The 72,089-nt window shown below is 38.2% G+C and overlaps 2 long non-coding RNA genes across 3 annotated transcripts; one reads left to right on the top strand and one right to left on the bottom strand.

Annotated features, from left to right (window-relative positions):
• Positions 1-15,136: 15,136 nt before the first annotated feature.
• On the top strand, positions 15,137-44,523 carry LOC146761555 (uncharacterized). Its single transcript, XR_014944238.1, has 3 exons — positions 15,137-15,448; positions 25,444-25,536; positions 44,198-44,523. It is a non-coding gene; the product is annotated as an uncharacterized LOC146761555 (long non-coding RNA).
• LOC146761554 (uncharacterized) lies at positions 29,015-66,295 on the bottom strand. 2 transcript variants are annotated; one of them, XR_014944236.1, is made up of 3 exons: positions 66,054-66,295; positions 49,587-49,725; positions 29,015-29,801 (listed from the first exon to the last, which is right to left on the bottom strand). It is a non-coding gene; the product is annotated as an uncharacterized LOC146761554 (long non-coding RNA). The 2 variants fall into 2 exon arrangements; XR_014944237.1 differs by having other exon boundaries at positions 49,587-49,704.
• Between the last annotated feature and the right edge of the window lie 5,794 nt (positions 66,296-72,089).

Raw genomic sequence — 72,089 nt, 5'->3', positions numbered from 1 at the left:
CTTTAAAAATCACTGCTAATGAAATTTGCAAATGTCACCAAAATAAAGACAGAAAACAAAAAGAAATCAGGCTAATTACCTTTTAGCTTATTAGGTGCAAATCATTTATAAGAATCTCTGAAAGAACCTGGGAATCAAGAGGGTGAACTACCAAACATACTCTGTCAGGGGAGAACACCCCAGCCAAAAATGTCAGTGCAGTCCTTTGATAGAAATGGTGAATATCCACTGGAATTATTCAGTACTGGCGCAATGTATATGGAAAACTTTGTCAATAAATCATGAAATGGGGAAGGTTTGAAGAAATGTTACTGGTGATACTAATGATTGAAAAGTTCATCTGCTTTTTCATACCATGTATCTTAGTCCATTAATGAACGCTATGCTATCTTGCAAATGTAACTTCAGTTATGTAGTGAGAACATCACAGCACTTACTTATGATTTATAGTGATAAGTCAAAGAGCTCATCTATGTAGTTTACAAGAGCAGTGTGAGAGAGGAGGAGGTGCTGTGTTTAGTCTAGAAACATCTTTGTGGGGAAAAGAATTTTGACAATATTGATAAAGGAAAGGTGAACCAATTCCAAAGTCTCATTGTGGCCTTCCAGTACTCGAAGGGAGCATATAAACAGGAAGGGGAATGACTACTTATGAGGGTGGACAATGATAGGATAAGGGGGAATGGTCTTAAACTGAGATGGGAGGGTTAGGTTAGATATTAGGAGGACATTTTTCACAGAGAGGTTGTGCATGCCCTATCTCTGGAGGCATTCAAAGCCAGGCTGGATGTGGCTCTAGGCAGCCTGGTCTGGTGTTTGGCAACCCTGCACATAGCAGGGGGGTTGAAACTGGATGATCTTTGTGGTCTTTTTCAACCCAGGCTGTTCTATGATGATATAGTTCTATGAATACAAAACTTGAATTGAGAGCTGCCCTTTTTGCTTGTGTTCTTTTTGCTGGAAGAGATCACTGCAGTGGTCCTTCATTTTTTAAGTTATATCAGCCTATATGCACCTCTGGTTTCGATGAAGCAGAAATACTGAGAAGCTGCATTCTGTTGTAATTGCTGCTAGTGTTAACAAAGTGCAACATATGGTTTTTTTATATATTCCTTCTCTCAGATTACTATTCTTCAGACCCTGTTATATTGTCATAGTATGTTATAAGATAATGTTGCTGTCTATTGTGGCTCATCTCTCCAAATATACTGTTAATCTGTTACTTACACTATTCTAAGGAAGTGATGAACAGAGAGACATACTTTATTTAAGCCAATCTTTATTCACACTCTCCTCATCCAAGCCTGAGATATCAGTGACACAGCAACAATTTAAATGGCTTAAAAAAAAAAAAAAAAAAAAAAAAAAGTTTTAATATGAGCTGATCATTTATTTCTTTTCAGTGTGAACTGCTATGATAATAGAGTGAAAAACTGCTGACTATTATATTTGCATACTTGAATAAGAACCTGCCTACATAAGTCATCTCTTTTTGGAAACACAAGTAAAAGGAGTGTAGTTGCCATTCATCCTGAATTTCTTTCAATTTTGATTTCTAGAATACACACTGTGAGTTTGCACTCATGCAGTCGTGCTGGGTAAACTAATGCTCCACGTAGTAGTCAATCCAGATTATTATCACACAGTCACTACTTGTTTGTAGTATGTAACCTACAGGTTTCACTTGAAATCAGAGAGTCATTGTCTTAGGAACTGCCTTTGCCCAGACAGCTTGTGGCTTAACAGCTGAGACAGATGAATGCACTTCATCTCCAGTAATGAGGATTTTGCAAAGCAATTTACTTTCTGTTATGCTTGATTAAACATATTATGCCTTTACTGAGACTTGTGCAACCCCATTACCCTTCGTGGGTTTACACAGGTATAACAGGTTGGACCTCTAACAGAAATTAATTCTGTGATTTCTGCGTAAGAACAAGTAGGATTCCACTCTCTCTCTTAGCTGTATTAGCTCAGCAGGATGAATAACTGTGAGAAGTACCTGCAGAGAAAACATAATTTTGGTTCTAAATTACAGAGATGTGACTAAGTATATACAGAGGGAAGAGATCTCTACTGAACTGAAAGATGCATTTTTATATCTTTAAAAGTAAAACTGGAATATAAATAAGAAGTGAATGCTTCAAAACTGCTCAAGCAGTTACAATGAATAATAAAAAGTGTAAGAAAACTGTTTGTAGAAGATTACTGAATTGTTTGGTAAATCTGAGTAAGCAAAAGTGGTGTTACAGGTATGGCTTAAACTGTAGGAATTCATTTCAAGATATGTAGGTTGCTCCAAAAGTAGTAGCTCTTATTTATTTCTAGGGAAAATACAACAGGTACAAACTGCTCAATAACAGTGTTTGATAGAGCAAATTCTCAACAGTGAAACACTATTTTTAAACCTAGTCACCACCATTAGCTGTACTTCTTTGCTAGAGATGAAGAAGTGCCTGCATGACACATTCATCAAAATCTACACCAGCAGATGTGACCCTGTTGCAGTCATCACTGCTGAAATACACCACCCACCACCTCACTGTGCTCACATCCACCATTTGATCACCACCTGATGTCATCAGCAAACTTGCTGAGGGTATACTCAATCCCACTGTTGATGTGATTGATCAAGACATTAAAGAGCACTGGGCCCAGTACTGACCATTGAGAGACATAACTTGTCACTGATCTTCATCTGGACATTGAGCCACTGACTGTCAAATCAGAATGAATCAAAATGAATCACGGAAGGAACACACTAAAAAATGAAAAATAAAAATGTACATCAGAAACCCTAAAATACGAAAAACAGGATTATCTCAAGCTTTGAAACTGATGGCTAAATCCTTGTTTACCAAAACTTGGATGTCACTTGTGGGAGAAATGTAGCTGAAAAAAACACAAACATGTTTCACTCATATACTACAGTCTGAATTTAGCAAACTACCCAGAAAAATGTTGTAACATTGCCTTAAGAGAGAAAACTGAAGAAAAAAATTGTACAAGCATTAAATTTTAAAACTTCACAGTGAAATTATTTTAAAAATGTTACACAAAAATAAAATTTTGCTTAGAAATGCATCTACAATATTTTCTAAGCACTTTATTATTGTGCTGGGTTTGGCACAAGAAATGCTTCTTTTTAATCTGTAGGAATTTAAACTTTTTTGTTTGTTTGTTTGTTTTAAGAAAAAATAGATACCTTTTAGTATAGCTAAAAAGAGTAGCAGATCTTGCCATCATATTTTACCATGTTAGTTCATGCCACTTGGTAGACCCCATAGATAGGAACACATAGATAACTCAGAAATGGAAACATGGAAAAACTGTGGTGGAGCTGTGGTTGTAGCAGTGGTTTGATTATGTGCTACAGCCTTGCCATGAGAAACATCATCCCAAGTAAGAAATAAAGTTAATCAAAATCATCAGCAACTGATATTTTTAATTATATGAGTTCTGTTTTAACTTTTTTTATTGATCTGTTGCTCACTGCACAAATGACAAAATATAGAAAAAAGGAAATTTCTCCAGAATATTTGAGTACAGCTGTTTGCTGTTTTTGGTTTTTTTGTTTTGTTTTGTTTTGTTTTGTTTTTTATGACAATTGACATGCCTTATTTGTTAATTTCTTCCAAAGTTTTTTGATTAGAGGAACTTACTATCAGACAAATCATATTGTCTCTTATCTAGACCCTCTCCCCCTGCATCAGTGACTCATTCTGACAGGGGAAGTTTAAAGCAACAAGTAAAATATGATAAACAATATCCATCACCATATAGAGAGCCTGGCTAAAAGCTTTCTGTCACCATTAATAACACTGTTTGGTTTTCAGCCATCCCATTTATTGAATTAGTGGCAGATGTAAAATACTACAAGAAGTAAACAACTTTCAATATGTACCTGTGAAAATTTGGACCAAATATTTAAATGTTCTCTCAGTACTTATGTGCATAGTCTGATGAACAGGCCTCAACAAGAGTGTATGCAAAAAATATCTGCGTAACTCAAGTGTTTCTCTTGTGTTATATTGTGCCACAAAGTGCCTCACACTGTACCATCAACACAAGAAAATACTGTTTATCAGCTCATAGATTTATATCATTTGTCCGGAAGTAGCTTTTTTAAAGTAGCTACTTATCCTTGTAGAGGCCCTGAGCCACACAACATTTAAAAATTTTCAGCTACATCCTCTATGATTTTAATTAAGCCTGGAAGATATTATAATTCACAAAGTAACTTGGACTCAGGAAAAAAAAAAAGGTTTAATTTTAGGCAAATAGACATGTTCATTGTGGTATATTCATTCTTTAAGTGAAGCATGTAGTAATGTGTTTGAGTAGAGAAGGAACAATCTGACGCTGTTCTGTACTAACACAAAACCACTTGAAAATTTCTATGTAGACAATCTGCCATTTTGTACATAGTTTTAAAGAGCTTTGAAGGAAGTGATGGAGACAACTGCTTTTTTTTCTTTTTCTCATTCGTTATCTTGAGCACATATTCACAAAACTTCAAACAATCTTTTCCCAAATTACCCAAGGAAAAACTGCTAACTGTAAGAGAAAAATATTTTAAAGATAATATAAATATATATATATTTATTTTTTTCACATTACTTCGAGTGTTTTAAAAAAAATACAGTGGAAATTTACAGCAGTTTCCCAACAAAACCATTTGATTTCTCAAAGGTTAAAGAGTATTTGAACTAACAACTGAAAATCATATACATGTTCAGTACATTCAAAATCACTTTCTGTTTTTGCACATCAACAGATAAAACATGCTCCTCTGTGAAGAGAGCTGTAGATTTACAAAATATGCTGCTGTGTCATTACATAGCTTGAAAGTTATAATTCTTTTATCTTTTCTAGATAAAGATTATGCTGCCCGTGAATATGCCTACTCTGTGTTAAATCCATATGGCAGAACAGTGGGGGAAAAAACCACAACATTCTTGTAATGTCTGAAACCATAAATATTTCCCATTTGTCTTGAAAGAGTTAATAATAAATTGAAGATAATTTTAAGTTTGCAGCTACTTTATTCCTGCTCCTTTATTCCTATCCCTTTCTGCTGTAATTAAGATAATATTAATTTACATTCAAGTATTTTGGTAAATTACATATCTCTTTTCATTAGCAATCACAGGCCTGTCCCTCTCTACTTGAATCTACTTTTGGTAGTCTATGCCTTTCCCTCCTTGTCACTTACTTACATTCATGTCCACATGCATGCTATAAACCTAAACCGCCAATTTAAACTACAATTTAACTGGAAGAACTGAAAACAAGTGTCAGCACTAAAGAGGGATGAATAGGGCTTGCGGTGTATATGAGTGATTCTGATATGTGTGTACTTCATGTGTGTGTGTTTCCATGCATACCAACACAGAGAAGTAGCATTGCAGCATTTTAATTTGCATGAATCTAAATCAGCAAACTTGGAATCACAGACTCTGCTATGCTGCAGAAATCCTCAGCTATTATTTCTAAATTATGAATGTAATCTAAAATTCAACTTGATAAGGTTTCTTTTGTTTACTACAGAAGCAAATTGTTTCACTACATTAGCGCAGTCTGTGTTTTAGGTAGCAGCTGGTCTTCACTTTGGATGATAAAGTAACATGAGAAATTTAAATCCTCCAGTGGAATCTTGTATGATGAGCATAAAACCTGGGTCTGGTGGTGCATTCCTACAAGAAAGCATTAGTGAATGTACAGAAAAATGCAAGTATGTCCTTGTTTTGGAACCAGGATGGTTTCTTAACCAACATTCCTCTGTATCACCTTTGTTATCCACATATTTCACATATGTATGCAGAAATAGGTCATACAGAATCCCCTTAGCTTTTTTTTTCCACATTCTTTATCCCCAGTTACACAGAGATAAGTAGACATCCACAGTGTGCTTTGAAGATATAATGTTGTGCAGCTGATAAGAAACACATCTATCAATCTAATATAAAATTTAATTCTTCATTAGTTTGTTGCTGTCATTACAAGACAAAGAGTAATTATTACTCTTTGTTATTATTAACAGGTGCAAACTCTCAACAACACTGCAACAGTAAGGTTCAGACTGAGAATCACCTTCACAAGGTGCAGAAGCACTGATTTCTTCATGTTACATAAACGGTGGGTTTTTTCCAAACTCCTTTGGTTAATGGAAAGGCTAATACCAATTGGTTACTGTTGGACACAGCTAGTAGACAAACTGTGCTTTAGATGAAAAATTAACTGTGGTTGTTAAGATGTCTTTGTGTTAATGCAACATCCTGGGCAGCAGCAAGGATGAACTTGAGATTTTGAAGCACTGAATGAAACTTCAGTGATGATGATAATAGTGGAGGACATAATATGTTACCAAAAGATAACATCGAGGTAGATTTGGTTCTCTAGAAATGCTTATTCATAACATAAAGAAACAAGAGACAACGAAATGAAAAGAATAATTGTTTGGGTAATATTACCTGCTCATGATAGGAGAAAAAAAGAAAAAGTAAGAATATTGGGATGTTGTTAGAAGTCTGCTATTGATCCCAGAATCAAATCTGGATGCTAACAGAGATTATTATACTGTCATGGCAAAGGTACACACATATACGAAGAATTATCCTGTTGTGAAGAGCAGTGAAAAGCAGTACTACCAGCCCAGACAGTATTATACATCTATCTGAAGAAGTAATGTTGTTAACTAGCAATGCCTTCAGTGTACATAATTTAATTTAAAAAAAAAAAAAAACAAAAAAAACAAAAAAAAAAAAAACTGCAGTTTAAATTCATTAAAGTTTTCTTTTCAAAAAGATGGAGCCTCATCTAAACTAACAACAGCCTGGAGTACTGTTGAGCTCCCAAATCTGAAAAAAGATTATACTTGGCCATAGCCCAAGTATATGAGGGCAAAACCTTGGCACGGGCCTGCTCCCCTCCCTGGCTGAACTTTGCTTTTGATGAGAAGGAAATCTGGGCATATGAGTCAGGAGGGAGAGGCACTTCACACTGACACTGTGCACTAACTGTGGATCAAGCAACTGGGACAACAGGCACTGCACCGTGTGTGCAAGCTGCTGAATTTGGATGGAACCCAAGGTAACTATTTAGGGAGGCCAACTGAAGTAAGGAACTTGGGAATTTGATTTTGGAGGCAGCCTGGAATTTCTCCATGTCAAACCTGCTAAAGCTATCTGGAATCTGTATGCCAGGCAATAAGGAGAAAAAAAAAAAAATGCATGAGAACTTTCCAGACCTAGCTAGAAGAATAACCATCTTGACATTAAGCATAAGTAGGGAGCCTACTATGGATAGGATATGATAATGGAAAAAAAGACTGATCACCAAAGAAAACTATGACTTCCAAGTCAAGAAATGCAGCACTGAAGTGAGACTTGGCAAAAGTAGGATTTGCTAGATGTCAAACTGAATCTGACATCATAAAGGAAATCAGATTAAATAGGTGAAGTTATGTACTTTGGTGGAGAAAAAGGCAAGATGATGAAAGGCTTTGCAATAAAGGTGAGATACACACAAAGATTCATATTTGAGTTAATTTGTATTTGACCAAAAATCTAAACATTTTGATTTCGATCAAACTTGTGATTTTGAATTTGGGATTACACACTAGGAAGCAAATTGAAAGGGAACATTCACAAGCAAGATGAACCTTATACACAAATAATTTATTAAGACTAAATTGAGGGTTCTCAAATAACCTACAGTCTTAAAAACAAACAAACAAAACCATAAAAGGATGGATGCATTAAACCCAAATTCCCATAGCACTTGGCTTGGGAATCATCTGTCAATCTCATGATACTCCTTAAAATTAGAGTACACAAATACAGAATCTACTTAGGAAAAACCATCCTACTATCTAAAGGGTATTTTAGAACAGTCTCAGCAGAGCAAGTGTCAGTAAAAATAAGACTGAAGATCTCAAAGACCATATAATGTGGCTTTGTAATAAGCAAATCCTGTCCCACTAGATACTGTCGTTAATCAGATATTCTATAGGCAGAGATAACATGAATCTCAGCAGAGAAACCATTACACTACCACCACAAAAACAATGGGTTTACAGAAGAGACTGACTTAGGTAAAAAAATAGTGTGATACACAAGAGACTGTATAAGTTTATCAAGAATAAGGAAGAGTGGGGCAAAGGTGATTAATAATTTCTAATATTTTTAATATCTTCTAATATTTTTAGTATTTTATGGATTGCAAATTAGAGAGATATAGAAGGTAATCACAAAGACTAGTATAAGCCTGGGGTGTTCTTACAGCATATGGCAGATGAACTCCTACAAAAAAATTCAAACCAGGTATCATAGAATCATTAAGGTTGGAAAAGACTTCCAAGATCATCTAGTGCAACCATAATGTAATGCAGTAATGATAACAAAAATCTTGCTTTGAGTCAACTACTACATGAGCTTACCTCCTTTCCTAGGCTACAGAAGCAGACTATCTGGGTCTTTGTGGACACCTCCTTTGTCACTACAAAGTGCCCTCTACTTGCACGGTCAATACATCATTAGATTATTATACAAGGGGAAAAAAAAAAAAAAGACCTTGAGGAACAAAATAATAGAAAAAGGACAAAATTCAATAGTGCAAAATTCAATAGCTACATTTCTTTTATAAACCAGGACGCCCCTTTAAAATGATTAAAAGGAGGAGGTCCTGGGAGACCAGCAGGAAGACAGTCTGGCAAGAAGCAACCTTGAGATGTACAGGTAGAGGTATTTACACAGAAGCAGACAGTTCTGAGAGGTCCTTCAGAGCACTGTGTACAATTCCGGGCAAATTAAGAGAAATAAAATTAAATAGAAATGGGCAAAGACTGGCTTATGATAAAATCAAGAAGACAGAGCCATGTGAAAAGAGTTTAAAATATTGGTTTATTTAGCCTAGCAAAATAAGGTTTGAGGCAAAAAGTAAGTGCTATGGGGAAACATTAAGGAATTTAACAGCAAGGAAGAGAAAGCACTATTCAGACTGTGAGACATTGCTGGTAAAGGAACTAATGTGTATAGAGTAGCCATTAATAGCTTTAAGATGGAAATTAAAAGGCATCTGACCGTTAGAGTACCAAGGTTCAGTGGCAGAATTCTGATAGGAGTGGAAGAAAGAAAACATACAGCTGTTTTTTTTTCAGGCAGCAACTGGCAACTCCGTGACATGGTGGAATGTGGCAAATCCCATGGCAATAAAGGACAAGTGTAAGGATTCAGGTTGTCTTTCCCAGAGTTACTCTTCACTCCTGAAGATCTGTTTTACAAGGCTGATGGGACCTGCCCCATCAGGTCTATTCGGAAGTGAAGCTTGGCCTTGAAACCTTAGTTACTTAATATACGAAGGGTTTAAAACAATGACCAGGAGACCTCTTCAGAAATGATGATCACAAATACCCAAGATCTGCTGGCAAACCCACCCCAGCCTGCAGCCTATACTATCGTTTTCAACCTATATGTTCTGCTAACAAAGTGGGATTGCTTGCTGTGTTTTATTTTATCAGTTATTCATTATTATTAGTTTATCAGACATCCATTAAAGGATTGGTCTGGGAGTGCACATCTGTTTTGTGTATTAAACCAAGGACCTCTCAGACTGCCCCCATGTATACGATGTGCAGAAGAGTAGTGAACTAAGGAAGCTGCAGGCCTTAAATAACTTGAACTGGAGATTTTTTTTTTTATTTTTTTTTTCACACTTTGCTAGAAAGAATCCCTCAAAATAATTAAGCTTTAAAATTTTGGCTTAGTTATAATTAATTAAAATTAAGACATAAAATCCCTAGGGCCTCTGGATAACATTTTATTATTACGCCAGAAATTATCATTAATTGTTCCAGGTGAATAATACCATAATTGCCTCCTTTTCTTATGGTTGTAGACTGCCAGGCAAATTGGCTTCTAGCCAATAGTAAGTATTTTTACATTACTCCAGCCTCAGACTGGTAGAACAAATTCAGCTTAAGATCTTAGGAATACTTATTATTTTATTTGGTGTTTCAATTTACATCTTGTATGTTGGATTTTTTTCCTTGGCTACTTTTTTTGGCAAATCTAAGGTGCAGTTCAAGTCTACTTTGCCTTTTAAAATGCATTAATATAAGTTTGACTTACAAGATATGCCCATCTACTGCATTTAAATGGCACATGGAATATGATTTGAAAATGTGAAATATTTGCAAAGGAAAATAAATAACAAAAACTCATTAAATATCTCTCCTTCAAGACTATTTTATTATGTAACTATTATCTCCGAGCCTAGCTTGATTTCTTATAGTTCATTGACCCATTCGGTGAATTCGCAGACAAACTTTGGCAGAGGTGTAACTTGATAATTAAAAAGTATGTTATCTCTTGCCAGCTTGTTATAGCTGAGTGTAAGCTGAACGCTAGCTTTCCCTAATCCCATCAACCCAGTCTGTAGGAAGGGTCAGGGGTCAGTAACTGCTTCTAAAAACACTGCTCAATTGAATCCAAACAAGCTCTTACCTACTAAGCAGCTGCTCACAAACAATTCGGAATCTGTCCTCATTACCAATTGTGAGGGGCTCCTATTGCAAGAAAAGCCCTGTTTTGAATAGGCCCCTAATGCACCAGTGAGTCTTCATCTGATAGGCTAAGATCTAAAGTCAGCAAATTATTTTTATTTTTTTCCTCCTGGCACAAAGAGAAGAAAAATTAGAAACCAGCGAATACTGGCTGGTTTCTGGCTCCAGCAGGAAACAAGACGTTGATTTTGAAGCCCAGTGTTTTATTTCAGCAGAGACTTCTAAGAATTGGGGAGGGGGGGGCAGAATTGAGGAGGTTGTGGGAGTAAATATAATAATGCATGGACTGCAGACTGTTTTCCAGTCACTGGTAGGAAAAAACCTTTATTAAGGGACAAACCTTCAGATTACTATGTAAAGAAAATAGTATTTGAACATTTTGGTTACTGTCGAAGATGAGAACAACACTATTGTGTCCTGTGGCAAGATGTAGTTTTTCTAATGGTGAGAGGGGTGCTGGCCCAGCTCCAAGGACATGTAAACTTCTTAGCTGCACTTTTCACATATCTAGTAAGTTTGAAATGGCTTTGAAAGGAAAAGGTGAGGATGTTAACTGAAAGCATTTGGATGGGATCTTACAGTTTAGTTCAATACCACATAAAAATTGAGGTGTGCCCTGGATTAACAGTCAGATTTGTTCCTGTGAGTTTACTAACATACATATCTTTCTTTACTAAAAAGGATAAAATGTTTTGTCACTGACTAGTTATTTTAACATATGTTTATGTCCTGGAACTATGGTATGTAGAGCACCTCTGCAGCTGCACATCAGGGGCCTCATAGAAGTCCCACTGGTTTCACTGGGAGCAGATTAAAACCTTTTTATAAAATGCAATTTTTGTTTTAAAAATCTTTTTTAGAGAACCACGAAAAACACAAGACTAACAGAAACTCACAAACAATGGGAACTTGGGCTGTAGAGGGACTCATCAACATCAGACCTCCAGTACAATGCAATCCTGTCACCAGCTTGGTGAAAACATCTGCACACCTGTAACTGAGAGAATCAGGACATGGTCTCTGGTCCCCTCCTCTTATTCCTGAGGCCAGTGGCTTTTTCACAAGCCTCATATACAGTGCGTCTTATCTGTCTTTCCCTGAGGCAGACTGGCTGTCCTGGCAGGAGAATCACATGCACAGCAAGGTAAAAGTGAGGGAAATTTTACTAACTTATAGTACAGAAATATATTACAGCAACCCACACAGAGAACCAGACGTCTTACACCTCTCCATGTCCCCATGAAACTGCATGACAGTTCTTCTAATTTTACACTGCTGTTGCAGAAGTTGTGAGGATGATGCTTCTTTTTTGGCTCTGCCTTTTTTTTAGCTTTCTTCTGTGAAGAACACTGTGTTTCATGGCAGCAGTTAATATTCATTATTTCCATTGTTCCAGATGAAGAAACAATCATTTCAGGTGGTCTGACCAAGGCAGTGCTAAGAAACGAGGGGTGTTCTGTTGGACAGTGAAATAACTCCTGAATAATCATCAGCAGTTTCTGCACAAATTTGAATTGCACACGTACTAATATTAATTAATTACTAAATGATAAGAAAAAAAAAGATCTGACAGGAATACTCATTATTCGGAAAATGCCTCTGAAGTATATTTTATTCTTATTTGAAACCTTGATATACAATATCTGTTTGAGTTGCATAAAATTCTTTGACTTCCACACACAGTTGTCATATGCAGTACATAAAAGGACTCGATAGATTAGGAAAAATATAAGCAATAAATTTAACAGCAAAAATGGAGGCTGAAGCTGAGATTCACTGCTCTCCAACAACTACAGATATGTACACACTACTGGGTTGGCTGTCTGTACTTCCAAATTCCTTCAGCCTCCACAGATCCCTTGTTATGGGTTCCTTCCATGAGACTCATTAAAGTTTAATTTCTAAGAGCTTTGAATGTAGTCTTTTTTACACACTCCCTCCAGAGCAAAGATGAGCATGATGCCAAGGTGTGAGCTTCTCTCTCTGCTGCTTTATTGCTGTCCAGCCTCACTCCCTGTTTTACTGCTGCCTCCCCTCTGAGTCACTGGTGATACGCTCATTATCCACTTTGGCAGTCAGGCATTCAGCTATGCCTTCAGAAATTAATTTGCCCATTGGACTTTGCTTTCAAAATAAGAATATCATTGTGTAATTCAAGCGATCACACTGCTAACTTTGAAAACATCCACACTAGCAGTCAGTCTTTCACAGAGCGGGTCTCTGGTCTCAGTGGGTTCATCATTTATATATCCACAACCCCATCAAAAGCTGGCACTCAGACTGAGGATGGAGTTGGGAGCATCCTCTTTACTGGCCAGTGAAATAAACAGTAGGAATGTACTTCATTTCTGCGCCCATTTTGTATTGGCTGTTGTGCAAATGGGTGCAGATGCTGGGTTCCAGCTCCAGAATGTCCGTCAGGGTAATCCATCCAGCAACATCATGTTTATGAACTGGTTAGTTCACTCTGAAAAGGGCAAACGCAGAAAAGGCAGATTTTTGGACGCAGCTTAAGATATACATATTTAAACTGATGTCACCTATTTTAAAAACAGACTAACTAATAATAAACCGAACAAGTCATTTTTGTCCTTGGACGTGAATGTGCCTCAGATCCAAGAACTCATGAGACTAATTACTACAACTATATGTATACTTATGTATATATACATTTTTACTTTCCATTTTCTTTTTCTTTTTTATTTTCTTTTTTGTTTTTTATCTTCTTTTTCTTTTTTCTTTTTCTTTCTTGAGGAGTTAAGAGGAAAGGAAGGTTCTTAAACAAGCCTGAGAAAGCCTGGCGTGCCTTATTCTTAATTGTCCCCATGGAAATGTTTAGCTAAATTATGTTTTCAGTCATTCTAGTACAAATCCAGAGTAGCTCTGCTGAGTTCGGAAGAGGAAGGTCAGATTTATATTGGTGTAACTAAGAACAAAATCTGACAGGGTATACTTGGTGTACCGTTCAGCTGCATATAGGAAAGTCCTGTTCAAAACACAAGTCAAAGTTTTCCAAGACATTTTCTACATAAATCAATATCCTAGCAAGTCTAGTCAGTCAAAAAGAGAAAAGAAACCTTTATTTTCCTGGCTCTGCTAATCTCTTTTCTTTGAATGTTTCTCTTTGTTTCTTTTTGAGTCCTAAATAACAGCAACTTGCTAACAGCATGGACTTGATTTAAAACTAACAATGACAGTTTAAGGCCCCCTGAAAAAGGGTTAACCATAGACCGTACACTAAAGTATCTGCTTTTTTTAAGAAAAAGAAAAGTCTTTAAATAATTTTAAGTTTAGAGATTTTCTGTGCACTCTTCCCCCTTTAGGAAAAAAAAAAAAAAAAAAAAAAAAGGAAAAAGAAAAAAAAAAGAGAAAAAAAATAAGGAGACCATCTTAACTGTAAGAGTGAGTTTATTCAGGTGGTATGAATCAGACAGGGCTCACTGATGCAAACTATCGCCTCAGAAAGCACAGCAGGCTCTGGTCTCACAGGGCTGCCCCACTGAAAGAAGCATAACAAAAACCAGAGAAGAACAGGCCTGCAGTAATCTCCTTGCCCTGGCTAGAAAACAGGGGTGAGGGAAAACTGCCCTCTCATTATGGTTTTGGTCTCAAGGTTAGAATTAGACCCTTAGGGTAAGCAGCTGTCAATTAGAGATAACTCTGACCAATGCTGTCTGAAATCTTGGACTTATCTCCTAGCAACTCCCCTTCTTTCAGGGCAGCGGCCCTCAGCCCTGCCTTCAGCTCAAGAGTCATCTCGAAGACAGCAAAATAACCTTTTCAATTTGGGCAGGTGCATACAAAATCCCACTTCCCTGGCCTGCACGAATCCTGCATGGCATTTCATTGAAGCAGCTTTTAATCTCAGTCAATTATATATTTGTTTTCCACCTCGTGGATGCCAGGAGCTGGGTGATTTTGCTTAAAAGAGCACTCTCAGATGACACCTAAAGATTCAGCAGATTTGAGGCATGTGCAGAGGCTGCGGATCTACGGGTGCATCCTGCCCTTTCCCTGCCTTGTATGCCAAGAAAACTTGGCGAAGGAGTGGCCATGGTTACAGGAGCAACTCTGGGCTCTCCTTCATCTATATTGGCAGGAAGGTAGTATGCACAAATCCCAGCATGGAAAGCACAAGGCTATTCACCACTCACAGCAGAATTTGAGGTAGAAGCTTATAATGCACAGAAAGCCACCTCCACCTCTATTTCTAGAGCTTACCATTCACTGTTTTTTTCTTTATATCCTTAGCATTCCCTTCCCGTAACCTCTGGGTGTTTGGTGAAATGGGCAGAAGGGAGAGAGCAGATGAGGGGGATCAGAAAGAGAAGGGATGCTTGCAGAAAAATAAGGGGGAAAATAAATAAAAAAAGAAGGAGCCAGTCTTTGATTCAGTTGGGGTCCATATTCACAAAGAGATCACTCAGAGATTTCGTACAAATGGCAGGAGCAGAATGTGAGCGCACCAAGGGACCTAATGCAGGCACTTGTCCTGTAATCAAAGATTCAGCTCGACGTGAGTCCTTTGTGAGACAACAGCATCATTCTCCACCCATGTTCACCCCTGAATGCAGAGCAGCTCTCTAAAGCAAGGCAGGACAAGCCTCGCCTTTTCTTTGTCTTGGTTGGAAAATATAATTTTTTCCTTCTCCTTTTTTCCTCTTTTTCTCATTCGTTTCTCTTCTAAAGAAAACAAGCTCTCACTGTGCCTCTAGTGAAGCTGAGGATGTTTGCATGAGGGAGGCACTGACAGGGAGAGGAGAGCAGAGCAGCAGATGGGCAGAATGGAATGGCGGGGCGAGAGCGGCTCAGCCTGCTGTGGTGGGACGTGCGGCAGCATGGCTGACAGCTCCAGGCAGCAAGCACCATGGCGTCCTCCTCTGCGTAAGCACTATTCCCCTTCCCCAGGCTCTGCCAGCCCTGCAGACACAAAACATGCAGGATTGCCTTATTTATTTTATTATTTTCCTCTCCTTAATCCCATTTTGCAGTAGATTTTATTTTATTTTATATTTTATTTTATATTATTTTATTTTATTTTTAATTTTGCCACTTTGTTAAAATGCAGCAGAGAATTACAAGATGTAGAAATAGACATTTTCAATTGGAGTGCATTAAAAATCCACTTTTTTTTTTTTTAACTTAGAAACAGTGTTTCTGTGTGTGTTGTTAATTTCACAATCATAAATTAATTTTAAGTAAGATATAAAATATCAAGCCATGATTATCTGCTTCCTGATACCTTTACTCAACCTGAACATGTAATGGGTATAGTCCATGCTTTTCAGTTGGTTCTTAAAGACTTGGAAATGATGGGTAGAAAGTAAATCAGGACTGCAATCCTAAAGCTTTATGTGGATCCAGCACAAAAGAATACAAATTAAATAATTGTCACGCAGAAAGTGAACAAAAACCCAAACGGCCCAATCAAACATTGTTATTGCAGTTACATCAGTGTAAAGCAACATAGCATTGTGGTGATGGGGAAGTCCTATATTCTTAGGAATCCCATTCACTCTTTGCTTTCTTCATTTTCTAAGTGCTTATCTCTATAGAGAATGGGCTGCCACCTCTAGCACTGCCAGAGGTATTTGTTGAAAAGGCCGCCCAGAGATGGGCTCAAGCCACATTCCTCGCTGCTATCACAGGGTGCCTTGGTCGCGAAAGCAGCAAGCGTTTAAATTCGTACTGGCTCCTTTCAGACACAGGCTTCATGTAAAATAACCAGAAATGGAAATATTACTGCTTTAGCAAATGATGTGAGGTTTAAAATATTGCCAAAAGCCCTCGAGGACAAAAGAAATTTGGAAAACATAATTTCAAATCATAAAGCTTTTGGTATAGACTTGACTGTAAAAGACAACTAGAAAATATGACTGATAGCTTAATGTTAATTTAGCTGAAAATCTGTTTGTGACATCTGATTGATATATAGCATCACCTACTTACTTGATTCTTTGGGACTGCAGCAGTCCACCTCTGTGCTGTATGCGTGCTGCACGTCTGTGTGGGCACACACCCCTCAGGCACCTTGTGGCTGAAGGTCTGAAAGCACAAATGTGTAATCTCACTGCCTGGTGCTGTGTGCAAATCTATGTACCTCCACTTTCATATGCCATACATCCAAACCACAGTGCAAGTGCTGTTATAATAGAAACCTTTACCAGATTACTGCTTTTTATTTGTACACATATTCAATTTTGTGCTGTCTGTACATGTTGAAAGTGAGCAAATATAAACACCAGTGGATGGTTTCTTTTTAAATATGGCAGACGTGTGTTTTCAATTTCACGTTATGTATCTGTGACATTATATAGAACTGGAAAAAGTTTGCAGAGAAGGCCTGGCTTTAATTCCTGGCGTGATGTAATTGCTAGCACACTGCTCCCTGCTGCGGACTGGGAGCACTGGGATCCTGCAGCGTGGTGGGCTGCCATGGCTCAGCCAGCGCTCCCGGCGTGATTCAGCACTCCGCCTCCATTCAGGGATGCAACAAGAATGCGCCCAAGTGCTTTGTGCTTAGGAAACATGCTTAGATGCTGGGAACTGGGAACTCATTAAATGACTGAAAGTTCAAACCTAATATCTCAGTGCGAAGAACGCGTGAATTTTCCCACAGGAAAGAAAAGCGCACTCTTGAAATATGGCTAAGTGATTTTGTTTGCTTCCTTGTTTTTGGTTTTGTTTCATTTTTTCCTTTGGAAATGGAGTATCATTAATTTTCAGGGTCTTCCCTTCTAAATAACTGAAAGTGGGTTTTTTTTAAGCATGTAAAGAAAAAAACAAAAGAAAACCTGAAAGTGAAATGAGAATTTAAAATTTTTCATTGAATTAATTTTGTAGTTAAAGATTTGTTTCTTTCTGAAAGACAAAAATACTGTCTTGCTCTTTATTTTTCTTCTTTTTTTCTTTCTTTTTTTTTTTCTTTTTTTCTTTTTTTAATTCTCTTGTCTCAGATATAATTTCTATTTATTTATTTATTTATTTATTTATTTCCAAGAGCCTCACAGAAGGTTGGCAAAGGTCCAGAATAACAGCTGGAAGTGAGAAGGAATGAAAAAGTGTATCATAGAAATTCAAATGAGAAATAGGATCTACATTTTTAATGGGTATGGTTATCACTCATTTGAACAAATTATAAAGGAGGGATTGTTTTTTAGGTTTCCAGATGTCTCCAGATCAGCACTGGATGCCTTTCCAATAGTCAAATACAAGCAATTCATTTCACAGAAATCTATGGTTTGAAATTCAGAGGAAGATAAAATGGCTTACCCTGGCCTTCAGAGCTCCAAGTATGACAGATAGGAAATTCTGGAATCCTGGATATAAGTGTATTTGAGGTGTATGCAGGAAAAGACAATTCATGTTGTGGACAGTAACTATTATTTTCAAACATTTTCTCTTTTTAATCTGTTGGTTACGCCCAAGAAGTCATATGCATATCAGAGAATGTTACTGTTAAGATCAGATCTATTGACATAATTAACTTATTTGCAAACAGTTTCATGTATTTTTGTCTGAGTCTCTGCCTTCCTGCATACACCAAAACTAGCCTGATTCAGCTCCTGGTGAATTAGGGTGGTGTACAGCAAATAAAGGAACAATCATTGAGTCCAAACATATTTGCATTCTTAATATGGTGCGTGCATTCAGGCAAGAGGCAATTTGCATGAAGACCATGAGCCAAATGCAGTTCTGACAGTAGCAGGCATAACTTTATTCAAATCAGACAAGCTGCAGGCATTTACAAGGGGCCAGCATAGGTGCTGTGTGCTTGTTGCACATCCATGCTCAGCAAAATGCACTGTTCTTGCTCAAAACCTCAGATTTTCCTAAGATGGACCAATGCTTATCAGAACTGAATATAAATTTCAGCTGTAGGATGGGGTGTATACTTACAATACCTGATAAAATATATAGTTTGCTTCTATCCCTCGCTTTCAGTGTGAAGAGTAATTCATACTTTCAAAAAACACCCTCTCTGCAAGCTTTCATTGCATGGATTAGTTGAGAAGCAGCACGCCAGGATGCCTCTGGCCACCTTCAAAACTTCCTTGTAAACTCAGCCACAAGCAGAACCAACTTCACTTCGTCTCAAGAATTAGCACTTTGTTTTAAAGTGGCAGTTTTCTGAGTGCTGCTCCTAATACTTTAATGGCGGTTGTATACCCCAGTGCTACTGCTGTGCCTTGCTGTGTTTCAGCAAATGTTGTGAGGAATCTACAGCAATTAGCTGTTCATGCCTCTGCTTTCCTGTTTTGTGCCTTCTCTTTCATGTATCAGATGTTTGTAAGTTTTCCATTAGACATTTCCTGCTTCTAATAGATGTTTGCGAGGCTCTTGCTTTGAGCTATCAAGGCTCCAATTTGTGCTGAGATGTTTGGTTTTGGTTTAGGGCTGAGAGGTCTTTGTACTCCTTTCTTCCTAGAAAACATTATAATCTGGAAAAAATAAATAAATTGTACTTTGCAAAAAGTGAATATGACTCCTTCATCTAAATGGCATGGTTTGCACATGTGTCTTTTGTCAGCAGATCACTCCCAAAATAAAAGCACTTAAACTGCAGTTTCTGCCAACTTATCAGACACCGATTGGTGACAATATATATGTAGTGCAGTTTCTAAAGGCAGCTTTGTACTTCAGTGTTTTCATCTTCTTTGCCCTGTTCTTTTTTTTTTTTCTCTCTCTCTCTTTTTAATTTGAAATGGTGACTGATTTCTTTTTCTCCTTCCACCAGCTTGGTGTGCTGTACTTAACAAGTAAGGAGCTTTAGCTGCTTTTGAAAGAAGAAAATGCCTCTTAAAAAGTGTTTCAAATGAGCATTGCTCACTGTGAAGTGGCTGTCAAAATTAACAGGAAAGGCATAATTGATTCCCTGAGAGTCATACACGAAAACTAGCTTAAATTTTACAAACCCGTCTCTGACGTGTCTAAATACTTCACTAAATGCAGTGCTGATCCTTTAATCCTCTCTGCCATGTTGTACCGGCGGAGCAGCATCCTTGCACCCAGCCTCTCACAGGGTGTTGTTGCAGCCAGGCGCTATCCATCATCCTCTCTTCACATGATACGGGCATTTCTGGGTTTGGATTTTGCTATCTAGGAACCAAACCAATGAATCATCAAAGGCAACTGTCAATTCCTAGTGTATCACCGGCACTTTGAACTCAGGAAGGAGGCAAACATTGCCGAGTTTTATTTATTAAGGTCAAGACTGGATTTGAATCTGCAATGAGGGCAGAGGAGTGGCGAGGGGAGCGATGGCTGCTGACTCAAGAGACCTGCTGGGACTTGGTGGCCTACTGCTAGGCAACAGCCCATCCCCACCGCAGTACACAGCCGACCACAGAAGGAATGACCTCATCTACAAATCAGCTATTTGAGATGCAGATCGGCCTGTGCTCCTCTTCAATAATACAGAGTGGAGCGGGCAGCAGGTGCAGCAGCACAGCACATGGCCTTTCCTCACTCTAAAAGCCAGGGCCAGGCTGTGCTCGCTCACTCGTTCTCTCCCCCTCTGCAATTCCTGAACCTCTATTACCTTCATTTTTTATTTAGGCCCTCCATTTGAAGAAAACATGGCGGCTCCTTTATACTCCTTCCCACACCCCATCTTAGGCCAAAGGAAGGGGAGGTGGGATTAAAGGGCTGCGCCAGCAGTGCTTGAGATCCCTGCTGCAGCTGAACACAAAGCCTAAATAAATAAGCAGTTCTGAGGGAAAGAATTGTGATTTTTCAGGTTTTCCTCCCTCCAATGCAATGTCTGCAAATGACAGTCAAAAGGTTTTCTCTTTTTTTTTTTTTTTTCCCAGAATGGGCCTCCTTTTTGTGCAGCAAGCAGAGCATGCGCTGAGAAGGGATACTCTCATACATGCATATTCCTCTTCAATTTTACAGAAAGTCCTATTAGCACCGTATGATAAGAGAACTACATGCAGTATTTAGGGAGGCTCCCCAAAAAATTAAAACAACAAATGCAACATTTTGTAACAGAATTGAAGTATTTTTCGGCTGCGTGTTAATAAGAAAAAAGAACTACCACTCTGCACCATGAAATGACACTGAGTCTCTCAGAGGGCCTCAAAGAGCAATAAAACACAGTGTAATATAATTTGTATTGTCTGTGGTTGCAGGTTATGTCCTGAAAGTCGTAAACTATTACAGCTTTATAGCTATGCTGCTGGTATTAACTAAATGAAAGGGTTATTTGTTCTAAATCTGTAGTCTGTGTGATAGAAAAACCTTAAATTCATCAAGAGCAATTGATTAAAAAAAAAAAAAAAGAGTTTAAAAACACTGCTGAGCTATAGGTAAAAGTTATAATGTGAAGAGTCAAACAACAAAACAAATGTATGTTCTGGTGTTTCTGAGCTTCAGCCACATCCTTCAGTGGGGTAGAATTGTTCATCCCTGAGCCAACAGTGTGTGTTCAGCTGGTGGGCCTTAAGGAAGCCTTAGGCTGCTTGATACAGAAAACTGTGAAGAATCAGATATTTGCACTATTGTGCTTAGATCATTCTGTGAATCTAATTCTAAAGAAAGCTTTTATTTTTGCTGAGACATACGAGCTTCTTCTTTCCACTCCTCTAAGAAGGATTTTGTTTGAAAAATGCAGCTATGAGTAGTAGTTAAGACGGAGATTTAAAAAGTCAACATAACAACACCATGTCTTTTTCTTGAAAGCTGTGAAAATGTTTAGAAAGTTTTTGTCTGAAACCTTGGAATTTCCTGTTAAAATGGAATTGTTGTTTTCAGCGTAAGTGCAGTTGTAATTCTCTAGTTTAATTCAGATTTGAATTTAAACTCAGATGAGATGTGTATCATTAAGCTTGTTCACGCACACTGATTATCTGTTAGGTAATTCTGCAGCTGAGTTCTCATAACCTACAGCTTGTGTACATGCAGCTTATTTTTAGTATCAAGGATAGTTTCTGACTGGTCATGGTAGGGTCTGACTGGTGATAGAGGGCACGGGATACACTGATACTCATCCACACTACAAGCTCCTACTATCAGGCTCATGTGGAACAAAAACTTTCAATTTGATTCAGAATGCACATCAGATTAATACTTTCAAATATTTGCTTAAAATTGACCTGCAGTTATTTCCCACTATAAACTCATCTATGAGAATGCCATGGAAAATGAGTACTAATAGGAAGGATGCAACTGTAGTCAAAATAAATGGGTTTAGCCACTCAAATGAAAGCTAACGAAACAATTGGGATATTGTACCATTTCCTTTGAATAAGTTTTGCTGCTAGAAGGCATTTCAGGTGTCCAACTTCTGAGGTGATGCCTCAGGGTGTCCAAGATGTTTTCTTCAGTGATTTTCTCAGAGCCAAAGAGCTGCCAGCCTCCAAATCTGTCTTCTAAGTGACAGAGAATGAAGGCTGCAGTTTGAAATTCTTTGAGGTTTATTAACAGGGAGCTTGAACTGATTCATAAAGGCTGAACAGGCGCAAAAGAGGACATAGTCCTGCCTGCTGTCAGCCAGCAGAGAAGCTTCCAGTGACAGGCAGGGTGAGCCAGATTTGCTTTGGGAAATGCTATGGTTGTGTAATATATTCTTGTTTCTCTGAGTGCAGGTGGCTGAGCAGGGAGGCAGCCTCACTGCCTTTTGTCCAGGGGTTCAAGGCACATTTTGTTATGATGGGAGAATGAATCTCCTTAGAGTGTGCTCCCAAAAACACTTTGGCTTTGCAAATCTCCCTTTACTTTAAGGCACTTAACCACTCTCCTTTGTACCAGCGGTTGGCTGGGTGCTTCCTTGGATGTATTTCAAGTTTTAAAAGGATTTGCTTGTAAGAATGTTAATTTTGGTGCTCCTCTGATGTCTGAAACTATAGGAACCTCAGCAGGCTGCAGTATGCTACCCCCCAGTAACATCCACCCTGATGCCCTTGGGCACATCCCAGGAACCCTCAGGACCCAGCAACATTGTAGCTCACAATTAGCTACTGTCCTAATTACACACTGTCCTACGCCTGACCCTTTTTCTCCTCTATGTTTTTAAGAACATGCCATATTCCAAGGAAACTTCCAACTGAAGGTAATTTGTTTTGCATGACAATCATTAGAAACTTTGGACTGTATGTGCACATGAAAATCTCTGATTGGGATTTTACTGGCAAGTTTAGCAGCATTAAGATGTTAGAGCAAGTCAGAGAGCTGTCTCAGCAAGCAGCAATATCTGGCCATCCAGGCTTGGGGCTGGGAGATGATATTAATACAGCCACAGGCCATTGCTGCCTGTAGGCCTATGTGACAAAATGCTCCAGAGTATCATGTAATAACAATAATTCCTACCCATCTGAAAACCAGACAGAGGGCATGCTGAATTGCAAAGGAGAGCAAGGTAGTCATGGAAGGAGTAAAACAGCTCTCAGAGCATTAGCCCTCCTCCTGCTCATGCTGAATGTATCCCAAGGAACAATGCAAGGAGAGTGAGCTCTTGCAAGAATTTGATCCACCGAGCAAGGCTGCTGCAGTATTAACCCCTTCATGGCAAATCACTTAGAGTGTAATTTAGCTAGAAAGCAGCAGATTGCAATGCTTTCAAGGCAGGCAGTGCCACTAGCTCTGGGAGGTGATTGCTGACTCCAACAAGCAAGCCTCTGCTATTGCACTTGATTTTTTTGAGGGAAGGTGCAATTGTGGCATACCCGTGGCATTGAAAGAGTTATTGCAAACCAGAAGATAAAATGTCAATTATGCCTGATGCAGAGAAATGTGCAATGTTAGCAGATATGTGCTGTTGATCTGGTAGCAGCTAGCCCTCTCCCTGCAACAGTGTGATATTTCTGGGTTCCAGTAACCAGCCTCATAGGAAGTCTTCCTTGATGCTTTGAACAGAATTGTGGTGTTTGGCTCGTGGCTGGAGAAAGGAAGTGAGCAGAGCTCCTGGTCTTTGGGTGTAGGCTGGAACTGCAACTCCACTGCCTGGCACACAGGGAGAACAAACCCCAACAGGCACCCTTAGCCTTTCTACACCCTTCTCCATGGCTGCCAATCCCACTGCAGCAGGCAGTCTGTACCCAGGAAGAAACTGTTTTCATATCTTCGAATGTGAGCAGTGTGACTGCATGACGCCAAGTGGTTTGTCTTCTGCTGTGTCTATGGGTCTCATTTCAAGAAAACAGCAATGTGTCATGTTTTCTCCATGCTCTCCCTCCCCTGGGACACTACTGCCAGCTCCAGCTTTGCTACACCTCATTGAGATGATGACTTTTGAGACCGTAGCCATTGTCCTGGCTTGCATTTGTAGCTGCAAGAACACAAGCAGAGTTGCAAAAGCCTTCAGCCTACCCTGCACAGGTCCTAGCAGCTGGGCCAGATTTTCTCTGGTGCTTGTACAAATCTTTGCCAGCCAAGTGTGACTTCCTGATTAGAAATCACTGGACTATAACTACCTTACACTGCACCCTGCACTAGTCCACAGTGATATTTCTGCTGCTTGTGGCATTCGCATTTCTAATTTTTAGCTAAGAAGGTCACTCCAAGGCTCCACCTGTTCTGGATGTGACTTGCTCTTACTGCAGTTGTTTTTGGGAGCACAGAAGCTGGTAGCCATCAGGTCTATACCACAATAGCCCAAGTGGGTAAGTGGTATGCCAAGAGCATCTTCATTTGCACTGGATATTTTGCTATCATACCTATGAAAGACAAGGGAGGTGATTTTTTTTATTTTTTTTTTTTGATTTTTTTTTCTTCCTGATAACAGGCAAAACCTGTAAGAATCATTTAGATTTAAGCTGTAAATGAACAGCTGCAGGCAACAACGCAAAATGCTTTATCCAGTCCTGAAAGCTCTTGGATTTCTTTTTGCAGTGCTCTTTCTGTAGACTGTGGTGGTCTTGTATTTATTTTTCAGAACGACCCATGTTGTAACACTTTACCAGAGGAAGCTCACTCTGCCTCTGCTTTCATTCTTGGTGTATATTTAAATAATTGCTGCATTTTAATGAGCTAAACTGCATTCTCACCAGCTGTCCCTCAGACCAAACCTTCAAGGATATACTAAACCATAATGACTGCAACAACAGAGAACTCAAAAAGGCCCCGAGATCTCTTCAGACAAGGTGTCTTGCTGCTTCTCTTTCATACCCAAACGTTTTCATGCAGATGCCCAAAGCAGTACTCACAAAAACCCACACAGGAGGACAGGGCGAAGAACCGGGTGAATGTGGCCCTCTGCGAATACAGGGAAGAAGAAAGCACCATAAAACCAGAGGGTGATGCTGTAGCGCAGTCGCCGCTGCAGCCGGAGGAGCCGAGCTGTTGCCTTCTCGGCGCACCTCGCCCAGAGGCAGAAGGGAGCGGAGCGGGGCCGCGGGGCCTCCCCACCTCCTACCCCTCGGCCCCAGCTGGCTTCTTGAAAAGCAAGCCATAAACCCATTAGCGCAAAGACAAATGAAGCTCATACCCTCAGGCATTCCTTCATTCCGAGCTGGCTTTAACCTCTTTTCCAACTTTTCTCTCGTTTAAAACGCTCTGTCTTCGGAGGCTTCTTAACTTGTTTGTGGCGGTTGTGCAAAATGCTTGAAAATGCAGTTTTTGAGATTTATTTGAATAAATTCTATAACCTCACTGTGAAGGTGTGCAGGACATCATAAGTGCATCTGTGCTCAGATATCTGTATAAATCTGTCAGTATTTGTCCAAATATGTGCTCAGATATACCCTCCACTCAGTTAATACTTGTATGCATAAAATACAATACAATTTAGGCACATACAGTGTCAATTAGCATTGGAGACTGACTGCACATGATAGCTAAGTTTAATATGATATGATTATACGTGCTTCTGATTTTACATTAATGCTGAGCACATGTGGGCCTGTAGATCTGCAGCCAACATGAATTATTTCCTCTTGCAGCTACGTGGGATGTAGAAAATAATGTGGCAGTAGTGCAGCTATGAAAGACTTATCCATCAGCATGGTAGGAAAGGCGCTGAGGAAAGCACGATGGTAAGTGGAATTCAAAATAAGGGTTTATGGAGGGTTTTAGACTGTGTGTTTGTTTGTATTCCAGTACAAAAAAAAAAAAATAAAAAAATGCTGTGTTTATAGATGAGATGGTGCAGAGGAAAATACTGTGTGCTGAATTATATGTATAGTAATACCTTCAGAAAATGCAAATAAAGAAAGTTGTTGAAAACAGAATCCAACTGAATTAAGTGTGCCTGAATTACACTTCAGACCTTTTGGAAGGAGGCATGTTTGAATATGCTACCAAACCACAAAAGTAAAGACAGGGGGACACTATTCAAGTCACTTGTTTTCAACTTTCTGTCACTATCAGCTACTTCCTATTCAGCTGTAATTTGCAATTTCCTGCTGTTGATTATATACACACATACATAAATGTGTTAAGTAGCCCAGAGTTTTAAAATGTGTATTTAAAAGGAGTGGAAGACTTCAGCTACTTTTGTGTTAATTTCATCTGATTTACTCTTGGCAGCTCTCACCTCTTCCTACTGTTTTTATCGCCTTTTTTATTTTTCAGTGTATTTTCTGAGTTTTATGCTTTCCACATGCAAATAAAATTATGTCCTGCATGGGAGAGATTGTACTCATGAATCACACACAGGCTTTCAATCAATATCACATGGTTTATGGTTTAGAAGACTTTTAAACTGATAAGCCCCTACAGTGCAGTCTGGCCTGTGTGGGATATCACTTAAGTTGAGGACCTTCTGCATGAAGGCATGATCCATTCCCTCGAAGCAGAGAGAGCAAAATCAAGAGCCACTGCTTGCTTTTTATGATTATTAATATCTATTCCATTAAAATCAAACAGCCACAGAGTCTTCCTTATATCATAATTCTTAATCAAGGTACACATCATAATCAATGGAGGTATTGATTAGTAAAGATTTTGCCCTTAAAGGGAAGCCCTCCTATTGGGTTTATGTAATTTATAAAAATCTAGCTGGGCTTGAGCACATTAACTATTATTCTCCTGTTTAGAGCACATCCAAGTTCAGTGTAGATTTAGTTAGTTTTGCTTTGTATCATGTAACATGTTGGGAATAATTCTGAAGTCAGGAGTGATAGATATATGACATACTGCTAAACAAGGCTGGAGTCTTTTGGAGCAGCTGTTGAACCAAGAGGCACAATCACCGTCAAGGTTAAATGGAGTTCCTTGAGTAAGGATGTGATATGCCAAGGCATCTCAGATATCCAGCAGTTCAAGTCTTGAAAGACTCCTAAATTTCTACTATGCTTTGGAAAATTATGTCCTGTATCCCTTAGTCTTCTCTGGATGCCTCCAGCTGTATGTTTGAACCAAACTTAGCTCGTGTATGCCAAGTTACTTATGTTTTCTGAAACCACCTCTGTCTCCAGTGTAAAAGAGGCCAAAGAGGGCAGTGCAGCGCGAGGTGACAAGCTTCAGGCCTCAGGATAGTCACAGATTAGCACAAATTGCTTTTGTAAACAGGATTTTGCAGGGACCGGAGCTGTTAATTGTTATTGTAATGCACAACATTTTAATTGAGTTAATCGGTACAAAATGTTTATCTCTATTGACTGAGATAAAATGTCAAAAGCTCTTTGATAGCAATTGGAATTACAGTAGGCAACCTTGACAATAGCAGTCAATGTTTTACAATGTACTGCTGTTTCAATGTGTTTGCTGGCAAAATGAAGCATAATGTTGCTTATCTCCAAGGTATCCATTTTGCCTTAAGAAAGAGTATCCCAGAGCACCGCAGCAGATTTCATTTTTCAGTTCCAACTGGCTGTAGGAGAGGTGAAAGATAGCCCAACTCAGGTTAATCCTGCTTCTCCGGGGAAGCCCTATTTGCACAATATTAGCAAAGACCAAAGCTCTCATCGGAACATGTAGGGCTTTGCCATGTACATTGCCCATAGCTGTCTGCCTGCTCTCTCCAAGGGACGAAGAGGCTTAGGGGAGCAGTGGGGTATTCAGCAAAGAGTGAGGCTGAGCCCTCTTCTCTTAGCCAAGTCGTTGCCTCGTGGTGCTGGGAAGGCAACAAAAAAAAAAAAAAAAAAAAAAAAAAAAAGAAAGAAACAAGCACCGTGCCAGACTGCTCTGCAAACAGGTTCCAAAACGGAGTCCTAAGGCCAAATGGGAGCTTAGCCAGAAACCGTGACTCGCTGCCTGGCTGCCAAGTCTCAGCACTGCTGAGAAAAGTCTGACTGCTCTTTTTTGAGGTCTTCCAGCTCCAAGCTCTCTCCTATTGAGTTTGAAAGAAGTCCTTATGGTGATTTCAGCCCAGCTGCTACACGTCCATCCAGTGAAGGCCCTCAAGTGAAAAATAAGCCAACACAACCTGCAGCAAATATATGGGCATCTCCTACGCTCCCTGCAGAAATATGTTCCTGGATGTGGAGTGAAGGTTCCAGGAGTCTGTTTTTCATATCAGTTATGCATGAGTGCAGGTGTCAGATCCTGCCAACACCTGCATGCATGTAGGGGAAAGCAGACAGGAAGAGTGGGCAAAGGTACATTTCCTCCTCCTTGAGACGGTTCTCAAGACTGCGAGTGGCAGTGCACACAGATCTGTGGGTGAGCACTCCAGACAAGATGTAGTTGCATCTTTCCCATTTCATCATGACATATCATTTTATCAGCCCAGAGGGTATCAGCTTCCTTCAAAGTTATTGTTTAACTTCCAGTAATGCAGCCCCCAACTTTCTTCAGACAGAAACCTCTCAGCAGTTCTTCAGCATCAGAGAACTCTGGAAACCAGCCACGGGTCAGAAAACGCTGCCCAAGGAAGAGGGCGATGAAAGTACCGACACTTTTGTTTAAACAATTTGCCTTCCTTTTCCCCTTGAGGAATAGCTTATAAATCGTGTACCTGTCAAAGCAGTGCCAACACACTACTCAGACAAATTTCTATTCTTGACATGAGCATGTGTTTGGCTGTGCTTCCAATAGCTGGCTGGAGCTGTGTGGGTATGAGATGCATCCAGACAGAGCATCTCTGCATTCCAGCAACCACTGTCTGGGACTGGGCAGGTCTTCTACTGCAACTAAAGCATCTAGGCCTGATTCTCAAGTCCCTTGTTAATTAAACATTAACAAGTTGCTGAGGATTTTTTTCTTTTATCTTTTTCACCTTTTTTTCTTCCCTTCCTCCCCTCCTTCCCCCCCTCCCACCCCCCCCCCTTTTTTTCCCCTCTGCTGACAGCTTGCAAAAACCATTCCAGAGCAGAGCAGATTAGAGGGAAGCAATGGAGCAGTGAGACTGAGACTGCTGCCACTGCAGCATGAGACAGACAGTCCAGTTCCTCTAATTGATGGTGCTGATAGTGAGAAATGGAGAAGCTTTGAAGCTACTCTCTCTTTATTTATTTCAGAAGCACCTGCTTTTATTCACATGTTTTCCAGAAAAATCCACCTAAGGTCATGTCTGCTGATTTGGATACTACCATCTTTCAAGTATAGGAAGAAAGAAACAGGAAAATGCCATAAAGACATCAAAAACTTTTTCTTTTCTTTTTTCTTTTTTTTTTTTTTTTTTCCTTTTTTTTCACCAGGAATCAAATTTCACATAGAATATTTTCCTAAGATTGGTTGAATCACTTGCATCTATTATTCATTCATCTACCCTAGAGTGAACTTTTCTGAGAGACCAGCTCCTGGTGACATATTTCATTGTGTCATCTAGCATAGCATCCGATAAATGAAGTGTTTTAGTAAGCAGAGTGCCTACCAAGCAATCAGTAGTAAATCCACCAAAGGTTAATGAAGCTTGAAACTACAGTCATTTTTGTGTGATGGCCTCTCAGCAACCCTTTGGAAAGAGACATCTTTGTGGTGTGAGTTGCAGAGAAACCACTTCAGTTCAAATGAGGTATGGCTGGAGAGTGGAGGCAAGCAAGGAGAGGTGGTGATGGGAGTAAAAACACGCAATACCTTCTGAATTTCTTTTCTTCTCTTTTCCCCTGTGGTTTTAACATTCTCTCTTCTGCAAAACCCTGTATTCCCACAACAATGGAGAAGTTTACTGTGCTTCTGTTACTTCCTGCTTTGATGTTTGTTTCAGATATTTATCTGCCTCTTGAAAAGGGTCTGGCCTTCTTTATGTCCAGGAATTAAGGTGAAATCCTTTCGTCATCAGAGGAGTAAAGGCTACCTCCTAGGATGCTCATGCTTTAGAGTTACACCAGAGGAATAAGATGTGTGATATAGTTGGATTTCACTCTTGTTGGATATTATGTAGGTGCAAATGGATGGGTCTGCATGACTGGGTCACCTGCAAAAATCAATGCAAATGCAGGCTCAGAGTTTTATAGATTGTTTTTCATTGCCTGTTTTCAATCATTCTCTTGACCAACATTTTTTTTTCTTGTCAGATTATACAACATTCTTTTATATTATTATTTTTAACTATGCTATTTTCCTAAATTATTGCAACGATTCCTTATCATGTGTTACCACAGTAGGAAAAAAAAAAAAAGTTTGTATGTAGTTAATTAAGCAGATTAGAGCATAGCTATAAAGATCTGCAAAAATTAAATTGATCTGCCATGATGGCAGGACAATCACTTGAGAGTTCTCAATCATACTAGCTACCACAGAATGTACAAAGTGGGCAGTTGTGCAGGTTAGCTTATAATGACAAAGGGAAACGAAGGACAGAAGAGCTTTGCAAATACATGGTGTAAATATGTAACAGAGAAAAATATGTTACATTTAATAAAAATAAAAATAAAGATAAAGATAAAATAATAAAAATAAAAATAAAAATAAAAATAAAAATAAAAATAAAAATAAAAATAAAAATAAAAATAAAAATAAAAAACAAGAAGTGATAAGATTCTGTCAGCTGAGATGTAGAGAAGAGGTTGTTTTCATGTGTTGCATTTTCCTCTTTGTATAAAGCCAGTTCTGACCTTAGACAAGTGCTAAGGCTCTGCTCAAAGTCCCACTTATCTGCATCTTTAGTTACACAGATAACTAAAACTGACCATAAGCTTTTTTTATAATCTGACCCAAAGTCCTGTAGATTTAAAGCCATCTCAGGTGTATAAATAGAGAATGATGATAGAGGGAAAAAAAAAAAAAAAAAAAAAAAGAGCTGAGGGAGATAGATGTGCTGTATTAATTAGCTAGAAGTGGGAGTAAATAGCTTCTTAATAGAGAAATATTACAAAGGGACCTGGAGAAGTTGTAGGGATTAATTAGATAATCTTCATAAGGCACTTTGATTATTAGTACCCCTTGCATAGTTTCATTTCATTAAGCATTTCTTTCGTCAAACAAAACAAAAGTTCATTGTGAAGAACTGATATTTTCTCAGTCAAAAAAAGCAAGAAAAATTTTATATCTATAAAGACTTTCTTTCATTCTCAGTGTTGACATGCCTTTGTGTGTAGATGCTTGTCTTCATAGATGTGTGTGAGGGTAATAATATATGTGTAGAAGAATATGCACTCACACAACATCCCTACTGGGACAGAACTAAGAACAGTTTCCATAAAAAAAACAAGGGCTTCCATCATTTATTTTCTGCATTCACAGAAGTGGTAAGAGAAATGAAGAATGGACATGAGCAGGTGAAAACACTTTCCATTTTACAGTGCTAACTCCTCTTTATTAGAATCTGGATGGGAAAGAAGAAAATAAAAATCTATTGTTCATTTTCAGTTTGATCACCATACCCATCATTTTACATACTGCATGCTTTCCTCTTCCAAGGGCATATGTTGTATTTATTCTGCAGCTGCAGTATATTGATTTTGGACTACCAAGTTCAATGCAGATGAGTGACAAACTAAATAAGCTGCTGGGTGACTGATAAGTAACCGTGTTTAATCTCTTGGCTCCAAAATGAAATCCCATAACTCATTTCAACTGTTTTAGTTTTGGTGCTCAGTCAAGAACATACAATCATGTTATTACTGTTTTTTTCTTATGAAAGTAAAGAACAATAGTAGAATAGAAGCTTTCATGGAAACTTTCAGTTCTGCATTCTACCTCTACCAGAGTACACATGGATTCTGAATTTATGCTAATGTGCCATTATAATGTAAGTTAATTGTATTAGATGCAAATATTCATTCTCATTTCTTTTGCGCTGCATTTACTGTTCAGTTTCTAAGTATGTTACTACTCTTTTCTTAACAGCTGAGGTGTTTTCTAAGTACTCATCCACTGGATAGATGGCTGTCTGCACAACTTCTTAATTCATTACTCTGGGCTTTAAAAAATGTATGTCAAGAGTGCTTCCTTTAAGAAATTTCATATTGTTATTATTGCATAGTAACTTGTGAATAAGTTTTCTATACAGTTCTGTATTGTATGGTGAGATAGACACATTTCCTTATGTTTTTGTAGAATTATTTCATTAGCTCTCCTTGCAATACAAAACACTGACCTTTAAGCAGTAGCAAGCAGTGTAGATCTTACAACATGCACAGTGAAATCTTAAGGCAGAAAAATCAGCCCTTTTATATTCCAGCTGCAATAGTTTATCCCAAACATTATCGAGAAGAAAGTATTATAAGGCTGGATAGTTCTCCTCCACCTTTGCACAGCTGGACAGCAGAAGAGCTGACCAGCTGCAGCACAACACAACAGTGTTGAATGAATTGTGATATCTGAATTACAAGACAGTTGAGAGCAGAATATGTTCCATGAGAGGAAAGATCGTGCAAGCTCATGCATTGTAAACAATTAACCCTCCTGAAACCAGGCTACATCTGTAGAGGAGATGTGGCAGCAACACGGCTGGGCACACTCAAGTTCTTTTTACCTAACTGCTGTGTCTAATGATACCAGAGAAGTCCTCCAAGCATCTGACATCTATAATGCAAAAGATTTACTGCTGTCAAAACCTGGACTAGCTACAGTAGGGATGGAACTGCCCATAGGCTCTGGACTCACCCTTTGGTTGAACAGGGTAAATTCCTATACTCTAAAGTTTCTCTTTGCCAGCAGATTATTTATTTATTTATTTGTTTATTTATTTATTTATTTATTTATGAAAAGGAATGGTCATGGTTCTCCTGCTTGCAGATATTTGTATAAATAGCCCTTTTTAACATGATAGCAATTTTTGAGTATTGACAACGTTTTTCATATAGAAATGTGAGTCTTTGCCTGAATGCAGTAAAGAATAAAATTGTCTAAGGAAACAAAAATTTCCTTCTCTGGTTAGGAATGGGAATATATATAATCTGCTCATGTGGATGCCACCTGACTGAATGGCATGAGATGCAAGGGGTAGGAAGCATATTGACAACCTACTGAATAAAAGCAGTGAAATTAGTTTGATAAAATGCTACTTGAACAGCACTTGGCTGGGGTTTGTTCTTGCTTTCTTTGCTAATGGAAAACAAGTTTCAGCATGGAATGGCTGCCTGAGAAGCACTCATTAGGCAAATGTGCAGGGTTTTTGTGTTGTCTGGTCAGGTTGATTGCAGGTTACCTAAACTGAGGCAGTGTTAAGCATGTTAAAAAATTATCAGGCATTCCAATAACCTCAGGCTAAACTTGAGTTTGCTCCTGTAGAAGGAGACTGTGATAACAGCACCAATCAGGCAATTATAATACAGTAAGGTTCACAGCAGAGGTGACTGGCTGTTTGAAAAGTGCTGTGGCATACAATTTATGACATCCTTTATTTTAACACTGCTCAGTATATTCTGTAAATGCTTTAATGGGCTTAAGCCAGTTTATTCCTTTGTTAATGGTCCGTGATTGCAATCAGGCATGCCCCACAGACAGCTTCACACTTCCGTGTGAGGTATTATTTGATAAAAACCCTAATCAATAAATCTAATTTCTTCTCTTGCCAGATACAGTTACATAACGTGTTTCAATTTAGGCCTGGATCAGTTTCCTGGAATGCTGAATAACCTGTGAGAATAGGTGAGAATGTGTAGACTTTATAGCAAGCTGACATTCAAAATTATTACAATTTACACTTAGCATTATTACATAAAAAAATAATAAAAAAGAAAACCTGTCCTTGAAATTATTTTTATCTTTTACTTTTCCACAGCATGGAAGATAGTTAAAAAGGGTAGTTAAAAAGGTTATTCACTTAAATGAGGGAAGAATTTATAATGCTGAATTCATCTTCCATTGTCCTTTATAACCCCATTATGAAGATACAGTCACATACTACAGAGTCACCAAATCATAACCCAAATAAATAGCGTTTTTTGACCTAAGATTACATAATTTCTGGAAGATGGACAGTTGGATGATACGGGTGCCAACGAAAATCATTCCTTATACAAAGTATTACTGGAAGTCTTGTGAATCTTTCAACCTTTAGGAAAATGGTTAGATTAGCCCAGATATTGATAGGGAAAACTGCAGAAATTAAAGTGGCTAAACACTGAAAATTCTACCCCTGCTGCTTCTGTTTGAAGGTTTCTTTACATAATCCTCAGATCCCTAATTTTTCCGAAAATGGAAATTCCTCTAAAAATTTCTTTGGAAGCATATTTTTTTTCACCAAAAAAAATTTTTTTTCACCAAAAATATGCACATATATATATATTTTTTTCATGAAGTCAGTTGCTGGTAGTTCTGGGAGCCTTGAGCTGTCAGCCTTGTGCAGGCTACCTTGAAGCAGTGCATGGAGAGGATTGGGTGCCTCGTTCTGGGTCTTGGTTCTGATTCAGGGACTGGATTTCTCAAAATGAGATATTTCATTAGCTTATCTGAGAAAGAAATAGAAAATATATATCACCAAAAGGTTATTTATCTTAAATAGGCACCTCAGGTAGGTGAGATTAAACACTACCCAGGGATGCCTGTCTATCCTAGCTGACTATAAGGGGAGTTCAGCCTGGATTTAGGTAATTAATTTTTAATCTCTGAAGCAGATAAGATCTCACTCTTGGGTTCTTTGATCCATTATGGTATGCAGCCAATCCTACAGCCAATGCCTGGGAACCATGGGCAGTGTTTTGTACATTCCTACGGTGGGATAGCAGTAGGTGTCTAGTGGAGGTTAACAACTTTATCTAAAATACACTGAAGTTATTAGACTTCAGTGACTTTGGTTTGTGAACTACTAAGTTTATATGCATGTAAGTGCATCTCTGTGTGTGCTTGCCTCTGTGTGTGTGAATATATATATATATATATATTAAGATGACACATATGTGGTACTCTTTTGTAATTCCTTATTTCCCTGTGTAAGTGGCAGATTTGGTTTGTTATTCATCAGTCTTTATCTTCATTTAGTCTTATTGCACAAGGAGAAATGCTGCATCTTTTTTTAATTGATGCTGGTGGTAGTAGCAGTAGTAATTGTTGCTACTGGCCTTACAGGCACATCTTTATAGACTATTACCACTAGAATCACATAAAGAGATTAATATCAAGCACCATAAAATACAAAGAAAAATCATCACTGTTATGCCCAGAGCTAAAGAAAACTCGTATCTGCATAATATTTTTTTCTGTGCCTTGCTTTTCAAAATTACTCAAATGAGGTTTTAGGTAATATCTATAGACAAATAATTACATGGCAGACAAGCATTAGGACCAATGTTCAGGTACAGTGGCATTCCACTCACAAGTGTGTAGAAGATCAGTGTGTTCAATGCACTGCAGATATCTATGTCCATGGCATGTAAATGGATTCAGGCTCTGAGCAGCATGATCTAGCTGTTGTATATCTGCATTTATTGCAGGGGAGTTGGACTACACAGCCTTTTAGGATCTCAACCAACTTAAATGATTCTTTGATTTTCTAATTGAAATGGAGGAGGAAATCCTGCACAAAACTGTTTTCATCCATGACCTGAGCAGCTGGCCAGAAGTTTGAGGTTCTTGCAGGTTAATCCTGCTGGAGAAAGCCATTGATGCTACTCTACTAGCAAATATGTGCACAGACCTGTTTTCTTAAAAAAAAAAGAAAAAAAAAAAGAGCAGTTTCAACAAGTAGAGGCCATTTCCTTGCCAATAGTATGAAATCTTTTCTGCCAGAATCCTACAAAGACTTTTTCAGGGTACCTTCCTGAGGGCAATGTTATTGTGTGTTTTTGGGCATATCTCGATAATTCCTCCTCAGGCTGTTTCTGAGCTGAGATTTTCAGTTTGACTTTTCTCTCTTCCATGCACATATTTATACATACACATTCATTTATCTAGCTATAGAGCTTTAAATCCCGGGGAGATACAGGACCTTTTTTGCCTGAGGTAAAGATCTGAGTCAATACTTTAGATTTGGAAAATACTGCTATTTCAGCCACCTGCATCCATAAAAGAACTTAGTGGAACATAAATGAAAAGTAGAGAAGACTCTTTCAATTAAATTTAAACTGTTCCATAGTGATATTAAAAGAATTTTTTGTAGCAGTCTCCAGGGGCCATTTTAGCGAAATGACTCAACATTTTGGGGCTATCTTTGCTCCTACATCATTCTCAGAAGACAAACTGAACTTTTGGGTGATGAATGTTTGCTTATTAGAGAGAAACGATGCTGTAAAGGTCCAGCAGCTAGTAACTTAAGTATCACATGGGGATGGAATTTTTCTAGATGAAGGCCTGAAATTTTCAGAGGATAATAAGTGTATGTCCTTGAGAGTTTTAGATACATTAAAGAGAGTTTCTATCCAGCTGGTAAAAAAAAAGAATTAATAAAGATCAAGGGTCACCTCAAAAACTTTGTAATTCAAGATATGGAAAGCATCACAATTTAATTTTCTCAGTAGATATCATCACTAGTCTCAGAATGCTTAAACCAGGAGATGAGCATCCCTCTGGAGTAAAATAAATTACAAAATAATTATTTTGCAACAAAAACCAGTGCATTTTGGAGATAAATAATAACCTCCTTGTACTTAGGCATATGAATTTATATCAGAACCTGTGTCAGTTCATAGACCATTCTACAAGCATTAAGAAATTTAAGAAATGTATTGCTACAGCAAGTTTCAATTTTTGCTTACCTTTCAAATGAAGATCATATTCCTAATTTGGGATGATTCTTTATGGTAGTCTTTGGCAAGAACAAATTTCTTACAGATTGTGCCTCATGGAAAAATGTGTTTTCTGATTCAGTTCAATTTTATTGTACACTGATCCTTATATCAATCATTATAGAATGGATAGCATTATTCCACTATAGTATGCAACTGTGATAATACTGTACCACTGCCACTGTGTCTGTGGAATGCTACAGGGTGGTAATCAAAAACCCCCTCAACAGATAGTTCAGATATTCAATATCATTTTTTTTCTTTTTTTTCAACATAATTTTCTATATAAGTTTTCTGTTCAAGACATTTCTACATATCAACTGATTTTTTAAAAACTTTTCTAGAATGGAAAAATAAATGTTTAGTTAAATATGAAAGGTGGAGCATGAAAAATAGTTAGGTTTACAGCATGAAAGAGTGGTATGCAGATACTTATTTTGGTTTAAAGTGATGATGAATGAGTTTGATCCTTCCAGAATGATCAGACTTCAATAACCACTTAAATAAAGTGAGTGCATATTCCATCAGGTCTCCACTTCAACAGCATTAACAGGGAAATAGGCTATTCTTGCCAGGATATTTTGGGCACAACCAACATGTAATCAGAATACATAGACTCGCCCTTCCAGAAAACAACTTTTCTAAGAACAAAAACCCTAATGATGAATGTCCTACATTATGACATCAAGTTAAATATATCTGCAGGATATTTAATTCTTCCTTACGAAGGCTAATGCATATTATGAACAGAGTTATTTGCATGATGTAAGATTATAGATACACACAACAGATACAAATTACAGATAAGGTTACAGATACACATAACATTGAAGAAATTACATATAATTACATACAACATATAAAAGCCTGCTATGTTGTGTATTCAGAAGGCTTTGGCCAGTCCCAAAACTAAGACAACTGAACCTCAACTACAGTTTTTAAGATCCTTTAGAGTGACTCATAAAGTTAAGCTAATTTGTGGGCAAGTGGTACCGTCTGCTCTAGGAAGTGAAGGCAGATGATAAGAATCTTATCTGTCATGAAATCAACCTCAAACTTCTGTGCAAAATCAATCTTATTTGCTTTGGAGTTTCCCAGCTGCCAAACATATCACAAAACATCTCCTGTAGGAAGAAGGTTGTTCTAGATTTGTAGGGCCATAGCTGGACTTATGTCCCAAACTAATTGTAGATTTTACTCTAGAGTACATCTTTGATACAGCATTGCTGCACTCCAATGATCAGAGAGGAAAATAAGAAGAAATCTGTTTAAAAGCCCATGCTTTTTGTTTTAAGTATTTTCTTTCTATTTTTTTTTTCAATTATATCATTGTAGAATAATAATATATAGTATGTTTAACCGTTGTCTACATATTATGTAAACATATTAATATACATCTGTATATTACTGTATGTATCAGATTAAAAATGGTGTGGCTTATAAAATTTCAAGTGTTTTGTATTCTAATTAATAAGAAATTAATTCACCTAAGTCTTTTGTTGTTTGTCTTACCAATAATGTGATTGGTATCCAATGTCAGTGTATCTAACTGCTTTCCTGGAAGATGATTTCTAGTAATCAGTTTTACATGCAGTTCTTTGGCCTTCTATGCGTGTGGTCCTTACACAGAAGTCATTAGCATTCTTGCAAAATATTTTTCTATTGCTGTTATCCTCTGCTCACTAAATTGAGAGATCACTTTTAAGTTATTTGATGCTCACAGTAACATGATACAATCAGCATCTATCTAGCAGCAGGACTTCAAAGAGAAATCACTACTTCCCCTGCCACTCCTGCCCTATGTTCGGCAGCTCCTGGAAGCAGCTGGCTTGCTTTGAACTCAACTATAGCCTCACTTCAGAGCCAGCTTAAAGCTCTGATACAGCATGCAAATTGGTGTAGCAAGGTGGTGTAACCCACTGGTGAGCGGGTGTTACAGGGCCCCCTGTGCTGACCCCTGGCATCTGGGAGTTGTTATAATCCCTGACCACAGCTCCCTACTTCTTTAGTTCACGCTGGCATAACTCATGCTTTTCCTTCTGCCCATCCAAGTTGAACCTTGGTAAATAATGCTTGCTGTCAAGTGTTAGGACTATTGGGAGAGGACTATTGGGATCTGGGAGAGTCTCTATTAAACAAATGGAAGTTCTTTGAGTAGAGGACATGCACAGGTAGGAATCTGATGCCAAATAATTTATTTCCTCGAGTTTTTCCCCATAGCTACCAGTCCCTTGACTATCCATGCTGTGTATTTATCATTTCATGCTCCTCTTGAGCTATATTTAGGAGCAAGCCAGCCTGTTCCTTACAAGAGGAGACCGGCTTGTCAGATGGTTGCCCTGGGGGCTGTAATGCAGTCTTCACCTTTCTTCAAGCACTTTTAACTGAGGAAACATATGGGTGCCAAATGTCAGCCAGGAGCTCTCTGGGTCAGTGATGTGGTTGGAGACACAGCCGTTCCAGTATTAATGGGGACAGCCATGGGCAGGGCCAGTACAGGCTGCCGTGGTTGGACCAGAGGGCCCTCTACAGAGGGAAGGCTGTTAGCAGCAGATGTATTCAAAACATATGGGAAATCATAGAGAACCCTTGTTGGTATGTTGCTTGGATCTTCACTTTCTCCTGTGAATGTCCCATGACCAGCCTTTCCTTATCAGCCCCGTTGGGTTTTTTAAGGCAAGAAGCCTTTGAAAACACACCTGACTGGGTTACAGCCAGGGCAGTGGGTACACCTAGACTTTAAATCAGTTGATAGAAGGTCTTGAGCAGAGGACAGAACAAAACAGACTTTATTTGTTTTGGGAATATAATAACTTCTCTACAAATGAAACAAGCAGAATATCTGACAGATCCCTGAACAGGATTTTAAACTGTGTACTGGGTCAGAGCTGGTTATAACTCATCATTTTTAACATGCCTGTTGAGTGCATATCTGCTTCCTTCACTCAAATCCAAGAGTAGCGAGCTTTGACTTAGAGTATGATTATCAGCAAAGTATCTTTGACTAATGACTGTATGGTTTTGATAAATCTATTCACTGAAATATGATAAAGAAAAAGGAGTCCCTTTCTAGTAGAAAATTTGTGTGTGTTTTTGACACTGTACATACATAATTCCTGGTAGTGGTCCCCACCAGCCCAGTAAGATGAAATCTCTACATGAATCTTTAATGAAAAAGACAACATTTTCTGTCTGATGGAAGCCCTTGAAGATTTGTTTGTACAGGAGCTTCAAATGTGAACCAACACCTTCTGGAGCCTCTGCTAAGATGATACAGGACTGCTGCATAATTTAACTGAAACAGAGAGACTTTGTCTTAAAGACAATAATGTTTTAAACAGCATAAAACTTACTTAGAAAAACAAGCCAAATTCTTTTCTACTCATCAGCTGCAATGACAACTTTCAGGAGATGTCAGACAGCTTCACGGTTGGTGTGGGCTGTAACAAGGCTGATGGAGACCCTCGGCAGCAGCACAGGGAATTCCTGGGGGCCCCATTTTGCAGTGTCCTCCAACAGGACCAACTCGGAGCCAGGCAAATGATTAACATGGAATAAACCATGTACCACATTTCAGGAAATGAATGAAAAGCAGATGGCTGGAAATCATGGTGTGGAAGATAGCTCTTAAGAAAATCTGAATCTGTATGGTGTTTTGTATGCACATTCAGGAGTAGCAGAGTATACACAGAAATGTGAATAACAAGAAGGAAAAGAAGAGAAAGGCCCAGAGCTGAGAAGACCTTTCAGGGCAAATGAAAATCTCCAATGTACATGGTGTATTTGTTTTGCTAACTGGCATATATTTTTTTTTTAAAACTAGACAAGTAAAGCATTAATACTTGACACATTGTGGACACAATCATGCCCTAGGAAAAAATGCCATGAGCAAATACAACCTGTTATAAATCCTTTAGTATGTATTACTTTCCTTACTTACATATAATTTGAACACATTCATCAAGTCTTCACTGAAGACTTAACTTCCTTAACATCTCTCGTCTAACACTTCCGGTAGCTATGGCCATATTTTCTCCATTTGCAGTGCATTCCCCTTTTTTGAAGCACTTCAGTTTGCCAAGTAGCAGCTTAGCACAGAGGGTCACAGAGCAGGGAAGAAGCTGTGATTCTGCAGGGCAACCCAGTGGGATGCTCCCAGCAGGGCCCCAAAGGTCCTGCCCCACCCTGTGACCCAAAGGGCTGGGTTTGCTGGTCACACAAGGCAGCACAGCATGATCTAATGCAGGGAAGTTGGAAGCAATGGAGAGATTTGGTTAAAATTGTGCAATTTCTGTGAGGTGACAGGACCTTAGTTACCTAGATGTGGAGCAATTAAATAAACAGCAGTCATGAAGGAGAAAAACTGTCCTCTAGTTTTGTTTATTGCTTAACCACATGAGGAGGAATGAAATGGCTACTCTGTTACTACATTATTTTACGAGGGCTGAGGATCTGGTCATTCAGTATAATTTAGCAATTTTCCAATCCCTTATTCAGCAGAATATAGTCCGAGGTGACCTCTTGCATGAACCTCCAGGGGCCACAGAAACTGAATACTTCCCAAGCTGACCATCTGACTTATCCTTGTGAAAAGTTACTCTGTATTAGAAGGTCAAAAGAAAAAGAGAAGAAAAGGCTCCTCAGCAGGGAGCTGCCCTTTGGGATGTTAGGTAATTTAAATTAACTGGCACCATGCTGAGCAGCTTACATTTCTATATCTGTATGTGAGTGGGAACAGCGCAGGTCAAAGGGTCAGCCTCTTCTTCAGAGGGAAGACGTCCCTCCCTGCCCCTTCTTCACTGGGCACGATGCTGAACATCAGCGGTTTCTTTTAGGGTCTGCTCCTGCATTCTGCATGTCATGGCAGAATACATGAAAAAGTGAAGGTAATGACAAAAGTCAAAGGAGATTCCTCTTTCCCCTCACTGCTGCCATCCAGGACTCCTTGTCAGAGTTGCTCAAAATCCTCACATTTGCAGTAATAAGGCCTGCTTCCTTTCTTTGGGGGGGGGAAGGGGGGGTGGGTGGGGGGGGTGGGGAAGGGGTAAGGAGGAAGGAGATTTTGCAGAAAGTTAGCATTAACTTGTACATCTACTTGAATGGAGAAATTAGAAGTAAATGGATAGAAAGAACTATTAGGAACTTCTTAAAATGTCTGACCTCTTTCTATGGAATTAGAAACAAGTTATAAAAAGTCAATGAAGTTTTTTTGCTTACAGAGCAATGGGAGTTTATGATGATCTTGTAGCTTCCCCTCACATGTCCTTTAGGAGCCAGAGTCTCTGGCACAGTGTCAGACTTTCTCCATGATGTTGAGATTCTGCAGGCTCTACCCAGTATAGGTAAAATGGAAGAAACAATAATTCAAAGTGATTTTGCAGTAAATTGTCTCATTTATTCTTGGAGAAGTATTTTGACACTCATGTATAAAATCAGCATATTTTTTCAGGAGGATCAGAGGTTTTTCTGAGGTTTTCTGAGGTTTTGTTCTTACTCAGATAAAAGGTTTGTTTTGTTTTGATTTGATTCTGTATGATTTGATTCAGTTCTGTTCCTATCAGCAGTGTTCTATGCTTAGAATGGTTGTTTTTAGTTTGTGTTTTTTTCTTTATGTCTCTTCTTTCTATTTGAGAAACAAGGGGAGGAAGTTTGCATGAGTTTTTGAGATGTGGGGGTTTGTTCATTTTTCATACTTAGATTTTCTATGTGTTTAACTAAGAATGGGAAAGTCACAGAAATCATCTTTCACCTGGAAGAAAGGACAGTATTCCACAGTCATATTAATTAGTTCTGTGATACTCCATCCTCAATTCACTGTAATTATCACTAAGAAACACAAGAAAATGGCTAAAATATTTCAAGCAGGACACTTCTTTATTACAGTTCATGACTTAGCTGCAAAACAACTCAATATCCTCTTTCCATGTATTTTGTGATGTAAAAAATAAAAAAAAAAAATGAATAAATAAATAATTCTTAAAAGGATTTCAACCAATTTTCCTTTGAATGCACTTCCCAAGATCTTGCAATGCAGTACTGCAGCTTAGCATACCTTTCAGGCTTTTGAAGTTCCTTGTTTCCAATTGGTGTTTCACACCACGTCAGAGGTGTGTATTATCTCACAGTAACACAATCTTGTCATGTCTTGTTGCCTAATTAAACTCCTGCATACCAACTAAATCTGTTAATGAATGTTTTGCTAATAAGTTTATTAATAGAAGAATAGGTCAAACTGATTTGGAGCCAATAGCATATCTCTAAACAGAAGATTGCATTAGAGACTGAAGTCAGGACTGTTTATTTCTGTAATTGTCCTGTCACTGAACTGTTGACTAGTGCTGTTCTATAATTCAGGAAATCTTTCCATTGTTCTTGCCAGACTGAACTCCAGAAAAATGTGTCATAGGTTTCAAATTATTATATAGATTATGATTCTGGCCGGTAATCAGATGCAAAAGGAGGGAGGGGGTATGGAAACGAAGACTGAAGTGTAGAAGTGATGAAATCTATGCCACATCTTTAAATGCCTAAAGACTCATATGTCAAGCACTGATGGTTTCCTTGTGGCCAGTGACTGGAAGAATGATCCATCTCACCTGACTCTGACACTCATTTTGGAAAGGAGGTGAATTGCCTTCCAAGGCTGCTTGTTTTGGTGATGGAGCCTTGAGTGGTGATGAGCCTTGAGTAGCTAGTTTATGATTTAGACAAGCAGCATGTAGATATCACAATCCTGTAGACGAATCCTACCCTGTACAACAGCAAATAATTGCCTGGCAAGTAATTACCCCATAGACAAAGGGAGACATACCAAGGCTGACATTTGCCAACAGGTTTAGCAATGAGGGTGTGGTAGCACAGACTGCATAGTTGTGACACTATGGACAATTTGGTCTACACTTTTCTAGCCAGACCCGAGATCTATGCCATTGTTTCTTCCCTGACATTGCTGTCCATGCTTACTGAATTGGCAAGATGCACCCACACCCTTCAGTCACAGCTTCCACTTGCATGATAGATGTGCCCTAAATCTGTAAACCACACATGTCAGGGAGTACATAAAGCTGTTTTGTCTTCCAGTGATCATGACTGATGTTGATCTTGTCAGACAGTAATTTCTTTCCAAACCAAAATGTATTCTTTGGATTGGAAAACAGCCTCCTTAAATTGCACAAGAGAGCATCATTCCTACCAGGCTTCCCAGTTACCAGGAGACAGACCTTCCCTTGTCCTAAATCCTGGGACAACCAGCTCTTGAGAGAAGTTCAAACCTCTGTTGAGTATGTGCCCTCTTGGAGAAATAAGATGACTGATTTCATATTTCTGTGATGTTAGGCCCCTGTACTGGAGGACTCAGATGAAGCCAGAGACCAATAGTAACACAGTTCAAATAATACCATCACAGACTAAACAGCTGCCAGCAATTGCCAGATGACTATAGTGAAGATCCTATCTTGATCTGTAGATGAAAAGAGCTAAGATAAACGACTGAAATGTTTATGTAAACCATCACAGGGACCCAAGAGCAAACGTGATAGCCAGACTATTCTCAGACATATTAACAGCCCATCTGAAGTCGTTAGAGATTATCTTTATCCGATCACTGTGTCATTGGAGTAAAATACAATTAATCAATACCATAACACAGTTTCAATGGGAGAAAAGGCATAACTTCATGCAAATATGCATTTTGTTTTCACAGAATCACAGAATGACCTGGGTTGGAAGTGACCTCAAGGATCATGAAGTTCCAACTCCAACAACCAACTTTTCCTCTGACTAACCCTTGCTAAACCTCAGCCCTGCAGCCTCCAGGAGGCTGCACTGCCAGAGAGTGGACCTCATTGTTTTCTTCTAAGTATCATCTATGTGGCAACAGTCACTGGGCTGCAGAGCTGTTGCATTCGACCATTAATGAAGGAGATTGCAGTTCACCTCATCTTGCTATCACACACCATGCCTCTCTTGGGATTCCATAGATAGTTAATATGTATTAAATTAAAAGTATTAAAAGTATTGCTACAAATACATCTTGCTTTTCTTTGCATTTTTCAAATGAGTCCAGAAGACACTTTGAAAAGGCTGGATGAAGTCTAAATGAATCTTAACACAGGGAAAAAAAATCTTTGGTTTTCTGTATTGCAAAATAGAGTTAATTCAAATGATTTTTTCAAAAGCAAAGTGCTGGTAGAATCATAGAATCATAGAATTACCTAGGTTGGAAAAGACCTCGAAGATCATCAAGTCCAACCGCAGCCTAACCATAGTAACCTAACTCTAACAACCCTCTGCTAAATCATATCCCTGAGCACCACAACCACATCAGACACTACCTAGCATAGAAACCAAATTGTCACATGTACAAAATGCTGTAGTTCCACTGATTTCAAAAGAATTACACTCTCCAATAGAGAATTAGATGTTTGAATACATTCTGAATAGATTTTTTTTTTTTTATTTTCATTTTCATCTTTTAGCAGAAAGGTTTGAATCTTTGGGGATTTGAAAGCATACCTTATTCCTATAAAAAAATGGAATAACTGCACATGTTTTTCATCCTTTCATGGCAAATGGGAGTGCAACTCTTCTGTGCAGCTCTACTTACCAGAAACATTCTCAGTTCACTACAAGGAACTGCCACAAAAAATGTTCTGTGAGAAAGAGTGGGAAGATGTGGACAGTATGTTCATGACCACATATGTAAGGGAAAATGCATACAGATGTATTGCAAAGGCTCTGCAAGTGCACTGACCAGCATGTGGATTTAAGCTATGCATACTAAGGAAGCAAAGCCAAATGTGCATAGAAGTTAAAGTTAATTTATAGCCCACTAAATATGTAGCCTCAAAAACCCATACAGAGGTGTGCTGACCATGAAAACCTTTTCTCTACTAGTGAACATTTTGCTGCATTAGAGAGGGAATGGTGGTAGTCAGAGGAAATAAGTGCTCTTGTAATCTATTGAGCATTCATCCATGCCTAAAGTCTCTGCCCTGCTCTTCCCAAAAGTGCTACAATTTTCTTTTCTTCTCATATCAAAAAAATCCAAAACCTGAGAACCTAAACACAGAGAATGAAAAGTGAGCAAAAGAAATGATTAAAAATAATGTCAACTGGAAATTATATCTTGGAAAAGGTGCTTTGGTTCTCAGGTGTGAAATATATCTCAAAAGACAGCATGGTTTGAATTACTCTTTCCCTCTTCTATCTATCAGCATACCCATCAGTCATGACAAATCAGTGTAAAAGGTAGGAGAATATGTAAGGTCTTTTTTAGGCAGTCTGGACCGGTGTGGGGCTGAAGATGACAGATTTTCCAATGGGCTGTTTATCTTTTTGTGTTTTTTGTGATATTCCTGTGGATTACACTTCTCTCCATCTGATTCTTTTTCTCATTCTGATCCATTCAGAAATGTTCATCCTTTAAAGGACAGTCCTCTTAGGCAGATCCTGTCCTCTCCCTCCCAGGAGTGCTCTTATTAAATAAATAAATAAATAGAAAAAGGTTTGGTTTTTTGTTGTTTTTTTTTTCCCTCTTAATTTTGATGTGTTTTCTGTGACAGCAAATGCCTGCAGTGACAGTATCTCCTGTCTTTTTATCAAGTGTTTGGTGTATTATTGATCATACGTGGATTTGAAGGATGAGAGAAGTTTTTCTCCACAGTATGTATGTTCATGAACAAATTATTCTGGCAAAAAATACAGGTGGGGAGAGATGAAGGAGTCAGGAGGAGAAATACAAGTCAGAAGTAGTTACTGTGGCCCACTGCAAACTAAATAAGGTAAATGATAGTTTGCTTAAGCAGATATTGTGGCTGGCGATAAGTGACTGACTGTTTGAATTCATATGAAATAAGAAGCTCTAAATTTCTCCAAGTCAATCTTATTTTCCAAATAAATATGTAATGGAAATTCTTCTCCATCAGGAAAAAGGAAAAGAGGCCTAAATGGAGAAAGTGAGGGAAAAGGAAAGGGAAACATAAAATTGGCAGCCTTGAAGATGCAGTTATGATTCAGTTCTTGGAGACACTTTGTACCATATAACCTGAGGATATAATGCATTACTGTAGAGGTAAATATGAGTTTAGACTTCCAACAGATAGATGGAAACATTTTGCTACATTTCTCAAATATAATACTAAGTATTGCTCAGATCTTTACTCACACACAATCTGAAGTAGTAAGAACAGCTACACATCTGTAAATATGGCACTATTTCAATTAAAATTATAATGACATCCAACTTATGTCACCAGTTTTCAGTCAGGTTCTTCTTTTTAGCAGAGGACTGTTTCCTACTGCCTACTGCTTTCACAATAAGCACAGTAAATTAATGTTTATGTATTCCAATACTCGGGTTATGTATAGCTCAGAGACACAAATATTTACAGTTATATATGAATCTACCTGGGGCAAAAATCCAGAAAGCTGTGAAACATCTCATTGCCTAACATCTGCACTGAATTATTCTATGGAGAAGAGTGTTAGGAATCTAGATGAATCAATTTGGTAACTATCATACATCCCACATAAGGGAATTGGTCTAAGCTGTTACCTGAGAGGGCTTATGGTCTTCCATATTCATAGACGATTCCTAAACCTGAAGAGATGGATCCTGAGAAATAACCTGGAACACTTCTGTTTGGTTCCCATCCAGTTCGGTAGGCATTGCTTGCCAGGGCAAATGTGTGATTTTATCTGGGCATACCAAATACACTACAGAATCCTACTGCCACCACAGCCTGTGAAGAAAGTCAGCAAAATCTCTGATTCATAGAGGCTTAAGGTGACAAAATTAGTGAATCTTGCATAAGTGATAAAGCTGAGAATAGCTCTGAATTTCTTGTGCCTGTTTAGGGTCTTATACCACCCAGTTCACATGGGCTACTGAGTTAAGTGAGGTAGAAACCATTTTTATATAAAAGATAGTTTTTTAACAGTTATATAGGAAGAAGCCAATACCTTGTATTTTGCTTTTTTCCCCATAGAAGTCATCCCATTCTAAGCAAAGAAAAGAAAGAAAAAAAAAAAAAAAAAAAAGAAAGTAGCATTTTGGTGAATAGAATATCTCCTGTGCTGAAGACAGCCCCTACTGCATATTACTGCTGTGCTTGACTTAAACTTGGGCATAGTGAAGGATTCGTAAGCCACTGAATGCTGAAAATGCAAAGTTTGGGTTTTGTGGAATTGGCCTTTCCTGATTAGAGGCCAGGTGGAAAATCCCCAGCCAGCACTTCCCTAGTGGAAACGCAGTCGGGCAGGCACTTGGCTCTGACCCAGCCCCATTTCAGAGCTAAGTCCTTCCTCCTTCCCTTCCAAGCTCGAGGTAAGTGCATTGCTATTTCTGTCATTTCAAATTCCTCTCCTGGTAGTTATTTCACTGCTAAGAGTCATCATTATGGCTTTTGATGGCATTAACATATTTTAAAGAATCGGAATAAATTTAATTTGTATGGGTGTAAGATTATTAAGGTAATTATTACAGCACTTTCAAAATATCAAATAATGTATAGTAGGCTAAGGTGAAATCTAGGCGACAACAAGGAAAATAAATTAGAAGCAAAGTACGCGAATTTCCCTAAAGATTTCACATATAAGAATTTAAGAGCCTAAAAAGATGCTAAGACATTTGTACAAAAGAGGTGACTTCAGTCATAATTATCTCTGTAGTTCGTGTATGTTAAAATCTTCCAATTCCCATTTACTTCAGGCAGTTCTGTAAGGGTGAAAAAAATCATGTGCTGGACAAAGCTAACTTACTTTTGGAAAAGTCTGTTTAAATGGTCAGCTTAGACACGACACAGTTAGAGTTATATTGGTCTTTTTACTCCCAGTTTCCCATGAGTGTATTTATGGATCTCAAGAGGGATGCTTTTTGTCCTGTTAGCCTTAATAGCATTTTGTTTAGTTCGATGGTTTAAACAAAAAGCTCTCTCCAGCATGGCTGAATTTATGGATTTCTAGTTTCAGTAAAGATTTGCAGTTCTTGCTGTAAACTGGCTCTTCACACTTGAGAACTATTTGGGATCTGCTACATTTTAACCTACAAGTGGGAAATCTGACTTGTAGCTATGGGGAAAACAACCCAAATCATCACTCCAACAGAAGTAAGAAAATGTTCCAAAGATGCAGAAGTAGAATTCAAGTTTTACATTTTCTATCACTTTAATTTCATAATTCAGCTCGAGTATGATTCATAAATTGAAGTAATAAAAAGCAGTACAACATCTGTTCCATGCTATGTGAATAGGAGGGAGTTTGGACATTCAAGAAGTTGTTATGCAGACATTACATTCTACATGGGAACATATGAAGAGTGTTTACAGTAAAAATAACTTCTGATGCCTACTTGTATTTCTTTTTAAACATATACATATGCCTCAAGATTTTAGTACACAAGTACTATACCTTTTATTCTAAATTTAATTTTGAAACCAGACTAGAATAAAAGGCTAAAATCATGAAAAAAGACATAGGTGTATGCTTTCATTTTTAAAAATTCTTTCATGCAGTTTGCTTAGTGAAATACCATCCTCATGCTTCTATATTATTTCCCTGATTAAAATTCAAGGTTCCTCTGTGCAATTCAGAGATTTCATGTGAGAAATACGTCCCAACCTGGCACTGTTTTATAAAGCTTCCCAACCTTATATTCATTGCAATGTTAACCGCTAATTATGACTACTAATAAAATCCCATGGTACATTGATTTATAAGTAGGGATTGCTTAATTCCAGATCAAAGCCAAACCTTTTTATTCATATCTTGTGAGATGAAGGTTGTAATTGAGTTCATATATGGGCTGTTAAGTAACTTGCATATTTACCTCCTGTTTAAAACTGCTTCCTGAGCTGGTGTGCTAGCTCTTTTATCCAGAGGTATAGAGTTCAAACAGTAACACTACTGAAAGAGAGCCATAAAGAGGGATAGATTGGGAATCCCTGCATCCTGATTACCCAAGATAAGAAGGTACTTGGGAGTGGAAGCAAAGGTGGTGAGAGCTAAATTAGCTGTCTTTGAGATAAAAAAGTTAATTTCCTTAAGAGAAAAGCCCAGCTAAGCAGTCATCTTTTTTATAACTAAATACTCACAGTTAAGACAGCAGCCAACTTTTAGGTTTCTGGAGATAATCATTCATGTGTCTGGTGGTTGCCTCTGCGCAGATGATGGCAGGCAGTGGTATATACAAACACCTCCAGAGATAAACATCTGCAGAAGAATGCAGGCTCTCTGTAAAGCAGTGAATATTGAAACAGGAAGAAAAAGAAAGGAAATAAAAAAGGAACAAAAATTAAAAAACACAAGAGGAAAAAAAAAAAAAAAGGAAAAGAAAAAATAAAAAAGGAAAAATAAATAATATATGCATGAAACCACTCTTACCATGAAGATGAAAATATGCAGGATTTTCTTAATGGAGCTCCAGAATGATTATAGCTGATCAGAGCACTAACTCAGAGAAATGCCAATTACTTACTTCCCAGATTGCTTGGCATAAGTGATCAAGTGCATGCACAGCTGATAGATTTACACAGAAACGTTTTGCACACACACTGCAAAATTCAGTCCCTGCATATTGAAACCTATTTGTAAATATTTTGCTCTGATTTAAACAATGAATTTGTGTTTCGGAGCAGCTGGTGTTTTACTGTTACACTGATTTCTATGTTGAGAAGGAAAACAATTTATGATTGATGTTAGCAGCAATTAACTATGCAGCTTTGTGTGTGCTTAAAAAGCCTTTTATGTTATGGTATGTCATCATACACAGTACAAGAGAGAAAAAGACAAGGAGACAATACAAGATAAGGACTTTTCTCTGGATGTTGTGTTTTCTCTCTGGTCTAAAATGTCTTCATATGAGTGGGTCAGGAAAGTGAAGAAATCCTAAGAACAGCACAAGATAGACTTCAGACACCTTTGCATCCTTCATCTGTGGCAAGCAGGGACAGAGAGGTGATTGTCCTTCTCTGATCTGGTGCTGAGAGGCCCCATCTGGTGTACCACATCCAGGTTTGTGGTCCGCAGTACAAGAAAGACAAGGAGCTGTTGGAGAGGTTGCAGAGGAGGGCTGTGAAGATGATGAGAGCACTGGAGCACCTCTCCAATCCCTGTCCCTCTCAGACAGGCTGAGGGAGCTGGCTTGTTCAGCCTGGAGAAGAGAAGGCTGTGAAAAGACCTCATTGCAGCCTTCCAGTATTTAAAAGGGGATTATAAATGGAGGGGAAGCAAAATTTTCATTGGGTAGGCAGTGACAGGACAAGGGGGAGTGCTTTTAAGCTTGAGGAAAGGTTTAGGTTGGATGTCAGGGGGAAGTTCTTTACAGAGAAAGTGACAAGGTGCAGGAACAGGCTACCCAGAGAGGTTGTGTATGCTCTGTCTCTGGTGATGTTCAAGACCAGGTTGGTTGGGGCTTTGAACAACCTGGTCTAGTACCATATCTGAGGGTTGGTGGCCCAGCCTGTGGCAGGGGATTGGAAATTAATGATCTTTGGGGTCCCTTCCAACCCAAGACATTCTATGATTATGATTCTATTATTTTCCCTTGCTTGTCTGTTAAGTAGTCTCAAACCCATCCCAGCTGTCCTCAGTCATCCCAGCAGGCTACAGGGTTTTGCTGGGGCATTAGCTCCTGAGTCTCTCCATCCTGTGGTCATTTAGATAATCTGCGGCCTTTTTTTTTTTTTTTTCCAGTGGCAAATATATTGCTCTATATTTGTAAACCTATATCTTAGAAAATGTTCTCACAAGCTTACTTACAAACTTATAGAGATCCATTAAGTTCTTCACTTTTAAACAAGAGTAAAAGAACAAGCCTGTAATTTTGTTCATATTGGATAAAAATATACTTGAATGTGGGTTTAAACTCAGCTTTCACAGTAAACTTCTAGTCCTTGCTAGGAAGCTGCTCATCTTGCTGTCGCTCTAGTGTAAATATGGGCATTTGCCTGAATAAAGACTTGTCTGCTGCCTGTCATGTTTTAGAACTTTTTTTTTTTTTTCATTTATCTAATTAAGCAAACTGGTTCATTATGAGCAACGCAATGGTGTTAATTCAATTCCTGCTTGTGATTTTTTTCAAGCTTGTTTACCTGTGAAGCCAAGTGTAACTAAAGAAAATCCCCACAGCAAGTGGTGGAAGATAGAGGGAGAAGAGGCCTCACCACTGCATTTCTTTAAGCTTTAGTCCAAAATCTCCAAGCCCCCAAGGTTTAATTATCGTGTGCAGTCTAGTGTTGAATAGGAAAAAGGGACTGTAGCACGAAGGAAAGATTTTCACACTGATACTCACAAAAGAACAGGAGCATTACATGAAAAAAAAAAAAAAAAAAAGAAAAGAAAAAAAAAAGTGTTCTAAGGTTCTAAATGCATTTGAAGTGAATAAAAGGAGCTGAGCAAATTATGAATGGAATCATAAATGTTGAGTATTTATGCATCTCTCCTGAGTGAAATGCATCTTTCAGTTTATTGCAATCAAGTAAGTAAAGCAGAAGTGTACAAGTTAGATTTTTTTCAAGCTTTCTTAGGCTTTTTCTTTATCTCATTTTGAGTTAGGTTACTAGCTTGAAAGAACTCAAAAGGTGAAAAAGACCTCACAGTATTATTCACTTTAGCACATGTGTGACCTGAAGAGGATTAAAGGTTTGTTCAGTTTCTATTCATACTATTCTTTAAGAGTTTTCAAAGGGCCTTTTAAACAAAGGTTGCCAAACAAAGCACTTCTTTTGTTGCTACTTAGCTGAGGCCTATTGTCAATTAATAAGCAGTCTTTTACTTCGGTGTAATTGGGGTTTTCAATTCTAATTACATTACATACGTATAGGAAATGCAAATGCAATATTAATAACAACATAAAATCATACATATATGTATGTGCAGACATATGTGCACATTCTCCACAAGTGTCAGCACGGAAATCTCCATGTAACCTTGCATAATGCACTGTTACAACAGGTGCTGTGTGTCACCAAAGACTTGACTGAATTTCAATAGTACCTTCAGTCTGTATCTCTAGAAAATGCTTTGATGTTTTACAGATAGGCTGTATACGTAATAATTGTGGTCAAAGAAAGAGTAGGTGCTGTGGTTACTTTTATTCCAGGCATCAATACATTTTCCATATCTGTAATTAATTTAATTTTCTAGATTGAAATTTTATTGACTACTGGAAAATTTTCAATTAGAGATGTTCCACTCTATTTTGATGAATTGAAAATGAATGTGTTTACTATCCTTTCCACCTTTTCCGGAATAAGCAAGTCTTGAGCTGAAGTACCTCATAACCTTGACTGTAACAAAAGGGTTGTATTTTAGAGTGGAAAGGAAATTTCATTTTGATTTGACCACATTATAAGGTTTTGAGAAACCACATATTCAGTGACAACCACGTTGGACATCTGGAACTCACTGTACAGATGTACTGGTATGTACTCACATGCCTATATGCAGAGAGAATATATACACATGCACACTATTGTATGGAGGGATAAAGAGTCATAAAGATAGGTATGATGTATATTATGAGGACCGCTCCAAAAGTAGTGCCTCTTATTTTATTATCTTGGCCCATGAAATCAGAAGTGGATATGGTTGGAATGGTATTAGATGGTGACCCTTCCCACCATTCCATTATATTTTGTTGCCACGTGACAGATGGCAGCAGGGGAGCACTGTGATATAATGGTATCTGACATGGAAGTATGTATGAAGCAACGGTGTATCCCTCCATGCAGAAAAAATTGCTGCCATTGACATTCATTGATGCTTGCTGAACGTTTATGGAAACCAAACAGTGGATACGAGCACAGTGAGGTGGTGAGTGGTGCATTTCAGCCCTATGATTTGAAAGACAAGCCACATTCTGTATGGCCATGCATATTTTTGAGTGTGGCATGCTTGCTTTTGTTCATCACTTGTGAAAAGTTAATGGTGGTGACTCTGTTGAAAAATAGTACTTTGTAGCTGTGAATTTGCTCTATCAAATGGTATTACTGTGCTCTTTGTGTCTGTTGTAGTTTCCATGCAAATAAATAGGAGGTCTTACTCTCAGAGCAACATAGATAGATATATCCACAAGGGTTCTTATGAGATTTTGATCCCATTAAACAGAAATAGCAATTACTTACTACAAGAAGATATATGTGTGTGTGTATATATATATATGAGTAAATGACATCCTTCTATGCATAATTAATGTAGATCAAGAGGGAGGTGAAATGAGCTGTCTGTCAACAGAAGCAAAAGGATAATCTGAAAATGTATGAGATTGTTCTAAAGGACAACCTCAGGGGTAAAGGAGGGAGGGCTGCTTATCTACAAGAGGTAGAAAAAGATACAGTTGCATTTCCCAAGCATTTACAAGAAGAGAATGATTTGCAGGTTCTGTGAAGTATCAAAGTCTGTTGCACTGCACACAGATGTGGCCTGAGTATGGGAGCGGATTCTGTTCATTTTCTTAGTAATGGGCACATCAGAGCGTAGCAGAGGGAGAGAAAAACTTTCTTCCATGTGCCTTTCTCCCATTTAGAACATTTCCCTCTACAAATCCCATTCATTTGCATTTTAAGGATAGAGGAAGGTTTTTCTGCCTATTTCATTTTATATTCCTCAGTATAAATCTCGTGTGTCAGTTTTTATCCAACTATCTTTAAATTTCAGACTTGTATGCACATTTACATCCCTCGTTGTTATTCCTAGTTTATTGTAAGCTGGAAGAATTTATGTAACTTTGAAAAGAAAACTCTTTCCTTAAATCTTTACTCTTTCTTTCCTTAAAATCTCTAGGAAGTAATGTGTAGTCCTGGGATCACAGAGTATGAGCAAATATAGATTTTTATGTACACAAATGCCATTGCTAATATATATGTGTGAGTATAATTCCTGTATTACATGTATATATACATATATATACACACACACAGTGTGCTAATATGCAGTTTTTCAGAAGCCCAGAACTGGATTATATAAAGCCAGAAGGTGTTTATCATATGCAGATTCTGCATGAGTAGAGAGATATGAATGATCCATGCAAAGAATCATAGAATCACAGAATGGCCTGGGTTGAAAAGGACAATGATCATCCAGTTTCAACCCCCTGCTACATGCAGGGTTGCCAACCACTAGACCAGGCTGCCCAGAGCCACATCCAGCCTGGCCTTGAACTGATGAAATTCATGAACATTAAAATAACATGAAGAGAGCCTCATGTTTACACAGTTAGCCTAAAGGATTTCTTAATATTTAAATGAATTACCAACGTGTAATTCATGTTGACTTCTCTGGTACGATGCAGGTCTTGTAAAATGTAGCTCTGGACATAAGACAACTTTGCTCCAAGTACTGTGAACTCCATAGAGCACTATTCTTTCTTACCTTTCCAAGCACTCAAACCCATCAAAACCTCACAAAATTTCCTACCATGTTAGGAGGCAAGATGATCCAACATATCACGTTCCTTATACAACTCCATTTATTAAAATATCATCTGAGTTTTGTTCATATATATATCCCACCTTAAGGAGTGATTGGCTTTCCTTTAGTTTTGCTCAAGTCCTTAGGACTGTCCCTGAATGTATCAACAGCAATAAGTAACACGAGGTCATCTGCACTGAAAGATGACAAGAAGATCTGGGTATATCTCATGTGTCCAGTCCCAAAGTGCAATAGTCCTTTCTCAGGTATTCATGATACAACTGGTAGCATCAACATCCTACAGCTACTTTAGGGTAAAATGGCCTGGGTAAAAAATGTGTCAGCTTTTGTATACCAGGAATGTATACTGGTGTCTGTGCAGTATTTGAGTTTGGCTCAGAAAAATCACTTCTGGGGGGAGATAAGAACTATAAGTGCTGAAAACTAATTTTTCTGCAGTACCTAGAGATCTTGTCCAAGAATGCCAGACAAAGCTGTTAAAAGATTCAAATATGATATAGATGATATAGTGCATGGCATTTGAACTAAGATGCTAAAAATAATAATAATAATAATTAAAAAATAAAAATAAATGGCTCTGAGATACAGAAAAAAACTTGCAAAATTCTGTGTTTTTCCCTTCAATTAGACATAACATGATTATTTCTGTGGGTCTCTGATGGTATAGTCCAGATAAGTTTAATGGCCAACACAGTAAGATGTTTGTATTCATATAACCTCTGAAAATGTGTGAGCAACTAAGAACTGCAACAACAGTCAGGGAAAGGTCCAAGTAGCCTGATCTACTCTATAAAGAAGCATAGAACAAAGAGTATCAGGAGAAGAACATCTACAGACTGATTCTCTGTAAATCAGCTTTTAGCATCCAGAATTTCCAGGAATTTTTGAGCTGTAATCTATCTATATACTCTCACTGAATCAGTTCCATGAAGATCTGTCCTCCCTGATGTTTTCTTGCATTATCCCCTTTGCTTGTATTATCAAACATCAACACAGAGCCCAGTCCATTTGCATTTCTTCCCTTTGATTTCAAGCTGTCACCTGGGACCCCCTTAGTTTCTCCTACTATTGTTCTCCAGTGACATTCTTCATTGTGTCATGCTTTTACTTAGCTATGATACATCCCCCTGACAACTTTTTCCCACTCCTTCTAGCCACTTCTCTTATAGAAGTCACCTTTGATCAAATTTTCTACTTTTCTGACTGCTCCAGTATCGTTTCTGATAGAGTATGTTCAGAGGGCCACACAACACGTGAGACGTAAGGAAAAGAATGTATATGGCAGTATAACACTGTTTTGTACTTCCTTCCCCTTTTAATTCTATGTTTTTGTTTGCCTTTTTTTTTCTACAATTGAAAACAGAGTCAGTGCTCTCAGAAATGCATGCATCTTTGTCACAGGCTAATTTATAGCAGTCAGTATCTATGTATTAAGGAGGTCTAATCACTTCTGCATATATATGCCATCTTGCTATTTAACCATCCAGTATTTTGAAATCACCTTCATGTCTAACTATTCCAAGTTAAGTCTGCATCATATACTGTTTTATTAGCTTCATGTGCCTTCTCTTTTCTGTAACATATACAAATGTGTTGAATGGAAAAGATCCCAGTATAGATGAGATCCCTGGAAGTGTAAAGCCAGAGACCAAGGAGAAATTGTCTCCTCTGTGATGGCTTTCTTTCTCCACAGTAACTCAAGGGTACAAATGTCAAAAGTATACTTTAGCAAGTCACACACAGAATCACAGAATCACAGAATTACCCGGGTTGGAAGGGACCTCAAGGATCATGTAGTTCCAACCCCCCTGCCTAGCAGGGCCACCAAACATACACCTTTACTAGATCAGGTTGCCAAGTCCATTGCACTTAATCCTGAAAATAAAACCAGCTTTTGAAGACCCAGATGCCTGAAGTATGGGAAAATGTTTCCATAGAGTACCTTCAGTTTGCCATCTGGGAAAATCAAATAACTTGAGACACCTGTCTCTACTCATGGGGACATTATTACCTGTGTAAATAGACTCTGCATTTTACTGTATGTATTATATAGTGTAGGTGTGTGATAATTACATAATTTGTAGCCATTAGGTAGGTTAATCTGCACAACTGCCTAAAATTTAGACCTAATACAGCATTTTTCCAGCTTTAGTCACTTTAACCTCAGGTGAGTTGCCAGGCTTCACATACAGGCTTTTGCCCCTATTGTAGGAGAGGTGCATGTCCAAAGGATGTCCCAGACCATCCTAAAAGGGGTGTCCCATCCCAGCAGATGGAGATGCAGTGTCTGGAGAAGTGCCCATCTTTCTCTATGGATTGCAGACAGCACTTAGATGATCAGCTATCTCACTTTTAAATAGCAGACAATGAAGATGAATCTTCCCCCTCATAACTTAATTCATTTAGTACTCATTACAGCTGCAGACTGCAAGTACAAGCAGCTGAGCTGATGGCTATGGTAAAAGACATCTGTAGAATTTATTTCAGATAGAGCCATTTCCTCTGTAAAGACTTCCAACAAGTCCTGGATCTTAAAGACTCACTTACATGGAAAAGTAAGCGATTCTGACAACTTTTCCATGTAAGTGGAAATGATGTCAGTTTAATTACGCTGATAAACTCCACCTGGAAATTTTCATTTTAGAGTGAGAAGGGCTTCTAAGCTCACCTTTTTTCAAAGCACCGCCACTAAAAACAACAGCAACAAATGTTATAAATATATTTTATCACAATATGAGACTTTTAATCCTTAAAAATACAGAGAATCTTAATTTTACTGTTAATTTAATAAATTTGCCTCCCCGATAGAAGAAATTGGGAAGAATTGTAGCTGCTGTTGCAAGCAGCGTGCATGCCATTTCATTTGTTACTCAGCTGCCAGACCCTGATACTCCAAAACATTAGGAATATAAACAGCTCCTATTTTATGTGTTTAAATTCTATGGCTGGAAACCTGAGGAAAAAAAAGAGGAACAGAGACAGGAGATGGATACTGCCACTACCTCAAGCCTTCTGCTTATGAAAACAGCCTTCCAGCAATCTGCAGAAAGCCAGCATGGAGTCAAAGTTGATTTTTCCAGTCTGCTCTTATGATGGGTGTTGAACATCAGTGCTAATGTATGCACCCTGTTCAAACAGACTTCTACAGGTGATACAGGTTATCTCTGAGCTGTTGCTGCGCTCTTTTCTTTCCTGTAGCTGCCTTTCTGGTAATAATGATAATAATAATAATAGCAATAACAACAATGACAAAATAATCCTCCAAACTAAAAATTTCCCATGCTAAAAAGCTAGAGGTGCAGATATCTGCAAAATGTCAATACTTGTTCCTGCTGTGGAATGATGATTTCTAGAGGAAAGAGGATGGCATCCCAGCTGTCAGTGATGATGCAGGGGGCGATGCTGCATACCTACTTCTAGCCTCATGAGCTCTCTGACATTCCTTGAAGCATCCTGAGAAGTGCATCCCAATAGGTTTGAGCTGCTGTCTAGAAAAACTAACTACAGCTGTGACAGGGATTTTCAAGAATAGTCAACATCATGGACGAGCTACATATTGCTTTAAGATACTGCAGATGTTTCCCTTAGAGTTCAGAAGGAGCAACTCTTTGCTTCCAGTTAAATCCCCCTATTGTCTATGTTACTTCTGAAACAACCTCTGCCCGAAGTGGTATAAGTGAGACTGTGCAGCCAATTCAAGAAATTAAGTCATGTATGCTGTGTTTGGGGATTTATTTGGAAGAAAATTAATCTACATATATGTACGTAATCTACATCTTTATTTCTCAGGAAATCAACTCGGAAAAACCAAGAATTCTGGAGCCAGCTGTCCAGCTCCTTTGGAAAATGACAACTATATATCCTTATATACACCCAGTTACTCTCAAAGAAGGGACTGATGCTTATTAAATAACAGTCATGTCAGCATGCCAGTAATCTGGGATGCCAGTGTACCATCAGACACTCATGTGAACAGTCTTTCCATGTGCAGTTGTACAAATTCCAGAAGATGGCTTCCAGGAGGCCAAACTCTGTCCTTGGAGGTTTACAGGAATTAACCGCTGACAACCAAGCATTTGTTTAGCTCTCTTATTAGATAGTAAGTCACTTCAATGAATTATGTTCCTTGTTTTCCACATAAACTTCCCCCTTGCAAGCCAAATTCCTGAGTCATCACTTGTTGTGGATGTAGAGATGCAGGTTCCCAGCCAGCACACCAGCACAGTTACTTACACCAGAGAATTAATCTGCTTCCTGAAGTTGATTTCTTGTCTCCTGGCTACTGATTGTATAGTAACTCTCAGAGCTATAAATGTCACTATTTTATTAGTATTCTCCTTTATTTAATTTGTCAGCTTTCATTCTTATATTCATCATCTTATTAATTTTTCATTATTTTATCTATAGTCCATAACTTCTCTGTCTCAATAAAAAATAATCTGCCTTGACTCTTCAAACTCTCCCCTTTGGCTGAAGAAAACCTAAACTCTTCTGTACTAATTTCTTATTTACATAGCAAAGATGAGGAGAACCTAGTGGCTTAAACACCTATCAGTTGCAGAGTAGCATTCACTAGTAGGCCCTGTTTTCATGGTAGCTATTATTATTCCAGCAGAGGACCAAGGGTGCAGAGATGGGTTGGAATGCATGGAATACACATTCCCTCCCCCCTCTCCTTTCTGTCTTTCTTTCACCTTCTGTGCTGCACTTTGCAATACCAAATGAACAGAATAACCAGTGTTTGATTTGACTTTGCAGGAACAGAGTAAATGGAATTTAGAAACCTGAATAAAATAGTTTCCATAGTTAAAGAACTTTGGATTTGCAACAGACAGTTAAAGTTTGAAGAAGCAGTACATGAAAAATGAGAGGTACTTGGTTAAAAACAAAAGAAAGTGATCATATTGTTTTAATTTTACATTCCCGTGACTTTGTTTTACCCAAAGGCCTAACATTTCCATCTAATTTTGTGTTTAGTATAATGTATATAATGTAATAAAAAATTGTGTTGTTTTTGTTGTTGGTGGTGGTTGTTTGTTTTTGTGTTGTTTTTTTTTTTTCAAATTCAATTCAAATTCTATCACAATTTAAGAAAACTTTATAAAATCAAAAGGCTCAAAGTTTGCTCAAAATAGATTTCATCCTGAATGAGAGAAACCACAGAAACCCTCTAGGTCCTCCATTATTTTTAATGCAGTCTACATAAAGCACTCAGATAATGCTGCTCTGAACAGTGCTGTAAAAAATGGAATAGGAAAAGTGGAAATAAAGGAAAGGACAGGGACTTTTTACAAGGAGCATTGCTACCTTAAAGTTTTTGTTACTATAAAATACAGTTAAAACTAAGAACTTGGGAGATTTTTTGCAACAATCTAAAAATGGTTGAGGAAAATAAAAAAAAAACAAAACACCTTGAAGACCTGCCTGAAGATTTCTGATTCATTCTGAGCATGGAGCTGAAAGAAATTGCCAGTATCTCAATTTACTATGGAAGTGGAATTTGATGAAGTGAAACCTTAAGTGCTTACTGACACTGGAGATCAGGAGGAACAGAGAAGAGAATAACAAATATGAAATCTTTCCTGACATCTTCTTTAAAAATAAAACAAACAAACAAAAAAATAATAGTAAGATCAATGGAATTAGTGTGGCTAATTCACAGATTCATTTGGAAAACCTTAACTAATGGCTAGAAAAAGAATTATTTTCTGAATTGAGAGAACACCAGTTGTTCAGTATTAAGGGAAAAATATTTTTTCAGTGACTATTTAATACTCTTATATTATAATCCCTGATCACTGAGAATGTTTCCTTCCAGCTGTTGATATTGAATGGGGACAGACTGTGTGCATCTTGCAAAATTGCCAGCAAATTGCTGTGGGTTCATTTTCAAAGAAACCCTCAAGCCACCAGGTAAGGAGTAAAAAATGTTTCAGCTGTCACCTAACCAGAGAAATACAACGCAAGACAGAGGTTTTGAATGGTAGAAGCCATACAGTGTGTGACAAAAAAAAATTATTATTTGCCTTCCCTGTAGCAACTACTTGTACCTCTGTCCACGGCTCCCAGTGCACAGTCCCTTCAATATCCTAAACACATTGGTGTACTGAGTGTAGAAAAAAGCAGATGTTATTGGTGCACATTAATCACAGGCAAAATATCTAGTAAGTCCACTGTGCACAGCCTTTTCTTGCTTTCTTTCCCTCAGGATTTACATTTTGGTTTTATGCAGACCGGGGAATGAAGATGATTTCTCTCTCTCCTAATTTTGATCATGTGGAAATTAGACTTCTAATTTCATGCCATGTAGTTAAAGGAGACCAGCATGACCAGGGTTCAGTTCGTCCCTGCTGTCTTTGGATGGGACAAATACTCCTTTGTAGGTATCAGTGTCTGTTCATTAATTATAGAGGGAGACTAGATTAGTAATTTAGACTAGACATATCACTTGTAAATGGAAAGCTAAATGAGATGGATCAAACACTGGCTTCAGTGATCAAGATTCAGTTCCATATGTGAACTTTCTGGGAGTGATGAGCTCCAGGAGTCTTTGTGCTAGCCAAGACGGTGCATGTTATAGATATTCAGCCACTTTGAGTACCAGTCAACAATAATAAAGAAGATAGCTAATATAAAACATTCTTGCAGGTTATAAATTAACAACACTAGAGAAGGTTAGATAAAGTTGAACAAGAAGAAAGATTTTCGTACACTTACTGGAATACTCTCCAGCGTTCTAAAACTGCCAAACTGTAATTATGATCACAAGGGTCTTGTTTCAGTTTGTCTTCTGGAACTACAGATGTGCTATGTATCTTCTCAATAAGCTCATGAAGATTGTTCCCATCAGAAGAATATTTCTATGCTTTTTTATTTATTTATTTTTTTTCCTGGAGAAAAGCATGTGTGTTGGCAAAAAGTTTGTATTTTCCAACGAGAAGAGATAGATAAAATAAAATCTTTTAGTCATTTCTTAACAAAATTTCATAAGGAAGTTGAGATATTTTTTGAAACCTTGATTCCAGGTGATCTTTCTGTACTTCAGTGAATCTATTTGGAGTGTCAAAAATGAGTTTTGGATTATTATTTCAGAACATCTGACAATTTTGGGTGCAAATACATTACTTGACATTTTCAAATTTAAACATATAGAATATTTCTTCGATGAGAAATAAACGCACTTTGACTTCTTGTTCCAGTTCAGAATTCAGAAAGTAATTGCAAAATGTCAGATAACTTCCTGAGTGGGGGAGACTCCATTTTGAGAACAGAGGGTTTGGAGTCCCTAATAATGATGAAAGCCACATTATATGACTTCCTACAATAGCAGAAGATAGTCCTCGCTTGGGCCCATAATTCAGATGTGGGGTGCAGAGGGTTACCTGGCTTTCCAAGGTTACACATGAAACATGTGGCAGAGGGAGGGTTTGTGCTCAGATTCCTTGAGCAGCACTCCATTGCTTCCAGTAAAAGGGTCCCTGAAGGGTTATGTGTACAATTTGGACTTAAATACTGTTATTATATTTTAAGTTGTTGTGTTTGATTACACAACCCTAAGCGGTTACTTGTTTTCTAAGACGAACTAGCTCCTTGGGCTGCTGTGAAGAGGAGCTCCCAGACTTATGGTGAAATACAAGATGCTGAATGAGGTCATTTCTAGATGCTTTCCACCACTGATTGATTGAATCAGATGCTGATTGCTGACTTCAGAGAGACAAGCTTTCAGAAACCTCAGGTTCATTTCTGGTCATTGTCTGTTTTAGGAGCAGTTTCTTGCTGATAAATCAGATGCTGTCACAGGGCATCAGAAGCCCACGTGTGTATGCATATATACATAAATATATATATATATATATATATATATATGTATGTTTGCAAATGATAAATATAGTTTGGGTTAGGGTTATATATTTGGAGTTTTATATATAGTTATATACAGTTAGCAAACATATTTTCAAGTTCTATAATAGTCTAGGAAAGATGGTTGGCTAGGTTTTTCCCATAAAAAAAAACAGTGGTGCTTGGCAGTGCTGGGTGTGGGAAACCACATCTTAACTTGAAATCCAAAATACTGACCTGACACCAATAGGATGTAGCTTGTACTTGGTTTCTGGTTTTTTTTCACAGGCAGATTTTAACTCTGTCCCTTCTGACATCATGCTGGAACATAAACTGGCTTGCTTAAACAAGGCCATGTTTTGCCTTCCTGACTCACATCAGCTTCAGCTGAGCAAAGCCCTTAAACACATGCTGGAAATTCAAGCACGTGTCTAAAGCTAACCACTTGATTACGTGGGTCTTCAAATAAGCCACAGAAAATGTCTTTGCTTTTATTTCTTTCTCTTCCTTTCTGTTTTTTTAGCAGCTCAGGAACAGGAAGGTGTGCTTTACCTGCTGAGGTGAAATTTTGAATGGGTATACCATATGAGCATGGTAAAGGTATAAACTAATCATCCGTAAATAAATGGAAAGTAGGTTTTTTTTGTAGTTCCTAATACTGCAATAGCAACAAGATTTGGGTCTTTGCAGGTCCTAAAGGATTCTGAAAGATTCTCAGAAGCCAAAGTTGTGGCTGTACTGTAGTCCACATTCAGATAAACCACTGAAATCTGACTGGGGTGGATTTACTCCACTTGGACTGTATTTCTGACTATACCACGAGTCACTGCAGCAGTCTGCTGATCTACTAGCTAAGAAGGGTTTCAACATTTCTTTCATCCTTGCATCTTATTCAAAGATATGGCTCCCTGCACCTTTGGGAGGCTTATTGCTTCTTTGAGAAGCTTGGGTGTGATATAAAACAGAAATGTCAGACTTTAAAACTTTTCTCTAATGTATTTCATAATTTCAAGCCACCGTCCAAACACCATCAATCTAATCCATACCATCTTATTAAGTACAAATAAACTATTACCAAGACCCTATGATTTTAACATGTTGAATTATTGCATAAATATATCAGAAAACAATTACTTGCAGAACTACAGCGCTCTTGTATGAAGCCAGTTCACCAAAAGAGTGAGGGAGGTATATGAGTTGCAAGCCAAGAGCTGATGAACAGGACAATGAAATGATGAGACAAGGCCATCCCAAATTTCTGCAGCTGGGCTTGGAGCTCAGTGTAGCTCCCAGGATAAGTCCAGTTGTAGCCCGAAGGCCATACACCTTCCCTTGTGACAATCACTCCCTTGATGATATGTAATGCATCTCTTCCATGTAAAATATTTGAATACGATATTCTCTGTGGACCTGAGCTTGCAGCTGCTCTGTTCACGGGAATATATTGGAATTAAAGCATTTTCTGTAGTTGTCCACACTCACACACATGCTCTCTGCAGTCCTGTGAAGGTTTTGCAAGGATTAAAAGAGAAATTCTGGGCTCTGGTGAGGGACTCTGCAAACTCTACAACAAACAGGCAGGGGAAGCACATTAGGACTGTGGGGCAAGAAGAGGGCCTGGGGAATTTTGCTTAATGGTTAGCAACTGAATTTGCATATTTGGATTTCAGTCCTAAAGGGACTGTAGAGGATTGTTCTACTCAGATCATTCCACTCTGGTGAAAGCATATTACGTATTTTCAAAATGGCTAAATCGAGCGTCTACAGTAAATGCCATGACTGTGCATTACCTCAGCTGTGGAGATGAGTAACGGTAACAATATTCATATTTTATGTCAGCTGAAAGCTCTTTGCTTCTGGACTACAAAGCAACGTGCACTGGGCAGAGGACATTACACATCCATAATCACAGAAGTGTAGCCAAAGTGATGTTACACAATTTGTATAGTGTTTTAAAAAATATAAAATACCCAGCAATAAGATTGGTGGCAATATCTAAAGGAAGAACTTTAAAATATGTATTTCACGTAAAACCTTAGAATCACAGAATTTAATATATTTTAGCACCACTAAACGAAGCAATATTCTGTCTGTTGACTTTCCTGGGTCACTGGAACTTCACTGCCATATAAACAAGTGGCCTGTTTGCCTCTTCAGGGCAGCTTGCAGTGATGTCTGTGCAGTTCCAGAATCCCTTGACCTGGGTTAGGCTGTCTCAGGCTAACCCTGATTAATATCATTTTATGGCAGAGCAGGAGTGCAGTTGCACAGAGCTGTGATGTCTCTTTTTTCAGAGTTCCTTTTCATGTTTGTAGGAATCAGGGCAGCATTAGAATGACCCAGCCACTCAACAACAATTGCATGTCATTTGGTTTTATAGCACACCAAACTAACTTCTTCTGACAAAACTCATGCAGGATCTTTTCTTAGAATATCTTCTAATTCACCACAGATGGAAGTTGCTGTGCATCTGCAAAGGAAGGCTGCTCATTACTTGCTAAATATATTTTCTTCTGTGTGATCTGCTTTGCATATGTGTTGCATATGAATTGTATTCATGCATGTGTTCCTTTGATTACAAATACAAATATATACAAGAGATATACAGTATGCATGTATAGTGATATTTTACCTATTATATTTAGTGTCTATAGAACTGTACTTTTGAGAAAAGCACTTAGGGAAAGGCTGACTGAAAGATCTAGCAGAACCCTGACGTCATTAATCAATGTGATTAGTAAAACAAAACAATGCAGACTAGATTTAAATTTACGAAATGTGCTTGAGAATTCTTTTCTTAAAGTATAGAAGAGAAAGCAAAAGGTTAATTAGAACCAAATGTGGCTTAGATTGGCACCCTAATGTTCTCTGATCAGTGTGACGATTAGCCTCAGATATTTTGAACAACAGTTACTGAAGAGATATTACATTACTTTCCATGTCTAAAGGGGCTTAGTAACAATAAATATTCTCTTCAAGATGCTATTATTTTCAGCTCAGCATAGAAAGGCTTGACTGGACAACAACTGGAGGAGTGTATCTAATTCCTTGTGCACAGAAGTAAAAATTAACACTTTAGCTCTTACTGAGGGACATGCACATTTAATTTAGCATATTACTCTACTTGTCAAGAAAAAACAGGTTATGACTCACAGGAATTTAATCTTATGAATATTCCCATTTCCTGAAGATAACCCTTTTATCAAATATCAGAATGCAGTAAAAATAGTTATCCACAAAATAAATTATATGAGGACAGCTGTATTGACACATCTCAAAACAAATAATACCTTGTTTGTTAACCTGGCAGAAGCCGTCCATTGGCAGTGACAACCCCTAGGCACAATGAGGTAGGCTCACATCCCACAGATCAGAGACGCTGTCTGGTTGGCACCTGTCTCAATGCCAAGATCTTCTGCTCTTTTTCAAATTGAATTTACTCATTTGTAAAAATGAGGGTTTTTTTCAGGGCTTGAGTGAGACATTACCACCATAAAAATAGCTCCGCACCAGCCTCTGAGCCTCCTATAGCCTTGCTAGTAAAACAAGAAGTGGAGATTTAGCAAGTGGAAGGCTTGGGCAGAGAGGTGGGGCTTTGCAGCTCTTTTAAAAGTAGCCAAGCACATACTTAATTGCATTTCTACAGGGAATGCATTCCAGCAATGTGGGCTTGCTACCAAGAAAAGTCTGTCAGCACAGAGCTGGCCTGTGGTTGAGGCGCTGGGCTGTGACTCAGGATGTCTGGGTGCTGGTCAGAGCTCAGCCACAGGCTTCCTCTGGCCTGGCACCAACTAGTTAATCTCCCATAGGTAAATCCAGCAATAACTCTCCTTTTTAGCAAGGGTGTTTCAGGGAGAAAAAGTCATTAGTGTCTTCAAGGTGTTCAGAGTTTACTTAGATTTTTGTTCTCAGGAGAGGATTCACACAATAACTATCAAAAAGAAGATATATTCTAAAAAAAAAATAATCCATTTTATCAGATTATATGCAAAGCATAGTAAGTAGACCGTAAAAGTCAATAAGTAAACAATGATTATACCATCTGTAAGATCGGATTTCTCTAAATCATGTTGGTACTGATTTGCTTGTTGTGTTGAATTTCCTATACTTCATGTGTTGGACTACAAAAATGGACTCACCACCTGTCATAAAGCTGTTCGGCTCTGTCTGACCAACTCACTTCTCTGCATTCATCTTTGGTAAAGTGAGCCTGAATCACAACTTGTGACATACTGACTGAGCTCCCCATCAGCTTTGGCCTTGCTTGAAAGGTAGATTTTTACAAGAAATGTGTAACACTTGTCTAAGACAAATCCACTTTGATACAAGCAACCAGTGCCAAGCAGGAGGATAAATCACTGTAATGCAAACTCTGTTGCATTTTTTTCTGAAGTTCTCCACCAGAGATTTGCATTACTGCAGACATCTACAGAATCTTCCTTATCCCAGGAGTACACTGTCCTGGCTGACTGCTGAGGTACCAAGAGTGAGGGTATGAATTTTAAGGCCAAAGATAAAATGCCTTAAAAACAAAACAGAACAAAATAAATCTACTTTTCTCCCCTTTCTCTTTCTGATTTCACAGTTCCAGGAGCAGTGTATGGATCTCATTCTATGAAGGCCTTGCTTAGATCTGTTCTGCTCACATCAGTAAATCCTGACAGCTGAGTCTGACAGAGTTGAACGTCTCCAGGAGGAAAAAGATTCTGAACATTCAGAGCACAGTGTGAAATTATTAGTGTACGTTTCATTTTCAGACACAGGAATGAAATTTTCCCAAAATGACATTGCACTCTAATAACTTTAAGAAGCCTGTTTCTGTTTCAGTTTAATGCTGTACATTCAAAGTGCTTTTTTTACAACATATTCCTTAAACCAAACCAGCAGTGAACATCTGTCCCATTCTGAACATCTTCCTGCACAGTTTTTTCATAATTAGGAAGTGAAGTTCTGATCACTACTTCTTGCATGTCCTAACCTCTAAAATTGAAACAAAACAAACAGGCAAACGAGTATGTTGATTTCATTGCAACTGTTTGAATAAGGAATATGTTACTCTATCAAAGTTGTGCAGAATCAGTCTAGGAAAAGGAGAGTCAACAAAATTTTGGTGAGATTAACTGCTTTAATCTCTTCCTCTCACAATTACATAAAGAAGCAGATCTCTGCTGATACTGCTTTAATTATCCTTGATTTTCTGATTAGTTGTATATATGACCATGGAGACTAGAAGGCCCAAAAGGATTCCAACTCAGTTTTATTTTTCTTCAGAAAAACCTTGGAATACAAAACCCTGACTAAAAGGACAAGTTCATGTCTTTCCTGGCACTTGTAGAGGAATTTCTCTGTATTGAAGAAGGAATGTCAGGAAAGACCTTAACATGTTTGAGAGCTTCATCAGCAAACAAGGAATGTTCGCAGGTCCAAGACAGGCTACCATGGAAGTTGGCCAAAGAGCAAGGATAAGCAACATAGAACAAATTTTTTCAAATTCAGATGGTTACTACACATAGTGGAAACTCAGGAGATGGAGGAGAAAGGAAGGACAGGTGAGACCTGGATGACATATGACCATGAAAACTAATAGCCTGAAATAAATAGCCTGGACAGATCATAGTCGGGAGAGGATAGGAAGAGGAGAGAAGCTCTCTTCCTTATGGCTCCTTTATTTTAAATGGGAACATTAAACTGCCTTGTGTGGCATGTTAATTAATTTTCATATTGTTATTTCATTCCACATTACTGTGCTATTACTCAGGTCTGTGTATAAAAAGCTGTAGAGAAGTATGAGTGATTGTGTATTTGAACTTTCAGACACCTTGTTTGCTTGGTTTTGATTGTTTCTTGCCAGATGGTTAAACATATGTTTAGCAGTTACAAGGGGAGGGGATGGAAAAAAAAAAAAACCACAACAAAACATAACGCATGTTTTATGCAGTTGGGAACCTAAAGGGGTACAGGCAAAATTTATTTGTTTCCAACACAAAAATAATGATAAAAATAGTCATAGTGAAAGCACACAGTTTGGGGCTCAAAAGACATGGATTTCCCTCCCTGCTCCTCATTAGAGATATGGGATCCACAGACCTGGAAAGGAATTAACTTGCTTATCTTTTGCAATCTAAAGTTTAACTGAGCAGTCTGGAGTAGTTACACAAGATAACTCTGTCATCACAAAAAAAAAAAGAAAGTTATCTCTAAGGAGACTTTTTGCCTGCCCTATCTGATATGCTCTGCCATACATATAGGAAAAAAACAATCCCTGAGCTCAGTTTCTCTTCTGCAACTACTGATGCAGCCTAAGCCTTAGATAACTACACTTATGTGAAATCAAAACAATCACACCTCATTTTATATCACCATCTGAGATGATCACCAGATATTGCAAAATTAACACAGAGAGAAGCAGAATCATTCCCTTATCAGGATGAGACAGCAGAATGGTCTCTGATACTTGTGTTCCATTTCCTAGTATGTTTTTCTCCTGTATTTTCACAATTTTACATTCATTTCCAGCTAGAAATGATGGCCTAGATTAATCCCACCTCATTACAGACACTTAAGAGAGGCATCTAAATTAGGAGCCAGGTTGCCCTCATTTCCTGTGTAGATGATCAAAAGAAAGAGGCACAGACTTGCTCACAGGGGCTGCTGAGAGGTGCCAGGCTATAGTGGGGCTCCTACAATGAGCATCTTCGTAGCTTGGGTGCTGAAGGTAATTGTTTGAGGTTAAAAAAGAAAATCTGAGCTCAAGTGACAGCTGCCTGTAACGATGGGATTTCATCCTCCTCTAAAGGGCCACTCTAATGCAAGCAACAAAAGAAAGCTTTTAATCTTTGAAAGTTTTAGGCTTTTTCCTCTAAATTCTTTCTATAAATAGTAGGGTAATTATTTCCCAAAGGGAGAGCTGGTAGTTCATGCTATTCTATGACTGCTTAGGGTAATCATCCTGAGGTGTTTTTTGTTTTGTTTTTTTTGTTTGTTTGTTTGTTTGTTTTTGCTCTGCAGTGTCTAATAGGGCAGTTTGGAAAGTACAAACTAATGAAAGAAGAAAAAAAATCAGTAAGACCACCAGACAAAACTTGTCCCTCCTCTATTTCAAAATGCAGACATATGTATTAAAAATAGACAAGAAACAGGAGCAAAACTACTATTGGCTATTTCTTCACTCAAAGAGTTCAAAAAAGGGTGAAGATGCAGGAGGATGATGGACGTGTGGGTGAGCCAATCTTCCAGGGGAACCACCAGGAGTTAAAGTGCGCTTTGAGGCGGGCTGCTGCAAAGGAAATAGGTGCCTGGTGTTTGCTAACCCAAACGAAACCTTTCCCTTTTGGTGAGGAGATAAAAGTCAGAGTTTCATACCAACACTCAGCTATCAGGAATGTGCCTTTCACGGCTGATAAGTGATGGTTTCTACTCACAGCAGACTGCAGGAGAGCTTGCCTTGCCCTCTTTCAACTGCTGCTGTTTGAATCTGTAATAAAGCACTTGCAAGCTGCTCCGCAAAACTGCATCGAGGTGAGAATTATGGAAAAAGCTGGACAGGGTTCAAAAAAACAGCTCTGCCAAGCAACCAATGCAACAAACAAAATGTATTTTAAGGGGGGGCTGGGGAAGGGAAAAAAAAGGCTTTCAAAACCTACCAGATGAAGCTTGGTTGATAATCACTGCAGGTGGTGAAGCTGATTTTAAGTGTGAAAAAAATTAACTTTTTATTACACACAAATGCTTTCATAAAATGGTAGTTTGTGCATGTGTGTGTGTGCACCCACAGCACATGCAGCAAACAGAAATCTATTGAGTTCCACCAGACCAGACGTCTGCATTCTGGAGGGCTCATTGCAGCCAATAAATTTGACTAAAACTTTTTTTTATTTTATTTTATGAATTCTGCTATAAAAGCTAATCCTCCTTTCTAGACTTAGCATAATTACAAGACACTGTTCTGAGTGCCAAAAATGTCAACTCTAGGTTGCAAACATGGACATGTTTAAGCAGAACCATATGTCAGAATGCAAGGCAAGGCCTGAAGTAAGTGAATCAGTTTACCTTTTTCTTAAAAGTCGATTTATAATGCAACCTAAGCTCTATGAAATAATAATACAGACAGTGATAAATTACATGGCTCAATTATTTATTAATAAGCTTCATTGGAAAGAAAGATTTTATCTGTGCTCAAAATTCACTAAGTTACAAGATCACAGATGTTCAGGGTTCTGAAGCCAGAAACTTAATATTAATGAACTCTCATTAATACCTAATCAACCTGTGATATTTTGATCCTGTGAGAAAATTGATGGCCAGTAAAAATAAACTCAAGAGGTCTTCCCATCTAAAACAAATAGTTATAAATCCAGGAATGTGCACAGTAACTGAGATGCAGTAACTAAGGTTAAGCAGCTGAAGGCTAAATTTTAACTTTTTTTTTTTATTATTATTTTGTACAGGATGGATTTATTCTGTCACCTAGGCAATTTCAGAGTCTTACTGGGTAGGATTTATATAGACATTCAGACTTAGCAGATGTAGTCACATGCAGAACATTAACTATGCAAAAACTACTTTCCAGGATATTCTGGATTAGGGTCTTAAAAACAGACCTCTCTGGAAATGAAATCCTTTTAAATAAATAAATAAATAAATAAAATCCCTGTTCATCTCTGAACGTGATTCTGCTGCACTGAAAGTGTGAAATCTACTTAAACGCATATGGCATCTGAAATGATATCATATGCACTTCTGTGTAAAAAGAATGTGCTGGGTTCTAACCCTGCAGTGATGACAAAATTGTGATTGAAAGAGTATTTTGGACTTCAGCTAGAAACACAGAAATTGTCACAGTAGATCTGAGCAATGATCCATCTGGCATAATAGTTTTTCTCCAGAGGTGACCAGAATCAGGTGCCTCAGGCAAATTCACCAATGCATAGAATCAACAACTAGGAAAAAAGATCTTACTTAGAAAAAACGTTATCTTTTAATCAAATCTATTTAATTGACGGGTTTATGTCTTTTGTGAAATTTTGAGCCTTATGAACTAAAAATGCAGATTACCACTATACTTAATGTTATCTAATAGAATTTTTTTTTAAATCCACGTTTTTCTTAGGACCCTGTGGGAGTCCACAGGGTACTTGCACACAGTACAAGCAAAATAGAGTCCTTTATTCACTTTCATGTGAGTTATCCATTAGCTTCTTTGGACATCCTTATCTTTGTATGGGTAAATAGAAGTATTGGCAGCACTATACATTATATTCTTATCATACATCATTCATTTATGCCCTGTGGACTTCTTCCTTTCTTTTTTTTCTTTTTCTTTTTCT

Source organism: Coturnix japonica, chromosome 3 (genome assembly GCF_054131305.1).
Source record: "Coturnix japonica strain WE chromosome 3, WE-NBRP24, whole genome shotgun sequence".
Taxonomy (NCBI): domain Eukaryota; kingdom Metazoa; phylum Chordata; class Aves; order Galliformes; family Phasianidae; genus Coturnix; species Coturnix japonica.
This window is presented reverse-complemented; position numbering and strand designations above follow the sequence as displayed.